Source organism: Cololabis saira, chromosome 13 (genome assembly GCF_033807715.1).
Source record: "Cololabis saira isolate AMF1-May2022 chromosome 13, fColSai1.1, whole genome shotgun sequence".
In the NCBI taxonomy this organism is placed as follows: Eukaryota; Metazoa; Chordata; class Actinopteri; order Beloniformes; family Belonidae; genus Cololabis; species Cololabis saira.
The window spans coordinates 7,944,453-8,016,541 of NC_084599.1; the positions used below are offsets into that span (position 1 = coordinate 7,944,453).

The 72,089-nt window shown below is 40.7% G+C and overlaps 1 protein-coding gene across 1 annotated transcript; it reads right to left on the minus strand.

Annotated features, from left to right (window-relative positions):
• Positions 1–33,667: 33,667 nt before the first annotated feature.
• Positions 33,668–43,840, minus strand: lmo4b (LIM domain only 4b). Its single transcript, XM_061737541.1, has 5 exons — positions 43,367–43,840; positions 41,263–41,503; positions 37,185–37,281; positions 36,745–36,900; positions 33,668–34,624 (listed from the first exon to the last, which is right to left on the minus strand). Exons 2-5 carry the CDS (start codon positions 41,496–41,498, stop codon positions 34,616–34,618), a joined length of 498 nt encoding a protein of 165 aa, XP_061593525.1. The 5' UTR covers positions 41,499–41,503; positions 43,367–43,840; the 3' UTR covers positions 33,668–34,615.
• Between the last annotated feature and the right edge of the window lie 28,249 nt (positions 43,841–72,089).

The window sequence follows — 72,089 nt, forward strand, 5'->3', positions numbered from 1 at the left end:
TACATCCAGGGCAGTGCATCATTTGTTGACTTCAGTCAGTCACAGTTTCCAATCCATACGAGCAGACATCCCTTCAAGATCAATTTTGCACAACATGAGCCGTTGCATTGCAACCCTGGCAAACTTGTAAAAATGTCAAGAGAGATCTGCCCTCCTTTTGTTCACCACAGAAATTGCCAGCAGCTCATTTCCTCTAGGAGCACATTAACAAAGCAGTTAATTTTGTCATTAATTAAAAGGAATCACAATTCAGTGAACACTTCAAATTAATCTGTTGAGGTTTGCTCTCACACAATGCTCACTTTCTATTTTCTTTCTCTCATCTGAGAAGTGGCACCTCAAGAGACGTTTTCTTTCTCTTTTTCCCTCGTCTCACTTGCATCCGGCTAGTCCTCTGTTAGCAACGCATGTCACCTTCAGAGGTTTCAGGGGGCGATTGCAAAGGACCCGTCCATGCAGTAAATAAATACACTCGTAGAATTAGCAGGGTGCTAACGTAACACAGGAGTGGTTTGTCTTTAAAAACAAAAACAAAAGCAAAAAAACCTTCAGATTCGTTCCCGAAGGCACGACTTCGGCCCCCGTTGCCGTTCTAGACAAAGCAATCTTTGGAGAAGTGAATTCAGGTGAGATTGATGTGAAAGAGAACGTTTCCTTTTGTCTTGAATAATAAATAATTCCATACGACCAGCAAAATGTTTGATTTGGCCGCTGGCCACAAAGAGCTGTTTATCTAATCAGTCACTGGGTTATAAATACTAGTGTGCTTGGCGTCTCCACAGTATGGAGCTACTTGGAGGGTGATAAGGTGCTAATTAGTGACTGTTAACACAAGTAAAAAAAAAAAAAAAACCCTTCATGCACAGAATGAAGCACATCTCGGTGTTGTTACTGAATGTTCTGCCGATAATCCGTTCTCCTCTTTCCCTGAGACTTGAGAGATGTCCCTTATTAACACTGTGTACCAGACACCCCAGCCCTCATCTTCTATCCTTCCCCTGTTTTCTTCCAGCAAAGCCAGTTCTGACAAATTAAGGCTGTGGAGTCATTAGATTAAGATAAGAACTTATCTTTTACTCCGAGACAGACTTTTATCTATTGCATTTTTCTTCTTTCCCATCTCTTTGCCCGGGCCCTCCACCCCCCGCTGCCGCAACCTCCACTCTCCATGAGATTGTTAAAGTAATTGGGATGTTATGTGACCAGCGGGGCCAGATAAGTTTTTAACCCTGTCACGGATTAACCTTCCTTGTCTGAGGTAGGTCAAGAAAGGTGCAGTTACAGACATGGTGAGACTCATTTAGAGGAAACCCAAAGATGGTTTTTTTTTTGGCCAGGAAGTCCAAAGATGACTTCTGTACATTGTCAGGGGGTCATTAAGGCATAAAGCGTATTATTCCGGGGGTCACTAAGTGATAGTGGTCTTTGTCTCAAAGTACATCATTTCAGTACGTTTATTCAGGTTTCATCACATGCTTCCTGTGAGCTATTTTAAACAGCCTTTTAAAGTTAATCAGAGTCGGGGCGGGTCGCTTTTATAATACAATCCACAGCAGGATAATTAGGAAAATAGCTTTTAGAACATCAAAAAAAACAACCCAAAAACTGTTGCCTTTAAATACTGCAGATGCATCCACTTGTACAGGACTGTCTCAGAAAATTAGAATATTGTGATAAAGTCCTTTATTTTTTTTAATGCAAAAATGTCATACATTCTGTATTCATTACAAATCAACTGAAATATTGCAAGCCTTTTATTATTTTAATATTGCTGATCATGGTTTACAGCTTAAGAAAACTCAAATATCCTATCTCAAAAAATTAGAATATTATGGGAATCTTAATCTTAAACTGTAAACCATAATCAGCAATATTAAAATAATAAAAGGCTTGCAATATTTCAGTTGATTTGTAATGAATCCAGAATGTATGACATTTTTGTTTTTTTAATTGCATTACAGAAAATAAAGAACTTTATCACAATATTCTAATTTTCTGAGACAGTCCTGTATGTGCTCTGTTTGACCCAATCGGATGCTTGTGTCTTCCTCTTCACGACAAGTCTCTGCTCTACCGTGCTCTGAGCATGGAGATTTATTATTCCTCAAAGCAGAAAACATTAAAACTACCTCAAATAGATGAGTTAGAGCCGTGTGGTAGCAGCTGGTGCATTTCTACGATTCTAGTGCTTAGGATCCCTTTGTTTTAAAGGTCACTGCACCACCTTGTTCATCGCTACACATTTCTTTGTAGCACTAATTGCGTCTACATTCTTGACCACTTTGTCAGACAACTCCGGGCTAGAGCGGAGAATTCAGAGGAGTATACGCCGCTTGTTTACTGCGATCAAGATAACAAAGACAAGTCTTTGGAATAACGAAGGCTGGAGCTGATGCAGAAAACACTATATTTTCCATTTTAATGGTGTTTAACCGTGGAAGCTGGAGGAGAGATAGCTTAAAAAATGTAACCAAAGGATTGGATTCAGTGGAATCCAAATGGCAAGCATAGCTGTTGGGCATGATGACATGCCTTTGATGTGAGCTATAACTAGCTTTAAGCTCAGCTCGGGTGCATCCCTGCTGCATCCTGACTGATGTGGATATTCTACTTAGATGAGATAGCCACTTTGTCATGTGAGCCAACTGTACCTTTAATTTCAAATTCTGTAATGTCTCAGATGGGATGACATTAAAGCGCCGGGTCATTAGTGTATTGTAATGTTTGCCCACAACTGTGTGTGCTGGACTGTCATCTTTTGGAATTTTGTCACATTCATCAATGTTCTGCATAATGGGATGAGAAGCTATTTACATATCGGATCAAAATTGCCAGAGGAGAACATTAATTATTGAAAAAGTGACAGAATCAAAGAGCAGCTTTCCCCCCCCTCCTTCATAGTTTGTTGCCTACACCGACTGAAAGCCATTCTGTACACAGTAAACACAATTATCTCAATTTTAAAGATATTTTATAGGATGCAGTCAAGCACAAAGGCCAAAGTTTCTTCACTTTTCACTGTGAAATTGTTTGCCTCTCACGCTACACATCCACCAATAGGCTGTGACAAGTTTCAAGAGGGCGTGTCACACGTCTCTGTGTGTGCACTGTGTTGCCCTTGTTCCCTCTTAAAGTGCAACTCTTTGCTTAACAGGCTCAGTGACTTTAAGTGTAAAAACACTTTAGCAAGAATCATGTGTATGTATGTATATATATATATATATATATATATATATATATATATATATATATATATATATATATATATATATATATATATATATATATTTATATTTTTTTTATATTTATATATAATATTTTATATCAATGAGTGCTATGGAGATATATAAACATTTTATAGACATATGTTATTGATATTTATGTAAAAAGCCAAGAACATTTAGCACTGTTTTAATATAAAAAACTACATGCATGATTAAAAACAGCTGAACATTGATGTAACAATTGGGAGAGCAGCCAAAAAGACATGGATACATCAAATATTGGAGTCTTAACAAAATTAGAGGTGATGTTATAGCACCGCGGTAATAAACAGAACATGAAAACAAAATATCAAAGGTAGACTATTGCCACATATTGTTAAAGGACCATTTAGCCAAATTATTCAATAAAAATAAAGTTGTCTAGTTATCAGTTCAGTTCCCGGCCTCGTATTCCATATGTCAAAGTGTCCTCAGGCTAAACACTGAGTCCCACGTCGCCTCTGATGCGTTCAATGGTGAGTGGTTCTGTGTGTAAGAGGAAGAAAGCGCTGCCCAGACTTAACAGAGGCAGATAACTGTAGATCTCTAAAGGCTAATAGTTCTGTTTAAATGTATGTGTGGAAGGGTGAATGTGGCTTTTGTACAGCTCTTTGAGAGGTCAACAAAACAAAAAGAAAACACTTGATAAAGTCAGTTTACTATTGCCATTTAATCCAAGTCCAATTAACTACAATCCAGTTTATTCCAATTGAAATCTAATATCACTCCAATGGAATCTAATGTATTATTGTGCATTTTTAAACCTGATCTTTCTAATTCATTGTAATTGCATTCATATGATGTTTAGTCTAGCTGAGGTTCAATCTCCCATCTCTACGTCCATGTCAATCACTTGGACATGGTCAGCGTATCCTGGCAACCTGATGCCAATGGTCACATAAGAGAGCTGCATGGAGAGAGCAAATATTGGCCATGAATTTCCCATGATCCCGGCTTCCACATCTAATCTGGAGCCCCTTCACAGCTCCGGGCATCTCATCGTCCCCGAGTAAAACCAGGACCGCACACGGTTTCATCGTTACAGGGGCATCAGCGACGTGTCCTCTCTTCATCCACACATATCCCCGGGGGAACGTATGCTGCTTTTGGCCCGAAAACTTCAGGCTTTGTCCTAAAAAAGCAGGAATTTCTGCAATGTGTGCAAGCACAGTATTTACAGTGTTTGTTAACAACTCAGCAAACTTGTTCTGAAGTTCTGCATTAATGATGTTGATTAAACGTCTTTAACCCTTTCATGCCGGATGTATCGTATTTGATACATGAATTTCTGAGACCTCTGAACCTACAGAAGAGTATTAGGGCCATGCAGGAGAAAAAATATTTGAGAGGAGAAGATTTCTTTTATTGCGCACTTCGGGAAAAAAGTCGAAATTGTCAAGAAAAAAGTCAAAATGTCAAGATTTATGTTGAACTACAATTTGGAGAAAAAAGTCGAAATGTCGAGAAAAAAGTCAAAATGTTGAGATTAATGTTGAAATAAAATTTCAAGAATAAACTAAAAATTTCACCTTTATTCACAAAACTTTTTTCTCAAAATTGTACTTTTTTCTCGAAGTGCATAATAAAAAAAAATCTTCCTCCTCTAAAATATCATTTTTATTTTTCTCCTGCCTTGCCCTAATACTCTTCCGTACTGAACCACCCCATAATCCAAAAAAAAAAAAAGAAATTATACAAACAAAATATTATAAAAAAATGTACATACAACTTGATAAAAAAATACATAAAAATACAGAATGTATTCAAAATAAAAGGAACAATAATTATATAGAAACTGTTCATTGTTTCCTTTCAATACATAGTCAACAATTCAAATTAAAAAAATGAATTTTTGTTTCATATATTTCATATATCAGGCATGAAAGGGTTAAACATGCATTTCCACCTACCGGTAATATTATGCATGTAGTTTGTGAATAACACAACTTGGAGGTTGCCCTTCAATAGTTGAAAATTAAGCCGTAAGCTAAGGGGTGGTGTAGGGGGTGTAGGGGGTGTAGGGAGTGTGTGTGTGTGTGTGTGTGTGTGGGGGGGGGGGGTTCCACAGTCCAAGGCATTTTAATGGTGCACGTTCTTCCCTGTTCTGTCATCGGCCATGACAATAATAACAGGCTCTTAATTGAGCCTCAGATTCCCACTTGACTGACATGTTCTGGGGTTTCACTGCCCTGGGTTTGGTTTATAACACATTAAGGATACGTGTTTCATTATCGTGAACCGTAATACCTGAATTATTGTCCTGAATAGAACTTTAGCTGATTTCGATGCTTTTCTCCCCGGGGGATCATTAAATTTTCATCTCGATCTTATCTACTGAATCTTAATCTTAAAATCTGTTTGAATATGCTCTAACCTGCTTTTCCGCTGATGCAGTAAACTGTGTCTAATTTATTTTTTTTATTTCCTTTGAAATCATGCTGGCTTTTTAAAGGTGTCATGCACACTCAACATCACTTTAAACTGAGCAGTGATGGCAGATAATTTGTTTTACAGCACTGCCTCAGTCTTTACAGTAAATCATATACATGGGCAATGGAAGAGTGGGGACTTAAAAATGCAGACAGATACATTTTACTGCAATTCCCCCTTGTCCACAGTGTCATCCCCTTAAGCTGCCAAGAGGGTGTATTAGGGTGAATTCACGAGGGTCTTCTGTAATATGCTGGCACATGCACAGGCACAGCCTGTGGAACCTTACAGACTGCTGAAAACTGGTCCTGGCATCGCTTTTGGCAGCAACGTGGTTCTGCGCTCCCTCTCTCACACACACTACATATTCGCTTCTGAAAAAAAGAGAAAAAAAAAGTTTTAACTAGCTGGTCTTACCACTTTTTTATAAATGAGGAAGCCCTTGGCATAAATAGATCTACATGTTCATTTGGTATATTAAGAGAGACACACAGTTAAAGAGTGTTCATTACAATTGTAAATTTCTGCCCTCAGGCCCTTCGCCCGACGCTAGATTACATGAGGTCTATGCTCATGGACAGCGCCTGGCATCTGATTGAGGGTCCAGTGCAGCTAATTAATTTCATTAGAAAGTGAAGTCATCTTCTAGCAGGAATTAATATTTGGAGCGTCATGTTGCTAATTTATTTCCAGATTTAATTAGCTCAGAGAAGAAATGTTGTTTGGGCAAGAGGACTTTTTAATTATCAGCTTGGATAAATTTGAAAATGTTGATGCCTAAGGGTTGAGTTAATTAAAACCTGCATTATTTTAACTTTAATTAGCTCCCATCTTTGTTTTTCTTCACCATATGGCCATGTCCTGTAGTCAAATTTAGTTAATTAAGCTAATTAAGCTAATCATTTTAATTACTCAAGACAATGTGATTGGATAGAGGATGACTACAAGTTTATGGCCAAGTACTTGTTTTTCATTAAGTTGAAGGGACAGAGTTATTTCTGATTGCAGTTGGCAAGCATGGCAGAGTAGTTTGAGAATGTGACAGCCTCTAAGATATTAAGGCTGAAGCAGAATTGTGTTCCTTGATAGTGAAAACGAAACAAAATCTTGCCACAAACACAACTTTCTCCTCCCAGAGAAATAGTTTGGTATGATTTCTGAAGGTTTCTGTGCATTTGCTGATGCTGACCACATTAAATAATGTCAGGCCTTTAAAAAAAAAGAAAAAAAAAGCTCAGCGTCAGGGTAGATCTTCTTTTCCATTAACATGCACGCGGCAAAAATAACAAATCTCGTGATCTAGGAGATAGTGCATGTTGTTTCTTTGGACCACAGCAGGCTAGAAAATTGAATTGTAATTGGGTAATAGTGTGTGTGGTAGCTGGTGGAATGGGATCCTGCCCTTCCCCTCCCTGACCCTGCAGAGCGGTGGCCGGGGTGTGGGGTTTATGTGAGCCGCTAGCAGCTGTGTGTCAGTCTGGACACAAGCTGGGCCCAATCCCAGAGCCAGGCCTAGCTGACAGATGCAGAAGCTAAACCCAATAATGAAATAATACTGGGAGACATCATGTCCGTAGTTTCCATCATTGTTAAAAGATTTCGGTACTGAGTACCCCCACTTAGGTAATTTGTTTCCATGTATAATCCTATTGCTCACTATTAAATTAAACCAACTGGTCATTTCAGTTTGAGCCTATAAATAAACTGGTTGCCGTGTGTCTGGTCAGTATGTGGGACGTCTCATCTAATTAGAGGGGAAGCACTTAATAATTTTGACTGAAAAAGGTGACCTTCAGTGTCAGGTGACCTCAGTCGTCCACCACACATATGGCTATGGCAATATTACTAATGTCTCTTCCTAATATGTTTTTTTTCAATCCGGATCCAGAACCACTCTCCACAAATTGTTATGAACAAATGTTGATGTGAGCTGCGATGTTCTGGACCACGGATGCAGACGTGAAGATGGATGACGGGCCTTTCACCTCAGAGAGGCTGGTTAGGTCGCATGTGTACGTGTGTGTGTTGGTTTGGGTCGGTGCTGGAGGGAATCCCCCACGTCTCGCTGGACCTTTGCAAAGTGAGAGCTAAATAAGTCACCTTTTCCTCAGCAGGCATTCACCTGCTCACCTGCGTGATGTGTCTGTAGCCAACTGTATATCGTATATTCTTCTGTCTCCCTCTTCAGATACACACCTGAAAAAAGAAGAGTAAGAAGACCCTCAAAATTATACATCCATCCATCCATTATCTATACCCGCTTTATCCTTTGCAGGGTCACAGGGGTCTGCTGGAGCCTATCCCAGCTCATTACAGATGAGAGGCAGGAGTTACACCCTGGACAGGTCACCAGTCCATCACAGGGCCACATATAAACACACAAACTCACGCTCACACCTACGGGCAATTTAGAATCATCAATTAACCTAGCATGCATGTTTTTGGACTGTGGGAGGAAGCTGGAGTACTCGGAGAAAACCCACGCAAGCACGGGGAGAACATGCAAACTCCACACAGAAAGGCCCTGCCGGGCCTGGGAGTCGAACCGGGGACCTTCTTGCTGTGAGGCAACAGTGCTAACCACAAAGCCTCTGTGCTGCCCAAAAATGATACATTTCAACATTTATTTTTTCGTATAGGAAGACGTCACACATTTATGTTTGAAAAGATACTGACTGGAGGACTTTTAGTGATTACACATGAACCCAACTTTTTTGATTATGAGCAAATACTGAAAGTGTTGAGCTGAGCTAGTGTTTTATTGTTCTATATGCTGCTGAAGAGCCGCAATCTCTCACCGTCAAGTAGATAAGACAGCAAGCTTGAGCGCATGTTATTTCTGGCCTCGGTGGCTGATGTGCAAACATCAACATCCAGTGAGCAGTAGATTCAAACCCACTTACGAGGAAGGATAGCCAGAATATTAAACCGTGGTGTTAACTTGTCTTTGCTGTGTTTTGTTTTTTGGTAAAGTAAAAAAGTAATCACTATAGAAAACAATCATACTTTGTATTGAATCGATCAAATTTTGGAAGGAAAAAGCTGTGACGGTTGACCCTAACGACCATAATTGTGAGTGTTTGAGTTTTATTTTTGTTTCGGCCAACCGCAAACCAGCAAACTAACATTATAACAGGTTGCCTTGATTACAGCTACCGACAACGCCTTTTGAGTAGACGGATTGTGAAAAGGTAAAAATAAAAAAAACATAGCCTAGTTTTTTTGGCACTGATACCCCTTTTCCACCAAACCGGTTCCAGGGCTGGTTCTGGGCCAGTGTTGGTGCTGAGTCACAACTCGTTCAATTTGTGAACCAGCTAAGAACCGGTTTGGTTTTCCACAGCTCCGGGTGCTAAGGGGAGCCACGTCCTCACGTCACTGCAAACATCAGTTACGTCGCTGCAAACTTGGCTCGTAGAAACAACTATGGACGACTTTGCGGTTGTATAGCAGCTGCTTCTGGCTTTACGCTACTTCATTGTGATCATAAAATGGCAGATCCAATGCCAAAGGAAAAGTTGTCTCCTCCACAGACCACTGCTGCTTTGCTGGATCCATACTTTGTCGCTTATTTTAAAATGGCGCCCTCTCGCAGTCTTCCTATTGCTGTTGGTCTTAATAACTCCGCCCCCCTCAGCTTAAATAAGCGCTTCTTTCCTCTAGCCCAGCAAAGAGTTGGTGCTACCGTGGAGCGGGTTTTTCTGGGCTGGAACCAGTTCTTTGTCAGTGGGAACAGAAAGCTCCAGTTCTAAACTCAGCACTGGCCCAGAACCAGAACCAGAACCAGCCCTGGAACCGGTTTGGTGGAAAAGGACTATGAGTTGGTGCTTTCCTTGCACCTGGTGGTCAAAAGGCAAAAAAGAACTGGTGCTAGGTATGGCACTAGCACTGGAATCCTTTCGGTCAAAAAAAGCCCCACTTGAGCCTTCGCTCTCACATTTAATGATCGAAGGTGATCACTTTTAAGCCATGTGAGAGCATCGTGTTTTTTGTTGTTTTTTTATCTCCAAAAAATGAAATAGTTCATTCTGCTTCTTCAATATTATATAACCATTGTATTTCAATCTTCAAGTGTTGTGGTTGATGTTTTTCCTCTTTATCTCCTAAGCATTTACAAAACTCTCATTCTGAGATCATGAATAAAGACTCTTGAGTTGGTAGTTCCTGCTGTAGCTCACTAACACTGGTGTTTCTTTCTTCACCCTGCTCCAAGCTAGACAAGTCAAAGCAACGACCTTTTACAACCAACAAGCATATGTGACATGTGTCTTTAAAGTACATCAGAATGTATTAACACAAGTATTAAAGACGAACAAGCACCACTTGGTTTGAAATCTAAATAGTCTCTATGCCAGATAAACTACATATAAACAATTAAAGCATGAAGTAAAAATGTCAACATACATGGATATGTCACAGGGTATATACGATTGTGTGTAGAGGGATTTCTCAGCACCAGCAAACCCAGTTGCTCTGTCATTTCCCACACAGAAGCGGGTGTGTGAGGCCAACGCCTCCATGTTTGCTGCGTACACACTTGCAGGCAGGAAACAGAGCGCTGGCTGCTTTGCTTTTCCACCAAAGTGGTTCCAGTGCTAGTTTGGTGCTAGTGAAAAGCTTAGTGATGGAAGGAATTATAAAGAAAGGCTCTTTCATATTGGATGCATTTCCTTGCATAGATGCAATTTACTGTATTGCTGGGAGGTTTTAAACCCGTGTTAATCTTCAGGAAACAAGACTATGTTTTCTGATATTCATCTTGGTCTTTATCTCATTTTAATTAAGTTAATCAAACTGTCAGACCCCAACGTTCACCTATATTTTCAATGACTGAGGCCAGACAACAATTAAAAAGAAACACACTTAATTTAACATAAGAAAAGCAAGACATAAACAGTTGGTCTACTAACTGAAATTTACTGGCAATACATGTGGTCTCCAATAACCCAAGTAGCATATCATCACCTCTCAATAATCTGAACCTAAAATATAAACATGTGTCTGTATCTCTCTTCTCTCTTCATTTTCTCTTTCTGGTCTCTCTTTTCCTGCTCTGTCTAGTCTGGTCTCCGGCAGGAGGTCCCCCCCTTATGATCCAGGTCCTGGTCCAGGTCCCCCCTTATGATCCAGGTCCTGGTCCAGGTTTCTTCCTCCTAAAGGGGAGTTTTTGCCACTGTTTGGTTTAAGGTTTTTCTCCCACTAGGGGAGTTTTTACCTGCCATTGTTTATGTAATGTGTATGTAATAATTGCTCGGGGGTCATGTTCTGGTCTCTGGAAAGATCCTAGAGACAACTTCTGTTTTAATAGAGGGAATATAAATAACATTGGATTCAATTGAATGGAATTGAATGTGAAGCCCCAAAACACTTATTCACACACATACTCACAGTCAGAAACCTACAGGAATGTTTAGCTCAGTTAACTCCCATAGTTTTCTTGGCTCTCCTCTTTCCCGTGTGGTACACATCCACGTGGTCTCCTGTTCACTGGACCAGCACCACCGCTAAGTATCTGGGCCACGTCTGTCCACCAAACATCTTCCTCTCCTCTCCTACTTCCAGCAACTGACCAGCAGTATCCGTCCAATCAAAAAAGCAATAAGATAAAGAAAAGTATTTTTCCCCTTTAGATGTTGTCACTTGAAACGTACAATGTTTATTGTAATGATGCGTATCAGGTGTAATTTTGTTTCGTTGTGTAAATAAGACTATAGGGGTTGACCAATGTGCATTTCAAGGTCTTCATACATCCTCCGTTGAGGACAAGCGAGGACTGCAGGGAGGCCGGGCCAGTACCCAGACCCCAATCGTCCGTAATGCCTTTGTCATGTGTTCACAAGGTAAATATATATATATATATATATATATATATATATATATATATATATATATATATATATATATCTATATATATATGCATCGTCCATATATCTCTGATAATGTCACCTCGAAGGGTGTTATCCCACTTATACCAAGGTCACTTACCAAAAAACATAAATATTAAATCAGTTATTCATGCTAGTGTTTTCATTAGTTTTATAACAAGCCACAGCTGAGCGGCTGAGCGGACTATTTAATCTCTCGTCTGCAGCCGTGGTAACCTGGTAAATTACAACGTTTTTTAACAAGCCATAACTCTGTTTCCTTGGTAACACCTGAGGGTCTGACTAATACCTGGAACAATCACTACCGTCCCATAAGGTCCTTAATGGACACAGTGTTGATTCTCCAGTAACTAGGACGGACCTGAGATACGACTTAGCAACGGGAGATATTCTAGTCCGCTCAGCTCCGCTCAGCTCTTTTCTTTTCTCTCCTCTTCTGCATCCCAGTCATCAAAATTATTAAATTCACCAGATAAGTTAAAAGAAATTACAAAATCACTCATGTCGCCATCCTGCGGTAGCCGGCTCTTCTTCTCTGTATCTCCGTTGCCGTGGTTACCACCTGGCAGTTGATCCAGCGCAATGATATTAAAGTTATCAGGCAATTTGACCAAACTTGTTTTCTAGGTGTAGGTTATCACTTTTAATGTACACCTGCCAGCCAATCAGAATCCAGTATTCACACAGACTGAGGTATAAATATATATATGTATATGTGTATATGTATATGTGTATATGTATATATATATATATATATATATATATATATATATATATATATATATATATATATATATATATATATATATATATGTATATATATATAAACAAAATTAGATATATACAAAATGATCAACTTAATTAGATAAAATTTGTCTTTATTTAATTATCCAGATTGATGCTTGGACCAGGTATGAACTATCCTACATATGGCCGTCATCCAGCCAGGGTTTCTCAGTGAGGAGCAGCTTAACAGATTTAGATGAAAGGAGGAAATCATGGAAACCTCATCTAGCAGAGAGCAAAGAGAGCATCTGCTCAAAGGCCACCTCCCCATGCCTAGATCTGCATCTCCAGAAGAAATCGGGCATGGAGCCTCCATCTCCACGGCTCCTTGCTAATTCCAGTGCCCCCGCTACATGCAGGCTAATTAAGGCCATGCATTTATTTATGACTGAGCTCATTAAATAGGGAAAAAGATGGTCGCCGCTCTGAAAACACATTAGTCCCCGAGGAAACTGCCTGTGAAGTTGAACTCCTCAAGCTGTTTCAGGTCACAGACTCTAAATCTTTGTGACAAATGAAGAAACAGTGAGATGTAATGCCTGATAAAACAATGGGGGGAAAAAACTAAAACACTGGCCCTGGGGCAGGGGAATGGTAGTGCAGGACGCTCTTCGGGGTATATTTAAAACTGCTTGAACTGGTCCCATAATTACATCTATAGGTCACTGACCAGGAGATGAAAATACATTTCTCACCCACGTCTTGTGTCTCACATTTTTGTCCTCTGGTGTTTGTGAAGTCCTTCCCTCCATGATGAATTTCTTATAATTGAAATGACGTCTGAAGCGAAGAAAAAAACTTATCAGCACAATTATTATCAGACATACTTTAAATCAACTTACATGAACGTGCCTCCATCCACCTTTTTATATAACTAAGGTATTTAAGTTCAATTAGGACTTAGGCAGTGCGGAGGTATGAAATCAGAGATAAAGGATATCTCTCAGGTGTATTTCTCTCCCCGGACTGCTTATAATTTTCTGTCTTTGTGTATGTGTGTAAAGGGCACAGACGGAGATCTTGGGCAGATCCTTCTTTCTTCCTTGTAATTCCAAAGATAATGCCACATCACACACTTTTTCTGAGCCCACTGGCATATCGATTAAATGCTTTTAAATGGCTCGGCTTTGAAAATACTGAGAAATTCACTGTTTTTGTACTTTTACATTTGAGCTGTTTCTTCCATTGTTAAAATCGCTCCATTTTAGTATTTCCCCAAATTTCCTTGAAATGAAATAAGGTTTAACATTAGATTATGACGAGAAGTATAAACTTTTACTGGATTTAGGTAAATATTCAAGGAAAAATCTCCAAAGAGAATGTGAATGTCTTCACAGGGGGTTGAGATGGGCGGAGGAAATGTTTGTGTTGATGTCCTGTCCTTCAACTGAGTCTGGTTGTACAAATAGTCTTTAGTTTTCCTTCTGCCCCTCTACCCCTCCATATAGTTTGCTCCAAATGTACCCTAAAGTTCCCCGGTCTATGTAAAGGTGCAATAGAGTGTTCATCTCTACATTGCCAATGGATGAACACCTACTGTACCAACCTCGCTGCAACTCCAAGTCAATGGATCAGGAAAAGGACTTAAGTTTTTATTTATTAATCCATTATCTGAGTGCAGGTGAACTGAATTTGCTTGATTTAAAGTTCCCTTAAATTTAAAGTTCACTATGTAAATGACTTGAACGTTATTTATATGGTAAAATGATGTGATATGTTAAAATGTCACAGTTTAAGACGTAGTAGATAACCTAAAATGAAGGACATCATTATCATTTATCAAAATAGGTGGGTTTTATTTCCCCTTCGTTTTAGTAAGGAAGCAGTTTTTTTACTTTTCATCCTCTGAAATTTTACTTTTTACATAAAAAAAACTGCCCTTACATTTGAAAACACCCATCTCTTGTATGGAGGACCAAAACTGACATCATTAAAAATCAAAGCAGAAATATGTGTATTTTGTTCTTCCTTTTCCTTTTACATGCATTCCTTGTTTTTACATTCTCTCTTCTCCTCTTTTTACTTTACCTTATGCATTTCTGCCTCGTTATGTAAATGGAGGCCTTCTTGGTCCAGCTCCTCTACGATTGGTTAATCAACAGGAAGGATTCTGCTTCTTCCTGTTTCATGTAAAAACAACAAATACACGTATAAGGAGAAGGAAAAACAAAATATATACATTTCTGCTTTTATTTTTAATTATTTTTAATTATGTGTTTAATTATTTGGTCCTCCATACTCTTGGACTCACTGCTACTTGTAAAAATGTCCTGCTCCCCAGCTTGAGCCCTTCAGTTTTCCTCAGTTTGCTTCTGAAATGTCTGTTCTTGCGGTTTCCCTTTATGTTTATGAGATTATTATGAAAAACTCTGTCAAAGTCACAGTCAAAAGAGTGCCAGACATGATGCTGATGAGTTTTTCTTTTCTTTCTTCCACAAGATTAATGGTTAATCAGCAGCTTAATTCAATCTTATTTCTGTTCATTTTTACATAAATTATATAGTACAGAGGACCGGGAGTGTCACGCAAGTGGCGATAAGACCTTTTCAGCATCCGTTATTATTTGGGAAATTAGTATATATATTACTAAATAAAATTGCAAATTGGTGAAAAAGTACCACGGAAAAGTGAAAAGGAGAAGCTAAATGGGGAAAGTAACAGATTTAGAAAATGCCATTTGGAAAAAGGATTTGAAAATGCAGCCGGAAAAGAAAACAGTGATGGGAAAAATGACCTTTTCACATGAATAAAAAAATAGAAAAATTAATTATTTTTAAATTCAGTCATTTATTTCTCTATTTGAAAATGCATTTGGAAAAGATTTTGAACTTGCATTTAATTATTTAATAATGAATTTATTATTCAATAAATAATTGTTTTACTAAAAAGCGCAATACAATATTTAAAAAAAACACTTACACTTATACTAAAACAATTATACTATTTATGAACTAATCTGAAATCATAATTTTTTGATCTTGTTATCTTGAGACAGAGATTTGTTGCCAAATACACCAGATCTCCACATTGATGAGCATCCGTCCGCATGGATCAGTAACCTGCAGATCAGGCATTTACTCTGACATGCACTTTTCATTGTTTGCATCTTTGAATGTTTGTATCTTGAGATTTTGGTACCCCGTTGTTTCCTCCAGTTTGGACGCTGCTTGAGGGATTTTCGTCAGGCATTTCTGGCACTTCCTAAAACTGTTATGATATGTAACCATGACAACAGAGAATTGTTTACATGGAAGAGGATCTCAGCTTTCAAAACCCAAACAAACACCCAGTCTGAGACCCCAACCCTCCGATGAGTTCAGGAGGAGGTGTCGTGGACGAAGAGCCGGAGCTAACAAAGAGAGAAGAGGAAGAGTAAACCATTACTTCCCTCGGTCTTCGTGGCGTGAGATTATTCACAATTAAAATAGATCAACTGTCAGCAGAGAAAAGGACAGTGGAAAAACTGGGAGGGCTGTTTCATATGTTGCATGGAGACGTGGCTGGACGAAGCTTTTTCCAACTCCTGATCTTCCTGGCTTTCAGAGTATAAGCAAGAAAAAGCTAGAGGAAGCACCTGCAGAACAAAGTGTGGGATGATGAGGGATGAAGATCACTCAAGCATGAAGCATCCGACTGAAGAGAACCTGAACAGAGTCTGTGATGGAGGAATCCCATCCCTCCATGTCACATGGTTAAATGTCATGCTATGTGTATTAATGTTTGTGATTTTGTCACTTAGGAGGATTCTTGGGCATGCGTTTCCTGGCAGCTATGGAAGTCAGTCCTACACAAAGCATGGTACATAAATCAGAAGGGGGGACAGAAACACAAACAGGCAGGCCGGCTGTCAGTTGTTTGGTGGAACTGAGCACTGATAACATGTCTGCAAAGTGTGAATGGCTGTCCTGACAAAAGACAAAAGAGTGTTCTGTGGCTGGTCAGAGCTATTTATACTTCCTGGATCAAACCAAGTATAGGAAGCAAGAGAGGGGTGTTTGGCTGGATAATTGTCTGTAAATTGTGTTAATGAAGCCACACAGAGATCGGATGTGGACCAATATATAGTATAGAGTTATAGTAAGGAAGATGATGTTGTATATTATGTAAATACTCTTGGCCAAGTGATGGGTGTTATGTGTGTGTGTAAACTAAATCCCTACGCTGGTATGTGGTCTTGTCCAATCAATGTGGGGAGGGTATATAAGAGCTCAACCGGGGTGGTGAAGGGTTGCTGTCAGTGGTCTGTATTACTGTGTTTGTAATAAATGCCCACACAAGGGCTAACTTGATTTCCGCCTCAGCCTCCTCACTTCCTCATACTTAAAGGGGACCTATTATGAAAAACAGGTTTTTTCTTGCTTTAACATACATAAAGTGGTCTCTCCTCAGCCTGCCAACTCAGAGAAGGAGGAAAGCAACTAAATTCTGCAGTGTCTGTACAGCCGCCCGGATGAGCCGTCTAGTGTGATGTGGATCTACGAGCCAATAAGATTCTGCTCCCATTGTTACGTAACGACAGGAGCGATTTACATAGTTTGGCCTCCGATGCGTGAAACCACGCCCACAACTAACCGGAGCTTCCGCCATTTTTTCGTAGCGGTGTATCGCGTCATTCAGGCAGCCAATCAGCACAGAGCCTCATTATCATAGCCCCGCCCACTCAGAATCCTGCATAGATAATGAGGTTAGAGAATAGGATGCTGAAGACATGGCTCAGAGGCTGAATTTCTAATTTATTTACCAAAAACAATCAAAAGCTTGTTTTTAAGACATTCAAGGCCTGTTTAAAATAGGTATTAGATGCCATAATAGGTCCCCTTTAAGGCCGCCATTCACAGAGTCCCCTGTCACATCTCTCAACTCTCATCGGGCATCATCCCCCTCCACATCAGGAACCACTAAAACCCCTCATGCTCCCCCCTCTCACCTGCCTGTGTCCAGCAGCTGGAGAGTCTCACCTGAGCAAGGCTGCAGGTCCAGGTGGTACCGTAGTGGAGAAGGTCTGTCCGGACCGGCTTTACAGCTCCTCTTCAATCCTAGCTTGAGTCAGGAGAAGGATCCGGTGCTGTAGAGAACATCCTGGTTCCAGTGGAGAGAAGACTCTCATCCATTTACCCTCCATGAACAGCATATAGACCAGCTACCCTAAAAGCTTACATTATAAAAGTCTTTGAGAAGTAAGTGCAAAGAGCGTAGATATATGGTTCACAATATACATGAGAATTAAACACTCTGCTAAAATAAAGTCATTAAACATCCTCACATGAAGCACAGAAACACACTGCAAAAACTAAACATTTTACCAGGAATATTTGTCTTATTTCTAGTTAAAATGTCTCATTTTTAGTCAAAAAATCTCATTAAACTTAAAACAAGAGAAAAATAACTTGTTATTTGACAATTTTCACCTGTTTCAAGTAAATATTCACTTGAAATAAGTAGAAAAATCTGCCAGTGGGACAAGATTTATCTTCTTATTACAAGCAAAAAGAATTTGTTCCACTGGCAGATTTTTCTACGTATTTTAAGTGAAAATCTACTTGAAACAGGTGAAAATTGTTGTTTATCCAGTGCTGAGTCTTGTTTTTAAGTGCAATGACATTTTTATGACTAAAAATGAGACATTTTAACTAGAAATAAGACAAATATTCTTGTTAAGATTTTGAGTTTTTGCAGTGCATGAACAGCAAACACAAACAGACAGAGAGCCTACACGTTTAGCTGCCTGAAGGAGATTCAAACTGGGAATGTCCCTTCTTTTTTTAAGTTATTTAGAGTTTAGTATTAGTTATTTAAGACAAAAGTCATTTACTGATACTCTACAGAGAACACAACCAAGTTCATTATAAGTCCAATTAAATAAAGTCAGGTCCATCTAATTATCAAATTGCATTCTAATGAATTTGTTATCGTCCGCATATAATCAAATTCATTTTAATTATATTCAAACAATGTACATTCACAAAAGTCAGCCTAGCGAAGGAAACGGATGGAGTGCATTGAGTGTGTTTGATTCAGTCACGCTCCCTCACCGAGCCTTGGACAGACCAGCAAGAACAGGAGGAAACAGACATCTGCCTCCACCAGCAACTCCGTCTCATGGTCGCTACCTCAATCGTGGGGTGGTTATTATTATTATTACTCATTTGTTAACGTTTCTCAGGGATCTTTGTACGAAGAGCACTTTGAAGTTTAGAGGAAGAGCAGTACTACAGTATCTGAGCATGAAAACAAGATAGTGTGCTCTCTTTCAGCAAAAAGAAAAATGCTCCTGATTTAAATAGCTATAGAAAGGATTGATGACTAAACTAACACAAGGTGATGATCAGGCTGACGCCTGGTGACAGGGAGGACGTGGGAAATAAAAACTAGTACTACAACTATATTCTTGTGGCAGAGATCTATTACCCCTTAGTCTTGCAATTTATGATCATTTTATTTCCTTTCTATTTTCTAATCCCATATGGTAAAATTACTTTGTTGTGGCTCTCCTGCATTAAAAAACCTTTTTTTTAAGCATTTCAAGATTTGTTTTTAATTGTATTTACTTTTTTTTACTGATTTTATCATCACTATCCAGCTGTTCAGATGTGTAAATATTAGCATTAGCACTAAAACAAGCATATTTCACAAACTTCATTCCTTCTCTACAATAAAACATAATAATAATGATAAATGTTTGGGTGGATTCGGATGTTTTCCATGTGCACTCCTGAACTGGGTGTTGCTTCGCTGTGACGTCGCTGCTGCTGCTCAGTCCAACGCAGCTCTGCCTTGTTCATGCACATAAACGCATTCTTGTCATCCGTGGCTGATATGATTAAAGTTGGCTAGTTGTAGCCTGAGATTGGTCTAAAATGTTAAGAGAACCATCATCATAACTTGCATTTAAAGATGACTTTTTGCTTCAACTAAAGCCGAAGGCTGTTGTTGTATAAAGTGTTTTATGTTCAAAGGGAGCACTATAAATGCTGCTATGTCCCCAGGAGATGAGTATAATACTAAAATGAACGCAAAAGGATATAGAGAACTCTTAATTACAACTAGGAAATGATCAATATGAGTAAATAATTACCCAAAGACCCATTTTTAATATTACATAGACGTATTAATATCTACTAAAGACAAATATTTAGTCCAATCAATGAGTCTTCAAATCTGTGAAACTGCTGCTCCTACGCCTTCATATGTTTAATGCTGAACCCTAACAATGAAATGGTGTTGCCTATGTCTAAAAGTGAAAGTAAACAAGTGGAAAATAAGCTTCCCCAAAGAGTCTCAAACTCATATCTCGTTTGTAATTCCATCTTTTTCCAGAATGATGATTCCTGCGTTTGCAGTCGGCGTCGTACGACGCTGGGGCTGGTGCACCAACACACTGACGTCAGGATGCATCTTTCATGTGTGTAAGAGACATCAGGGGGCTTTGACAAAATGGAAATATTCAACTAAATGGAAAGTGGTTTGAAAAGACATAAAGGGCAAAAATATTGTTTGACCACGTTGTCATGGAAAAATTAGCGTTTTCTTTGACATCAGCTTTTATTGATCGAACAAACCACTCAGTGCTACCGTGCCCAATAATCAATTACAGAAATTGCTTGAAATTTGCTGTATTTGTCCAGTGTTTGTGCTGAAATTAGTATTGGGATAATCATTAAGGTGTGTTTGTGAGGCTGCCGGCACAGAGGGGCTCAAATCAATCCACAGGATACCCTCTTAGCGCTTCACTTTTGGATGGTTGATAAACAACAGCATTTGGTGACCTTTTGCTGTTCTTATGGGGGATTTAACCCCCTGCTCAGAGCTGCACCATGCTGCTGACTCCAGCAGACACGGGCAGGATGAGTACTGGAACTCAGATGGGGCTTCTTTCTTCAGGATGCCTGTGCTAAAGTCTCCCCGTGTTTTACTTTCCTCCTCCAGATTTCACACGTGTGTAGGCGCCCATTGTGTGTGTGTGTGTGTGTGTGTGTGTGTGTGTGTGTGTGTGTGTATGTGAGGGAGAATGACAAAAAGGGGGTTGGGCGTTGTCACTCTCTTCACTCTCCGAAGGTCTGGGTGTGTAAGATGCTTTCAACGGCGAGCAAACTGGCTCTGCACTTACTGAGGAGAAGCTGAGTGTTTAGAGCACTCAGCCCACTTAATGCATTATTATTGTTACATTCTCCAGGAGAATGAGGGATAAATATAACAAAGACAGCTTTTTAAGACTCAAACTGGTAAAAGGACTGTGTGTGTGTGTGTGTGTGTGTGTGTGTGTGTGCGTGTGTGTGTGTGTGTGTGTGTGTGTGTGTGTGTGTGGGATCTGGAGGTGAGTGCAAGGAAGCAAACGCATCATGAATGTTAAATGTTTGGAATTTTTCATCAGTGCAATAATCATCTTCATTATCGGATCAGGAGAATCAGTTTATAACCAGCTAATCATTGCAATATAGGAAAAGTGATGTTTTTTGGACGTATGTGTCAATACTTCTAAGATAAAGATTTCCCAAGTGAGAACGCATAAACATCTTGATAGTATTCTAACTGTTTCCACTTTGTTGAAATGTGGCTCTAAGAAGACAGGAGTTATGAGGTAATCGTCCGTTATGAATGACGTCGTAGTGTAAGGTGAGCTTCTTTAGGATAGTAAAGAGTAACACTTTAACTGTGCGCTTCGCACCAGAGTTCACAGCATACATAACGGGGAGGGTAGTGTTACCTGGTACCAAAGCGCAAACATGACTGCTAATAATTGCCTTACCAATATTTGCAAGTCCCTCTAATGGTATTGAACACCCTGCTAAGTACCTGAGCACCATTGGCCAGGCACTGTTTTAAGTTATTTGCTGATTCCATGGTGGGCTGAAACGAGACAATTATGAAGTCCATTTCACTCCATCATGGTGTTTTAAAGGCCCAAACCTTTCAATGAAAGCTTAGATTCTGGCATGCTTGATACAAATCTCCAGTTTACATAGGATGGATGTTAACTTTAATGAAAATGACATTTTCCTAAGTAAATGTATAAGTGATAGTTTGCCAAGTATTGCTCATATCCACTTTAGGTTAGAGGTAGATGGATTTGAAATTTTACTATGAACTTTTTTCGAAAAAACAGGAAAAAGAAATGTGAAAAAGAACTTGTTAGGCATTGTCAAAACCCTCACAAATGTTTAATGAGATAGAAGGGAACAGTAGGGTTGTCAAAAACCCCTTGGACCTCATCAGTGTACGGTGATTACACAAATGCTGGAATGTGAAAGTGAGATGCATATTTTTCACACATTTTGGCAAAATCTGATTAAATGTGGCCAAGAACAGATGGGTGAACTAATGAAGGGAGAACTAAAGAAACGCAATGTGAATGATGCTATGGCAGAACATAATTTTAATAAAAACAGGAATTGATATTGTACACACATCTCTCAATGTAATACCATAGGAATGTAAAGAAGAAGCTGTCTTCTAAAGGTTGGCCTGAACTAATATGTGTTTTGTAAGAAAACAGTCTAAACAAATAAAAGAAACACCACCAGTGTTTACTTTTGTGAGCTGTTATATTCTAATACATATGGAAAAGAAACAACCTTTGACAACAATGTGAGAAAATCTGTTTAAGACTGGTCTTACCTAAATGACTTTAGTTCATTCAGAGTTCAAACATGAACCAGGAAACACTGGCAGCCAGTTACCTGCAGAATGTAGTCTTTAATGTGATGCTGCTAGTTTACAGTTAACATAAACCTTAGGGGGAATTTAGCTGCCAGAACATTTAGTAAGAGCCAAACAGGGTCAAAATGCATTTACAGTACCTATAGATGCTTTGGGCCCTTTGGGTTGTGGGTTGTGGAGTGGATTGTGTCCCACAGAGGCCATTGAGGGGCCCAGTGCTGGCCTGCTGAGAGAGGAGGCTTCTGTAGGAAAGCCTCCTCTCTTCCTGTTCATTTTATTTGACAGACAATGGCAGCGCAAAAGTCTGTTTGGTGATCCAACTCTGAGGTGCAGTTGTTCATAAACTTGCTGAGGAGAGAATTAAAAAGAGATCTAGACGGGCGATAAGGAACGACCAGATCTACCAGGAGCTCTGTCTCTTCATAGCTGCTCACGGATCCAGCTGACTTTTCAGCAGCACCGAGACAAACAAAATTTTTAAAAAAGCGTTGCCGCTTGAAGCTTCTTTCACTCTCATTTTTTAACTTGATATCGAACACAAACCACAGACCCAGCAGCACATCTATCATCTCCTCCAGGTTCTACATCTTTAGTGTTGTTGTCTTCTTTGTTTAGATCACACAATCAAATACGTCACAGCAGCTTTGCTGGTACTACAGGTACTAGTGTAAAAGCGCCATTATTCTACACAGATGGATGGATAGACACACACAAAAACATGTTCATGGCATATGGGTAGCTCAGCTGGATGGGTGGGCACCCCATGAATAGAAGGGTAATCCAGCCGGTCCAAGTCCCAGCCTATGCACTTGGCTACAGGTCATTTCCCTGTCTCTTGGCCTTCTTTCCTGATGTTCTTCACTTTAAATAAAAAAGAGAATTACCACTCTTGAGTATAACAAGATGAGATGGATGTAAAGTGACTCCTGTTTCTCTGATCCATCCTTCTATGCTCTCTTGCTCTTCCTCTGGGCTCTTCTGCTCTCCACTTTCCATGTTTTGTCTCCCATTCTCTTTTTTCCTCCTTATGTATTTCCTCTTTTCTGTTCTTCTTCCCTTCTGTTTCTCCTCTTTGTGCTCCACATTATTTTCTTCTTCTGTCACCTCTTCCTCCTTTTTGTTTTACACACACATGTAGGATATAAGCATGTATTTAAGGAAGACATAAAAACAAACTAATGGAACTGGGCTGTTGAAAAATCCTGGGACCCTAAACTTGATATTTTGTTGCATGGCCTTTTGAAGGAATCACAGCCATTAAACCACTTTTGTAACTCTAAATGGGACTCCTGCACCTGTTCACTGGTATTTTGGCTTACTCCTCATGTGTAAACTGCTCCAACCTTCTCAGGTTTGAGGGTACCTTGGCCAGACTGCATGTTTCTACAGATGGTTCCACAGGATTTCAATCATGACTCATAAAAGGACACTTCAGAACAGTCCAATGTTTTGTTAGGCATTTTGGGGCTTCTTTAGCTGTGTAATGTGGGTTAGTATCCTGTTTGAGGTACCATGATGTATATATATATATATATATATATATATATATATATATATATATATATATATATATATATATATATATATATATATATATATATATATATATATATATATATATATATATATATATATATATATATATATATATATATATATATATACATATATACATATGCATATACATACATACCAACAAAAACAACAATTACAGGTACAGTTATAAAAGCTATAGCGTAGGCCTATGATATGATAGCCCAAATAATCTCCACAGCCTACTTCAGAGTTGAATATTTTCAAATAATTTTAGCAACGTATAATATTCTGTATTTAGTTTAGGAGAACCATCTGTAAGTCTGTCAAGTCTTTTCGAGTTCAACCAATGTTAAGCGGTAGCTCTAAAGTTAAACCTGGCAAGCCTTAATGGAGCCTCTCTTCACATTTTAAAGAAGGAGGCTAACTCTTACAAGTATAAAGGTGTAGGCTGAATGATAAAAAAGGGGGATGGCTTATGTAATGTTAGTCCAGGTGGTTTTCCATGTTAGCATGGTCATCATTAAAGCTTTATACTAACAGATACTCGTCTTTATGTCAGAATCTCTTCTGCAAATTAAATAATTCATGAAATGCTTCCTCATCAGCAGCGGGAAACATCACAACAACACACTGTGTCTCTGATTCACACCTTACATCTGAACATTGCATCATTTCTTAAGTCATCTGTTATCTACCCCCCCACCCCAAAATTAAACTGAATTAAAAACACTGTAGGGTGGGACTTTGTAGAATTCCTAATGAAGTCTTTCCAAAGTGAAAGCCAAATAGTGTACTGATTTATCCCAACATGTTTTGAGAAACAAAAACAAACAAATAAACAAAAAAAACAAGGTCCAATCCTTGGAGACTTTATTTCTAGTTATAGTGATTGTTTGGGGGTATGACTGGTCTGCCAAAACTAGGTGGCAAGTGCCCTCATTCGAAAACGTGAGCCTCCTTACCAAGGAATCTACTGTATACACCTTAATACCAGAAACCGGGCCAGAAATCTGGATGTAGTAATGGACTCAGATCTAAATTTAGAAAAACACATCAAGCCCCTACTGGGCCCATTACAGAGACCAGTAAACTTATATACACCACAGCTTCCATTACTGATTATATGCAACAAGATGGAAATCAAATGTCATAAAGACTCCTAAGGATTACAAGGCTGGAAACTTAAAACAAGGTAGCATGGGCAAGAGGGGTAACCCAGCTAAACCCAGCAAGAGAAACAGAAAGGTGCAATGAAGATAGAACTTCATAAGAAATGCAAACTCCATATAGTGATTACTGGAGACTGTCAAACAAAGGCTCACAGCTCCAACTACCTACCTGAGAAAGTGGACTATAAAGCAGAAGTGAGAAAATGAAATGGGATGTTTTCCACTAAACCAACCAAAACGTACTCTGATTGGCAACATATATGTTAAAAACAAGCCCTAACCACCTAACCTAGCTAAACCCTGACAAAGGCTAAGAGTAAACCAAGAGTGGAAATTCATTTGGAAAACAATAAATAACACCAGTCCTTTGGTGTCAGTGGATCTGAGAAGTCACCAAAGTGATCTTCCAGAACCAATTACCATCACAGTCAGTATGTGACTGCCGGGCTGTAGCGGAACTGAACTGAAGTTCTTGAGATTGAGCTATTAGTGCCAGATAATGCGGTGCTAATTCGAGTTATTCCGGCATGTAAACGCAACCCACGCTTAGCCGAGCTAGTGACTACCGCGGGACTCCCCCTTCTGAAAGAGACGACACTGCAAAAGCCAGAATATCAACACAGTAGGAGAAGGAGAAGACGGACAACAAAAAACTAACCGGAAGAACGCCAACGCAAAAGTGTGTGTGGCGCCACCTAGCATCACAGAGTTGAACGCACCTCACGCAATAACCGATTGTCATCTCATGCATGTATACTTCGATTTCTCTGAAACTTCAGTTTAATCCTTAGGTAGAATGTTGCCAATAGCTTGATTTAGATGTGCATGTAACCACACTGATTGGCAGACATCGTACATCGTACAGAGATCCTGGTCCTGACCCAACAACTGGCTTAAGAAACTACAGTCCTTCCACAAACAAATAGAAGCACATGTTTACCAGCTGCTTATAGGACAGAGTGGTTAACTCAGCCTGAACTAGACTAAAGATTTTTGAAAGAACCCCAGAAAATGGCAGTTCTATTCATCTACTATAAAATAACTTTGGATTGCACAACATGGACATTCTTTACAATTATAATTGAAGCAATAATGAAAAAAAAAACAACAAACAAACAAAAAAAAAACAGTGGCTCAAATGATTTAATACATGAGCAATTTTCAGAAGATAATTGAAAGTAACTCCAGAAGAGCCAAACATCACTTTCTGGTTGAAAGAACTGTCACTTGAGACTGTAAAATTTAATCTAAAGACAGTCCAACTTTTATTTGTATTATGCCACTGCGTTGTCACTCCTAATTTTTTCATCTCTTTTTCCCTGTTTATTTTTCATGTGTTCAATACATAAAGCACCTTGAATTGCCTTGTTGCTGAAATGTACTATACAATTAAACATGCCTTGCCTTAAAATCAGAGGAAAAATCTATGGCCTGGATTAACTACAACAAAGCCGGTGTTGCATACATGGAAACTGGAATGTTTGGGACTGTATAGTATTAGCAAGACATGGTGATGAAAAACATTCATGACAAACTCACCGGGACCGTGGATGACAACGTTAAATACCAGAACAAAGCCAGTGTCACAAATTATTATTAAGTGTGTTTTGTAACAAGGAGGTCCCCTGTCCCTGCTGCTTTTCTACATTGGCCTGAACCCCCTCAGCCTATTCATTGTAAAGAGCAGCTATAGATGGGGCTCGGGGGAAGGACCAAACAGAACATGAACCGAAGGTGACTTCTGGATAGGTCAGAAAGTTAAGGGGGCACGGCCTCGTCCCTGCGCTAGAGGCAGAGAGTTCCAGGAAGCCAGCTGGGCTGACCGGTGAGACAATTCAGGAGGGCGACTGGGTGGACCTGCCAGATAGCTCATGTGCTCAAGCTCATGCCAGATAGCGGGTGGATTGGCGGCACAGCTCAGGCGGTCGGTCTTGGGGCCGGCATTAGGCTAAGGCATGAACCACCAAGAGTGTGGCTGGAACCAGAACTCGATCCAAATACCTTTTCTCATGAGCAGGAAGGCAAGGTTCTGGGTGCAGGAGTAGGAGGCAAAGTACTGGGCACAAGTGTTGTTTTCACTCCAGTCTAAACGCTGCACCACAAACCACATTAAAATGGTCAGTGCTGTCAATGATCAATATGAGTGGTAGAAGACCATCATGTTTCTATGTTTCCCCTCAGTCTTGGTATGGTTGATTTTGGTGTGTACCATAATCCTATTGCTGTGTTCACTATGACTCAAGTGAAACATACACATACACAGAGTACCTTTGAGCCTAACCTAACATCCTGGCTTAATAAAGCAAATAGGACTACATCATCTGCAAAAAGCCGAGATGGAATCCTTTGGCCACCAAACAAGACCTCTCCACCCTTGGCTGCACCTAGGAACACTAGGAAGCACTGCTATCAGCAAATTTAGGTGCAATCAATTTGTAGTGTGAAAGAATCAGTGACTTGTTGCCCTAACAAAGTCCAAATCCCATCCAGATTGAATTTGACTTGCAATGCAGAACAAAGTCTCACTGCGTTTGTATAAGGACTGAAAAATCTGTGGCACCAAACCCAGTACCCTATTTTATAGGCACACCCCCTACAATCAAATTTCTTCTCCAATTCCACAAACCCCTTGTAAACTGATTGGGCAAACTTCTATGATCCCTCCAGAATCCTTGCAAGGTTATAGAGCAGGGTACGGCATTTCACGATGGAACCTGATGGATTATTCCCCTTGAATCTGAGATTTGACAGTCAATTTGACTTGCTTCTCCACCTAAATCTTACCAAGGGGGCTGAGGAATGTGGCTCCCCTGTATTTGCATCACACCCACCAGTTCCCTTTCTTGACTAGAGGACCGCCCTACTCTTTCAGTCCAGAGGGACTGCCCCTGATTACCACACAATGTAGCAGAGATGTGTAAACCAAGATAGCCCAACATCCAGAGGCTTCAGGACCTCAGGGCAGAACTCATCCACCCCTGGAGACCTGATGCTGTGGAGGTTTTTTAACTGCGCCACAGACCTCAACTCTGGAAGTGGGCAAGCCTATCCCAATGTCCACAGACTCAACTGCCTCTTGGGAAAAATGTTGGCGGGACTGAAAAGATCCTCATGACATCTTCATTCAAGGTCAGCAGCACCCCAAACCTACTATACACAGTGTTGGTGAAGCACTGCTTTCACAGCCTTAGCTGCCTTACAGTTTGCGAAAATGTTCTTGGTGCCAATCACAAGTCCCTCTCCGTGTCCTCTTCAAAACTCCTCCCACAACGGAATGTTTGCGTCAGCAACCCCAGAGGCTGGTATTCATTTGCTTTGCCATTACCCATCAGTTGCCTACAGGGTCTGACAGGATAACCTTTTTCAGCTTTATGGCCTCCCTCACTTGGGTTGTCCACTGCTAGATGCAGTGATTACTCTCAAGACAACCTTGCGACTACAGGTCCAGTTAGCCGCCTCAACAGTGGAGGCACAAAACATTGCCCATTCAGACTCAATGTTGTCCACCTCCCTCGAAATGTGGTTTAAACTCAACCAGAGGCAGGATTAAAATATGTTTTCTCACAAGTTCTTATGCCAGATGTTCCTAGGAAACCCTCACTATACATTTGGGCATGCCAGGTTTCCTCCAAACCCAAGTGTCTTGCATATATGGTTTCAAGTCCAATGATACAAACATTAAAAATGAACTACAACCCAAGGTGTTCTGGCATGTGCACGTATGGACACCCTATATGTTTGAACATGGTGTTCTTTATAGACAAATCTTGACTAGTACAGAAGTCCAAGAGTAGAGCAACACTGGGTTCAGTTCAGGGAGCACGTTCCCAATTTACGCCCCTCCAGGTAACACTGTTGGTACTCAGGTGAGAATTGAAGATCCACAGTAGAACAATTGAACCCCTTTATGAGCATTCCCCAACCTGGAGTCCCCAGGTATTCCAGGCTGATAGTGCATAAACACAAACAACTACAACTTGCCCTGACCTGAAGGCACAGGGAAACCACAACGTAAGGCCAGGGGGGTATAAGTAATCAGTAGCCAGTGAATATTTCCATTGGGAGCAATGTTTTAAATGTTGTTTTGGTGGCAAAATCAGAAATAACCACAGCATTGAACTGACACTAGGCTAGTACAAGCTACTCTCAAGCTATAGCCAGTTACAAATAATCTGTCCTTTCATATTACACTTAATTGACACTTATTAACTGCTCCACCATGACTGGTGAGACCACTCACTGACTGCTGTTTTACAATAGTTCTGGACCCTTGTGGGACGGCTCGCCAGTCTACTTAGCTCAAGTCCCACAAGGTGTGGAACTGTCATGAAACAGGAGCGCCACACAAGCCACTGTAAATAGTGACCATTCTAGTAAATAAAAATGGTCTCACAGCAGACCGTGGTCTCACGGCAGACCGTGGTCTCACGGTTTAGAAATGTTCCAGAAGCATTCTTATTCTCCCACATTACATTAATCCGTTGATGCTAGTACAACTCAGAAGGTTTTAGAGGAGAACTAAACTGCCTACAAGGTAAGTTTCAGATTAGAAGTAAAAAATGAATAAACATTTTGACACCACTCATTTTTTTCAGATGTAAATTGCAGAAAGATAATGGCATGGGGAGATATACATCTTTAAAGGAGCACGCTTCTGTGCAATTTTCACATGATCTCAAAGGTGTTAGGTAAACTTGTAATCTAGCCAAGGTGGCAAGCACTCTGCATTTGAAATGCTCCTGGTGAGACCTGAGGACAGACAACAATGTCCAAAAAAAACACTGCAAACTGGACTACAGCAGTTCCATGCCCTGTGGGACCCAGGTTGTAAACATAAACGTTTTCAAACACTTCACTGGGCGATAAATACAATTTTTGTAAAAAAAAAAAAATAACCAGGGCCGATAAAGTAAGTAGCCCAATCCCATTTCAGCTATACAGGTATGCCTTCCGAGAGGGTTCATCCACAGCAGAGCTTCATCGCCCACACACAGGTTTAGACAAATATTTACACTGGATGCCCCTGGATGCCCACATAAGCACATAGAAAACCTTCCACAGCTAGGAATTGAACCAGGGACCTGAGGGTGGGGCAACTGCACCAACCAGAGCACTGCCAGAGTGGTTACCAGAACACATAGTTAAGTGTATCTAAATAACATACTTACCTTGATTATTGATGGAAATACCTATCAAAATAGCCTTAACTTAGTTCTGTGTAAACAACAGTATGTCTTCATATGTGTGACTGCTAGCAAAAAAACTATTAGAACCTCTGTTCTTGTCATTACTAGCAGGCTGGGATGCAAACAAGAAAGAAAACATGTTTTGCATGGGTGAATAATTCTCTGTAACAAATGAAATCCTTTTAATTTATAATTTGGACAAAATTTACACAAAAATGAGATGCATAATTTTATGACCGGAAGCCATATTGCAGGAAGAGCTGCAGCCCACGCTGGCAAAAAACAGAATACAAAAGGTTGAAGTACCACATATCCCTAGCTGGCTGACTTTAAATGAACTCACTCAAGAATATGTTTCTTGATGAGCTTGCAGTCCAGTACTTACCATATGAGACACAACTTTAGTTAAGTCTTGAAACTACCAACGACCTGAACGTCTGAAGATGAATAGCTTTTTTAACGATGGGTATCTGTTAGTCTTTAATTTTCTAGTCCCTGTTTTAATTTCTGGTTCCATAAAGGTGGAACAAGCGACTACAGAGCAGGGGGGTCCTTGACATCTGCTGAAGACTCTTTTGAGAACACATTAGTATGCTTAATACTTAGTCTGCACTTTTTGACCTTTTCCACATATATGCTTTCCTTTAAATAGATAGATGGCACCTAATGATTAAGCTGCCGTTTCTTACTGTACTGTACTATAGTGAAGTTTGGATATTGTTGCTCACTTTTGAATGAATGGATGGATATTTCTTTCTTCATTAATTACCATGTGCAAATGTTTGGATCTGATTTATGTAAACAACTGGTTCTGCCAACTGTTTATCTAAACCAGCTCTCATTGGGTATAATTAAATCATTACAGAAGAGTGCATAACAGAGAGACCACTCGATCAACTTCAAAGGAAATATAGAGAAGCAAGGTGGAAATAGTGTTTCAGGTATGAATGTTGGGGAAGTGAGTAAAGGTTGAACTCACATACTTCACGCTTGAATGAGAAAACGTTTCCACCTCATCTAAGTGTTTTACAATTTTATCAAAGATTTTGTAAATTCCCAACCATTTTCTTTCATCTTTTTTCATGCCTCATCTTTATAAAAGTGCCAAAATGATCTTTCAGTATTTTCTTTTTTTCCCTGAAGTCCTCCAGGATGACAGATCTCTGATATTTCCAGTGCTAAAGGTAGGGACTTAACACAACAGCACCATCTGCAGAACCAGACGGCCGTTCCACTGTGGGTCCATCTTTTTTAAGTTGACCGCAGTAATGATCCACATATTTAAGGTACTTGATTTTCCGTAACTTTTGGCTCATTTCAAACATGTGCAGACACAGGTGAAGAGCACACATCTTCACACTGTCCCATGCATAAATCCGTTTAAAGTATTAAAATGATTTAAACCAGATTGCTGGGTTTAGGTGTAATGTTTAGAGCAAATATGCATAAACAAAAGGACATTTTGTGTCATAAAAGCCTCCCATTCATTATGAGATAAATGCTAATCAGAAATCTGCAGCCGCAGAATGAAGGTAATCCAGTTGTGGAGCATCAGCACAGTTCCCAGCGAGGACACAAAGAAGTTGGAGTTGCAGTGATTTCCCTGAGGCAGATGTGCCATTTACGTGTGCTACATAGTTATGAGTGAGGTCCATTAGCCCACACTCTGCTGTGCCCCATCAAACCAAATTCTCACATATGGATTATTTGTAAATCTTTTCATTTTTTTTCATGTATTTATTTATTTTACCCCGTTCTCAACCCGGCCAACGTGATTCAGTTAGGTGTAAGTTGACACGACGTGTACACATGTATACAGAATGTGTATATTTATGTGTTTATGCATGTGAAGATGTGTGCGTGTACGTGTGTGTCTGTGTGTCTGTGCGTGCATGAGAGAGTAAACAGCTTAATACAACCAAGCGGATTTCATAATGGAAAAGGCTGTTAGTGGTGTACAAAATAGTCTTGTTCAGATATGGATTACTGAGGTCAACTCTGAAGCTAAATGAAACCAGACATCAGAAAGGTCTTTATGAATCTTACACCGAGGGCCCTCTGAGGCCCGGGTCATTTTATCCGCAGGTGAGTGCAGGATGTGCGTTCTGCATCCGTAGATACCGTACCTGACACACCAGGCCTCATCCGTGTCACTTAAATTAAATGCAGAAGCTAAGCTGAATGAGGATGATGGTTTAGAATCAGTTTTGCAGTCATCCAAGTATTAATGCAGGCAATGTTTTAATGGCGTTTACATAGAAATTCCCTTCAAAATTCCAATTTTAAGTGGTTCATGGAACGTCCTGCCAAATGGATCTTTCACATCAGTTAAAAGTCTTTTATCTTTTTATCATCTAAAAGCATAATCGGAGGTCGTGCCTTTACACTGGTTTATTTGGAGCAGGTCAAAATGCTGCATGCCTTCTTTCAGTCGCTGGAGTTCAAAACCGAAATAAAGAAGTCAAAGTAGATAACGCCCAATCTCTAGTGCACGCACTGACCGCAGCTAAACAATAAACCCAAGCTGCAGCAAGTCAGTAAGTGTAAGGTTTCTTACTCATACCCTTCACGTGAAACTTTAGCATGTCACACTCAACAGTACCAGATCACTGCTGCTACCGGGTTTATTGTAAAGAATATCGATTTTTAAACAGTCTAATTCCTGGCTCAGTATATATATATATATATATATATATATATATATATATATATATATATATATATATATATATATATATATATATATATATATTCAGAGACACATGATGTGTCTCGTCTTTTTGCTCAAACCTGTTTACTTTTTGGAAAAGTAAGTGTCATAGTATCTACTAAGCCATTATTTTTCTAGTTTCCATTAAATATACTGAGACCATCAGTCAATGATTTCAACCTTGAAGAAATATTCAGTTTGTTTCATCTCATTTTCTGCAACCTCACTCTATGGAGCAGGTTTTTCTTTGGAGTCCCTGCATGCTTTTCCCTCAAAAACAGGTTCAATTAACATGATCCACAACTTGGGTCCTCAACAGTTTCCTTATAGTGTATGATTTAATGGAACGGCAAGTATGAATGCAAACGCAGGAAAACCTTACTTTTCCGTTAAAAGCCACGCGATTGAGCCAACTCAAACACTGAAAGTGATGCCTTCACGCTCCAACGTTTATGAATCGCATTTGTTTAGCGCTGTATCTGCGAGGACAAGGACGGATCCACTCTGCATGGAATTCCAATTGAAAACAAAAGCTACTGTTTACTCTTTAGGCCCATTTCCTCTCCTCCTTGAGCTGATTTCTGCATCAAAGTCTGCTCCTTTACAGCAGCAGCATTGTTTGAGTGGCAGCGGCGAGCTCACCGGGGGCTACACACGGCGCAGATAAGTGCATCAGCTATTACCGGGTCCCTCCTTCAGACCTATTAGGTCTTGCAAGGACTTCAAACACCAATTTGTTCTGCAAATAGCCCATTCAATTTGTGCCCGCCAAAGAGACACCTCTCTCCCTCTCTGCGGTAATTGAATCTTCAAAGGGACATTTTCCTCTATTTCTGTTTGGTATTAGAGTGAATAGCAAACGGTCATCTGAATAGAAGGAGAGGACGCATATTTATCAATTTTCAGTTAGATGCTAGATCGTGCACCTTGATGATTGCGAGGCGGGGAGTGGTTACGGGGGCCTTGCAGGGTCCTGAGAAGTCGCTGACTGACATCGGCCTTCTGGCCACAAGGTAAACAATAGCAGCTTGGAGAACAGATTTCACACTTACAATACATCAATGATCTTTAAATCTTCAATATTTTTATTATTTAAATACACCATACTGGAGCAAATGTCTCGGAAAATATCACAAATAAACTTCTCTCTCATTCAGCATTTATATGTTGGGAATGATCTCTAGTTTACTGACTATGAGCAAATTTCTTTAAGTTGCCACGGGTGGAAGGGAGGAGCTGGGTGCAGAGGGGTCACATGTACTGTAACCACGCCTGAACGACGACATTTACATGCATACTGTACATACATGGTAGTTTTACAAATACAGCAACAGTGTTCATGATTTGTTTTCCACTAAATGTCACAGATATTTTAAAACCCCATCACCTAAAGGAAGGGGAAAAAAAAAAAAAAAAAACACATTCCCCTTTAACAACACTTAAAATATAGAAAGTGGAAACACCATGTTCCTGGGAAACGAGGATAGAAAGGAAGAGAGGAAAAATTAAAGGTCCTGCTTTCCCCCCAAAAATGTCTTTAAACAAATGTGCAGAATTGAAAAGTCTGCAAATCTTAAACCTTATAAGTCTTTTTTTTTTTCTCCTTGCTTCAGTCCCAATATCCTCTCAGCCAGTTGATTCATTTTTATCTTGCTGAAAAGTCCCTTCAGGTTCTTGTAAGTCTTCTTTTTATTTTTATGTTGCTCCAAATATAACTGAGTCCCAAGTGTCCTGTCTCAGGTGTGGTAAGTGCAAATATCCACCCATGTTTAGGGAAAAAAGCCAAAGGTCTGAAGGCTTGAGCGTCAGGTATGCGTCGCAGAAATAAAAATGTCAGGTTTACTGGGAAGAAGGGCGGAGGATTTCCTTGGAGGGAAAAATGGGCTGGGGGAGCACAGCTAAAAAAGGCTGGAGTGCTGATGATCCACGCTGTCTCGGGTGACAATGAGGGCTAAAATGAAGGCACACATCCTGCTTCCCGCATGGCTCCCACCTAACACACCTGAACAGTCAACGACAAAAAAGAAAAAATAAAGTAAGTAAGAGCAGGTACCAGGCCATCATTAAAAAGCATCAGTTTCATAATGTGCCAAATGTTTCTCCACCTGATTAATACATTTTCCACTAGCTTCAGCAGCTTAATTTATTGATCAGCTAGGCTTTCAAAGCCATCTGGTGTCCCATTTACTTTGCATTAACTTAAAAGTGCCTTCATGAGACGATCCTCTTTGGTATAATTAGAAGCGTGCTGCAGCATCACTGCAGGAGGGGCTGAGGCCGCTGAAACATAAATGCAGGGGAGGCAATACAATTATCTGTATGGGTTCCACCAGAGCTAAACTTCTTCATCTTTCTTGTTTTTTTTTCTGTACAATTCGAAGGGTGATTTACTTTTCCCTTCATCCCTCAAATCACTAGGAGGGCTTCGGTCTATTAGTAATTGCAAACTCCTACTTGGGGGCTAATTAAAGTGACTGACGCTGGGAGGGTCTTCCTCCCCTGGGTCAGAGCGGCTCTGTATGAGAGAGGTAATTTGTCTGTTCTGAACAAAGAGATTAGGCAGAAGCTGGGAAGAAAGCTTAATAAATGAGCACCAAATGTCCTATGCCATGATCGTGAACAACACCAATTATGTCGCAGCAAAAATCGCAGATGATCAAAACAACGGTCTGTAGATAACTCTGACTGCTTCATTTTCTCCTCTGCTAAACCAGCCGGCATGTCTGCGATCATTAGGTGTATATTGATCCGGAGGGGCTGGCATCCCGCTTGCAAGCCGGCGCCGGCCGGAGCCAGCCAAATGTCTGTTTGAGCAAGAAATAAAAATGCAAAAATAAAAAGAAAGATGTTTGAGCGGCGGGAAGATCCTGCTTGTTTCACACGCAGAGCTAACCCAAAGCATCCGGACCGCAATTTCCACTTCGCAACTTGCCTGTGTTTATTTAACAATTCCGTCTCTGCTATAATTAAAGCACCAGCGCCAATATTCAGATTGCATTTTAGCATCAATAATTCAGCGATTTTCACTACAATTGATGTTAGTGCATAAATAAACAATGAGGCTTCGTATTTACTATGCCAGCATGCTACAAAAGACACTTGGTGTACAAGTAAGGTCTTAAACAGACATTTAAAATTAAACTAGATAATACAACAGCTTTCAATTTGAATATGAGGAGCTCTAAGAGCTCGGGGAGCTGATCTGTGAAAGTGACAAGCCCTTAAAAGGCCCATGATGCAGAGAGGGTGGGGGCTTAATGGAGTTCCACCTCTCCCCCACTCAAAGAGACCACTCAAGGTGAAATACATGCTCACAACAATATCATTTCTCTTTCTGTCTCTCTGTGACACTCTCCAAACACCTCCCATATCTTTCAGCATACTGTGTGTGCAGACAATATCAATAATCATCAATAAAGCGGCTTGTTGCGGGGCAGAAATGATTTGATCTCGGGCGGGCAGAATGAAGCCATCCTGAAGAATGAAGTTATCCTTCGTATATGATTAGGCCCTTTGTTTTGCTTTCACGAGAGGCATCAAGATCAAATCAGGGGAAGCCGTGATGACAGGTCTTATGACATACTAGCTGCTCCGGCTCTCAGACTGCGTTCAATCCTTCGAGGCCCCCTGGATACAGATTTCTGGCCTCGGCGTAATAACTTAGTCAACATGACTGCAGTGCTGTTGAAAGGGTCGTCAGATTCTGCTTTAATCACTCCGGATTGATGGCAACACATGTCGTTTTTCCGCACAAAAGGGGAAGTCTGCTGCAGCACGGCAAAATAAATTCACAATGAGGTAAATATCCGTGTGTGTGTGTGTGTGTGAGCACAGCAGTAGGGAAACCATCACTCTCACATCTGTAATGTGGATGGTTAATACAGATTCTTAATGTCCTCCGATAAGAATGATGGAAAAATCCATTGGCTGTCTCAAAATAAAATAAATCTCTGCTCTGTTAGAGGCTTCCCAGCGAAGCCGAACAGACAGCCGAGTGAGAAAAGTGGCTGCAAAAATTAAAGCTGCGTTTCTGTTCTCACGAACGTCTTCGACTGAATGATGGCTCGATTCTGCCAAAGGAAAGGGTGGCGCGCGCGCGCGCCGCCGTCGCGGGGCTCTTACCTTCTGGTCAGGCAGTAGTGGGTTCGTCTGCAGAGAACTTAAATGGCCATTGATGAGTGCTGTGGGTCTGTCATGCTCGCAGAAGAGGCTGCCGTTGATGTAGTGGAACCGGTCCCCCGGGACGAGCCGGTTCCGGCAGGTGGAACATGTAAAACACTTTGAGGGGGGGAAAAAAAAAAAAAAACGGATTACAACCAAGGACGCAGAAGCAAACATTCAAATGGAAACCACTTTGGATGAAAGGTGGGCCAATATTAGCTCAATTAAAACAACAGCATTTACTGATGTGATGTCAGCAAATGTCCTTGGTCCAAACATGACATTATAATTTGATAAATAACCCCCCTCCTCCTCCCCCCAAGGCCTCTATCTGGGACAACTTGCATCTTTAAAATGAATAATCCCAGTTTGAAGACAGTGTTAAGATGTTTGGGTTTTACCTTGAGATGGTACACGTTGCCCTGCGCCCTCATCACCAGCTCGCTGGCGGGAATGGACTGACCACAAGCGCTGCAAGCCCCGCTGTTCCCGAATAATCTGAGAAAACAAGAGGAGAGCGGGTTACGATGGGGCCGCCGTGTTCATCTACATAGATTCAGCTACGTGTAACAAACTGTCTGCCGAGTGTCTGGGCGAATGAATGAAAGCGCTAGCGTGTGCCAAGTTCTCCATTTTCTATTTCTCTGGAAGTGAAAACATGCAGGAGGAAAAACAGAAAATCATCACAGTATCAAGAGGAAAAATGAACCCTTTGCTGCACTGCTCCCTGAAAGCATTTCGCACCGAGACTGGATATTACTTTTGCTGCACTTTTTTTGCAACCTAATAATAACCTGGAACATAAGCAATCAGGACCTAAGAGGATTTGATTGTACATCCAGGCAGAGACATAGTGCTTTTGCCATTAGGACTCCTGTGAATGCTCTGTCAGTGCCGTGTTTCCATTAGAAACCCTGTAGCTACTCTGGTTGATATATAATGTGCATGGGTTAACCTTTTCAATCATGGTGTCAACACTTTAGATTTGCTTCTGCTCATCTCTTTCGTCCCCAACCTTCTCTCTCTCCCCCCTCTGCCTCTTGATAATGAAATGCTTGCTCCAGCTTCCCTTCTATCTTCCTTCTGAGTCCACAATTTAAGATTACTTCATCTCGGTGAGCAGCAAACTGAATGAAATTTCGATTTGAGCAGAAAGTAATTTACTGGGATCTGGACCCATTTGTCATCATATCTCACTGGGTGTTTGCTCTATCACTGCACTTTTCCTAAGCAATCAAATAAGACCACGGCATCTGACATGCTCCGGAGAGGAGCGGAGGGAGAGGGATGGAAAGAGAAAAGGATAGGGGGGAGTGGTTGACATTGGTGTGTGTGTGTTTGTGTGTGTATGAGCATGTTTGTGTGAACCACGCTCGACCGTAGAGAGTAACAGATAAAGTTGCTCAGCTTAAACAATATTAAAAAACAAAAACAACATCTATTTCAGCTCAGACGTTCTTGGGAACAGTTTCATGACAGTGTTTAACGAAGGCCTGAGAGCAGACGCCTCTGCTATTCCTATCGTACCCCGAGCAGTCGTGAGGTGCACAGACAAACAAGCGGGAGCTCTGCGAGAAACGCCTTTCAGCAAGACAACCGCGGCAGGAGCAAATTTTGTCTTGGCATCATTTGGAAAAGCTCCATCAAAACTCAATTTCAGAAACTAATTAACTGGAGACTGTCGTCACTACACTTGCCAATTCTCCGCTCTCACTGGGACAAACATGATAGTGGAAATTAACATATATACCTTACTTTAAGATGTGTGTGATGTGTGTGGAGGAGCAGGCCTGCACCTCCCCTATGAGACGGTTTTCTGCATATCACAGTAAACTCGTGGGAAAAGTACAGCGCCTGCTCACACTGAAAACAGACTCCTCGTGTTCAATTTGTCCCTGAAAGAGTTTCCTGTGCAGAAGCTTTTTCAAAGTTGCTGAAAAAAAAAAAAAAAAAAAAAAAAAGGCAACGGCACATTTCCACCAGAGCGTTTTTTTTTTATATGTTGTTGCGCAGGGTGGAAGACGTAGCAGGTTAATTATATTTCCCAGGAATGGTTCTTGATAGTCTTTTGATTTAAGAAGCCAATCCCTGTAGGTGCTCAATTAAGTTGCTGTAACGGTTTGAACTTGGGCGCTAATGGCCTCTTCTGCCAGTGAACTACAGCGCAGAGGTGAAGTCGACAACCCAGGTCAGTATAATTAAGGCCAAGGGACCCTTTTAATTGGGGTGACACATCTGGTTTCCCCTTCTCACTGATGGAGGAAGGAAAAAAAAAAAAAAGAAGAAGCTATTGACAACATTTCTGGGTGATGGGTTTATCTTGATGTATCTGTTGTCTCCCCCAAGTGGATCACCATTTGATTAAAAGGAAATAACGAGAAACCGATTCAGACACATTCAGACCTGTCTGTTGTCTACGTAGGCTACTGACTACTGAAATTCATTTCAGCACTGACTGCTGGGGTGAAATATAGCATGGCTTGCTGCTGGGCTGTCTGATAAATGCAGACCTCATTCAGCGAGACCTTTGAGTAGGGTAAAATTACCCCCACAACAATGATTTCTGCAACACAGTCCATTAAAAATGCCTCTCTACATCAGCAGCCAAAGCATCTTAAAAGCACTAGGCCATATTGATACTGAAGCGGGGCTTTGCATAATGGCAAGAGCTGCATTAGAGGAAAGGGTGGAGGGGCCGGGGCCGGGGCGGGGTGGGGAGATTGCAAGGATGAGGGAGGGTTGGCTTGGATCCGCGCCGTGTACGTGCATGTGTTTTGGGCGAGGGGGGATGGGGAGGTGTGTGAGTATGAGTGGGAGTGGAAGGTGGGGATGTGGTGGGGGGGGGGGGGGATCAGCCAAATTACACTTGGTTAATTCAGAGTAACAGATCTGGCCCCAAGTGAATTAAAGGCCTTGAATTAATTCTGTTATGACAAATCAAGATAAACGTTTCCTCTAAATTGCAAGCAATTTAATAAATTTCGGAGATACAGATTTTTTTTTCTTCCCTTCCTTGGCCTAATAGTTCACATTTTCTTCTGCTGTCATTCTGCTTGAGTGGACAGACTTCAGAGTGATATTAAATAACCAACTATTAAATTTACCTCACACATTCTATTGGAAAAATGCCATTTAATTACCTCGGCTTATTCAATTAAGAAGGCAGCATTCTCTCTGAATCCGGCAGCCACTAGTAAATTAATTCTCCCTCTACCAGCAGCCCCCCAGAAATAATATCACCTCTGGCTTAAAACAACATGAGCCTCACAGCAAACGCAACTTTGGCTTCAAGTTAAAGCTCTTCATAACAGCGCTGGGAGAGATGTGGCGTCCCAGGCCAGGCACACGTCACCCCTCCATCCAGCCCACCAGCATCTTTCACATCAGCTGGATTCACTCAAGAATCAGAGTTTAAAATGAATGTCGAGAAAATGAAGCCTGTCCCTTTAAGATTTGGGGGGGAGGCAGCGGCAAATGGCCTTCACAATAATCCCTCTTCTCTATCTGTCTTTCTCTCTTGCTCTCTCAAAAGCCAATTTGGTTAATTAAATGTTTTGTTTGCAGTGTGGCTCTCATTCATTTCGGACACATCATTGGTAGCGGATACAAGCCAGGGACCAGATCTCATTAGATAAAACCCATCAGGACTAAAGGAAATGGAGGGGGACTATAATTAAAGCATTTAATTGTGTAGACTCAGTGTCAGATGTTTTTCCCCCCTACTTCTGCTGTAATCTCTATAGAGATCTCATGGTTCCGTAATATGCGTTTTAGCTCTTCCAGCAAGCATGCTCTCATTACAAGTGGAAAGGTGTATGCACATTTCATCCCTTTCCAATTTTAATTATGTTATAGCACCATTATGAATGAAGTGCCCCACTGACTTCTCCCTGCGTTTTATGAGGTGGGAGTAAGAGTGCACCGACGCACTTTAGATTCTGAATTATCTGTGTGGATTTGATGGCAGGATTGCGTTTTGATTGGAGCATGGCTCCAGCTTTTAAACCATCCATGCAAAACAATATTGATTCACTTGTATTTTAACTTATATAGAGAAACATTTTAATTGAAGCTGTGTCATCCATAAACATACACTCAATCACTCATAAAGATTAAGTCAAATTTCTTAATTAATTGCATTAAAATCAATATGGTTGTTGCACTCCATACTCCAACTTCTCTCCCAGCATTAAACTCCACATTATCAGAGTGTCATCAACAAACTCTTGTGATTTATTACACCATCTACAATTGTTTAAAATGCTCGCTTTGCTAATTAAAACGGATCTTTAGTTTAAAAAAAAAAGAAGAACTGAAAACTGCCCATAGCGTGAAGCTCCATCAGAACGTTTTCATCTGCAGAACTTTTGACTTCGCTCTTTTCCTCAACATGTTGCTGTTTGGCAGCTCGAGCAACGGACACTTCAACCACATTAAGTGTGACTCGTGGATTTATCATTTCAAGCTCACTCTTCTCACCTGATGTAGTCGTTTCTGCAAAGGATCATGCCGCTCTTGGTGTAGCACGACGTGCCTATTTCGCCCAGCTGGGCCTGGCAGCAGGAGCACTTGAGGCACCGGCTGTGCCAGTAGCTGTCCATGGTGTACAGGAGGAAACGGTCTGCGATTTTGCCCCCGCAACCTGCGCACCGCTTCCAGGACAGAGAGCCCGTCCCCACTGCTGGCGGCTGGCTGCTGCCTCCAGGGTTCACCATCGTCTCTGAAAGGAAGAACGGAGAGGATGTGAGCTCGTCTCACCCGGAGGGCTGGGGTCCAGGTAGGTGTTGTTCTGTACAAACACAGGTCAAAACCCTGTGACCATCGCCCAACCTCATCGATTGACACAAAACACGTGTCATAGCTGATCAATTACTAGATTTAAAGCCCCCAACTTCTTCGAACATATTACTGCATTTGCGGCTGCAGACTTCACATCACAGCTGAACTGAATGAGCTCATCTCATTACAGAAACACTGCTCGTTCTGTTAGAAGGCAGCTCCAAGTCATTTAGGGAATTAATCTGCCCTTGATCTCCGTCTCACCTCTGCGCTGGTGTTTCGCCGGACCTCTCACGATGAACGTCTGTTAACTGATAACACCGTGGGGCTGGAGAAACAATTATGCAGCGCGGGGCTTTGTCGAGCTGTCCAGAGAATTTCTAAATAGCTCAGGTCTTCACCAGACCGCTCTTCGCAGCCTGAATGGGGCAGGGGGGAGTGCTGGCTGTCGCTACAAACACCATGAAACGTGCATGTTTAAAACGCAAGTGGCATCCAGCTGACACGGGAGTCAGCCTGGCAACTTGGTTCTGTTTCCCCAACACCTGATGCTGCTGAGCTGGGTGTGATGCTCCAACTATCAGGTGATATTTAACACAGCTATAAAATACCACCAAAACTCCTGTAACGATCATCCCCTAATGAATGGGAGCCACTGAACTGATGTGGGCTGTTTTCAGATGTATCCCCCCCCACCACCACCAAATTGGTCCGGCAGCGATGCCAAATCTTTGTTGAAAGGCAGGTAGGCCAATTAGAGTTGGGAGGGAAGGGGGGGCTCACAGAGAAAAGCATTCAGTAAGCCCATTAGCGATGGCTCTCAGGGACAAACCACAGCCTACCTCAGTGCTGATTAAATCTTAGAGGACATGAATCAAGAAGCCGACCTGAAAGTGACTCCAACAGGACGGGCTATCGTCAAGTTTCCGTCGGGGTTGGGGAAGGGGTGGGAAGGGGTGGGAAGGGGTGGGCGGCTGGAGAGGAAGGGGCTGTGGACGGGGAGGGAAGGGAAGGGGGGGCTTTTAAATTAAATGGACTAACTGAAGTAATTACACGGCTAGGCAATTTGTGCATAGAGAGCAAGTCGTGGACTAAAGAGAGAGAGGAAATCATGAAGCAGCCCCGTCCACATCCTTGAAAGTGCTTGAATTTCAATGTTGTGTTTCAAGGCCTGAAAAGTGCTTGAATTTTAGTCTTAAGTGCTTGAAATTATAACTCTGTGTCTTTCACAAAATTGGGATCAGAGTGTATAGTTTAGTTATTACAAGGAGAAATAAAATCAGTAAGATTATCCATAACTAGATGTTTACAGCACGATACAATGTACATTTGTGATAAAAAACGGAAAAAATAATCAGTATATATATTTCTGTAGATATTCAGGGTTCCTACACATTTTTCAAGGTCAAATTCAAGCACTTTTCAAGCACTTTCAAGGGTCATTTTCAAAACCTTCAAGCACCACAGGAACATATATACTCATAATTATTTTTTCCGCTTTTTAATCACAATTATGTACATTGTATCGTGCTGTAAACATCTAGTCATGTTTCATCTTACTGATTTTATTATTCCTTGTAATAACTAAACTATACAGTCTGATCCCAATTTTGTGATAGTCACTTTCAAGCACTTTGACTAAAATTCAAGCACTTTTCAGGCCTTGAAAACACAGCATTGAAATTCAAGCACTTTCAAGGATTTCAAACCCAAAAAAACGCACAGAAAACCAAACAGACCGACGAATCAGTGGTTAAAAACAACCTCCCAGCTGGTTTTAGCTGTAGCAGGCAGAGCTACTCACCTGGCGTGTGTTTTAGGGCTGTGGGGAAAGTTGGCGGCCTGACGGCTGAACAGGTAGGAGACTAAAGTCCCCAAAGTGCAGGTAAAGCGCCCGCGCAGGCGCAGAGCCTCCGGGCTCCGAGCTCGGACTCGCCGCCGCGGCCACGAGCCTCGTCGACCAAATGGGGGAATCAGATAGTATTTCCACTGGAGGGTTCCGGCTCGACCGACGCCGCTGCGCTGCTCGTATTCTGTTCGCCGAGACGACCGGAGTCCATTGCAAGATTAGTAGTAATTACAGCTCTCCGCAGACCGTAGTGTCCCCCCAAAAAAGCGAGTAAAAGTGCAGGGTTTTAGTTAGAGAGGAGGGGGGGAGAACGTGGGAGGAAAAAAAGAAGCAAAACAGAGAGGATGTAGATGCCTCCCCCGGTGTCGGCTCTGCTCTGCTCTCGTGGTTCGGTTAGCAGCTTGCTCTACATGTGTCGCTGACAGGAAGAAATCTCCAGTAAAAACCCTGTTCGGCCGCGTGACGGAGGCGCCGCGGCAGCCAATCAGCGTTGAGCTCATTTAGGAGGAATAACAAGCCCAGCCAATCAGAGGCGAGGAGCCGCGGCCGGACACGCACACAGGGAGACGGAGCTGGAGAGATGGAGCAGGAAAGCGCAGTTCAGGGGGGGAAAACATGGAAAACAACAGCTCAAGAAGGGATGAAGGGACGCAGAGACGATATCAACAGCCAATTTTAATTTTAACAACCAGTCACTGCCTATATGATTAATGCAATTATAATAAATTAAATAGATAATTTCATTTTTGTAGTAAATGGAAGGCCATACTGGGTATAATACATTAATAATCTCCCTTCTTATTCTCACCTGTAGGATTAGTCTTTGTTCACACTAAAGCTGCATGGCAACATCCAGCAAACCGCATTCACCTCATGTCAGGGTTTAATTAGTTGACATACAATAACTCCTTAGTTTTACCGAGTGTAACTGCAACTGCTGGGAAATAAGCAGGGCTTTACATCTGCGTAGTGGCGCCATCGTCCGTCACTGAAAATAATCGCAGCAAGGCCGGCTGTCGTTTACAAGCTCATTAAGCCTCAGGTCATTGGTTTCAACACCTATTAAAGCTAATCTGCAAGACCTCGATTTGGCTGAGGTCCTTTAATTCTTTCAGTATTACATTACTTTTACTGTCACGTGAAGCGTGACAGATGGAGACGAATGAAGAAGAGCTGGAAAAATAATAGTTATAATAACCTATATGGTTTTTTTAACATCATGTGAAGGGGGTGCCCTTTCTCTTTTTAATTTGCATGTTAGCGTTAACAAAAAGAAATGCAACATTTAAAAAAAAGAGGAAGTCTTTAGTTGAGCAAAGACTGATGTTATTGGTGAAAAGTTGTTTCAGAGAAAAGTTGCTTGAGATTCACCAGGTTTAGTTGTTTTACATGACAAAAAAAAAGCATTATTTCAAGATACCCTTGGCTTCAGATGTATGAAGATGGTCTTTTTCTTCACTTTAATTGTTTAATTATTCTTGCAGCTCTGAGGAGATTGAGCTGCATCAGGCTGATTTCCCATTGGCAAAGCCTGAGCTACTCCACCTTGGTTTGAGTCACATTCTCCTGACACCGTCATCAAGGCTTCCCTTCGCTAGAACAAAAAAACTACAGAAGATTGCAAAGAATATCTTCCCCACCAAGGAATGATTAATTGATATAAATTATTAAAACAGAGTGAAATTATGAAATGAATTTGAAAAGAGGCCTCACAGGAAAAGCTTTGTTTGTTCCAGTCCTTTTTTAATGAGCTTTTCATAACTGGGCAGGAGAAATTACTCTGTGTGTTCTTTTGCAAAATAATTATGGCTGGTTGAAGTGAGGAGGAGCCGGAGGGGTCAGTGAGATGGTGGGTGGGGGTTCCCTCAGAAATTGATCATCTCCACTGAGATGTCTAAGTAATCTGGCAGTTTCCAAGCAGCTGCATTGTATGAAAAAAAGGGCACACAACAATATGGTGGAATACTATTTCAATGTTTAAACAGGGACAAGAGAGCTTCAGATGTGGATCTCAGTGTTGAAACTCCCCACAGGGGTGATCTCACTAAGATGAAAAGGAGACAACAGTCTTTCATAATGAAGCTGCTTCTCCTGTGGGAACAAGAAAGAGAGCCATATTCAAACGTGGTGGTTAACTTTAGATTGGTATTCAGTCTCAACCGGTGTGGCAGTGAGCCGCAGAGAGGCCGGTCTCAGCCTGGAAGTTCACACACCACAGGCCGTCCCACGATGAACAAAACACAGGTCAATATAACCAGCCCTCACGTTCATATTCTCAGATAGCGCTGGAATGTTTACCGCAGTGACGCATGGCCTTGTGTGTGTTTGGAGAAGAGTACCGGCCCGTCTCTGCTGCACGTGCCCACATTTCATCAGCTTTTATTAGTCAGATCTGCGTACATGTGGTCATGAAGTATTCTCATAAGATGAAATTTTCCATGAGCCACAAGATGATGTAGATATATTTTTAAAACATACAAACCATGATGAATCAAACAAAAACCAATGGAAGTACACCTTTTATTCTCCCAAATGTTGCTTGTGTTGACATTGAGGATGGTCCAAGTGTTCAGTTTTCTGCCTTTGATTAGTCATTTGATACTTTCAAATATGTTTTACATCATGACTGGCAGGTGTGACCTACAGCTGCTGTAAATAAATGGTTCATTGTAACCCTAACCCCAGTTCAACAAACGTGCAGAGGGACACACTGTTCAAGTCCTGAACTGTGCGCTTCATCTGTGTTCCAGACTATGATCCATTTTCACACTTCGGTGAGATCTGGAGGAATTCGGACATTTTTCAGCGAATTGAGTTTGTTTTGCAAAGATTTACTCGATAAGACATATTTATGTGATATCAAAGAAGTTATGGAAAAGTATATTATCCAAAACATGCAACTGTTTACACATTCTTTTTCCCAATCATAACCTCCTCCACCCCTGATGGTTAGAAAACACTGTCCGGTTGCGCAGCACTTCTTCTTGAAAGATGCTGGGCTTTTTCCCTTTCAGCTGAAGGAAAGTCTGTAGTTATCCAGGGAGTGGCCCGGGAGGATATAGCCACCCACCAGAGACTAGATGCTACACAGATCAGCACAAGAAGAGACACAGTCAAATTGTTTGGTAATGTTGAATTACCATTATACAGATGGAGGAAGTGGGGATGAGGCAGTTATTCAATTCAATTCATCAATTTTCTATATCTGCTTTATCCTTTGCAGGGTCACGGGGGCCTGCTGGAGCCTATCCCAGCTCATTTTCAGGCGAGAGGCAGGAGGATACACCCTGGACAGGTCACCAGTCTATCGCAGGGCCACATACAGACAACCAGACAAACTCACACTCACACCTACGGGCAATTTAATATAATTAATTAACCTATTATGCATGTTTGTGGACTGTGGGAGAAAGCCGGAGTACCCGGAGTGAACCCACGCAAGCACACGCAGAACATGCAAACTCCACACAGAAAGACCCCCACTTGACTTCAACTCAATTCAATTCAATTCAGTTCAATTCAATTCAATTCAATTCGATTCGATTCGATTCGATTCGATTCGATTCGATTCAATTCAATTCAATTCAATTCAATTTAATTTATATAGCTAATACAACACAAATTGTCTCTAGACGCTTTCCAGAGACCCAGAACATGACCCCCGAGCAATTATGACATAAACATAACATAAACAATGGCAGGTAAAAACTCCCCTAGTGGGAGAAAAACCTTAAACCAAACAGTGAAAAAGGAAAAACTCCTCTTTAGGAGGGAAGAAACCTTGAGCAGGACCTGGATCATAAGGGGGGGACCCTCCTGCCAGAGGCCAGCTGGAAAGAGCAGGAAGAGAGAGAACAGACAGAGAGAATGAAGAACAGAGAGAGGAGAGACACAGACACTATGGCTTACTGGTGCACTACTGCGCACATGTAGACAGCAGATACTGAAGTGGTCGGAGGACCAGATTGGAAGTTGGTTCCATAGTAATGGTGCCTGTTAGCAGAAGACCCGTCTTCCAAATCTAAATTTGTATACTCTAGGTCTGAACTACGAGTAAACCTGCATTCTGAGAACGGAGAGCTCTGCCGGGAACATAAGGCACTATCAGGTCTTGCAAATATCGCGGAGCTAAGCCGTTTTGGGCTTTATATGCAAGTAGTAACATTTTGACTTGGATTCTGAGTTTTACAGGGAGCCAATGGAGTGAGGCTAACACAGGAGAGACGTGGTCTCTCCTGCTGATTCCTGTCAGCACTCGTGCTGCTGCATTTTGGATCAGCTGGAGCCTATTCAGCGAATAACTTGGACATCCTTCTAATAACACATTACAGTAATCTAGTCTAAAAGATACAAACGCATTAATTAGTTTTTCCACATCACTCTGCGAGAGGATGTTCCTAATCTTTGCGATATACAGTATATGGAGATACGGAGATCCTGATCGAAAATAACACCAAGGCTTCTCACAGTTGTACCGGAAGCCATCACAACACCATGCCTTCCTAAGATGCTTTGGACCAAAAATAATAACCTCGATTTTATCGGAATTTAGAAGCAAAACATTTGGGCACATCCATTCCTTGATGTCCTTAAGACATGCCTGAAGTTTAGCTTACGGTTCTGTTTCATCTGGCTTCATAGACACATAGAGCTGCGTATCATCAGCATAGCAATGAAAAAGGTGATTCTGGATTACACTTCCCAAGGGCTGCATGTATAAACTGAACAAGATTGGCTCTAGCACTGAACCCTGTGGAACACCATAGCAGACCCTCGACTGTTCTGAAGAAATGTTGTGTACAATTCAACCATAACTTAGCCTGTAGCCTGTAAATATTGAACTGTGAGTTCTTTAAGGTAATGAGCTAGGCCGTTAAGGGCTTTATACATATGAAAAATTTCAAACTCTTATCTCAGATTTAACAGGAAGCCAACTATGGGAGGCTATGATTTAGAGTTATTTGTGGAAATCATACGTACGAATAAAGAATTGCAGTAGTCCAATAGTTAAGTAAAAGGATGGATTGAGCAGTTTCTCTGCAATTATACAAATTCACACAATGATACAAAGATGGAAGAATTTCAAGTAACATCTTTTGATGTGTTTTAGAGATGTACGACTTAAACCAAGTTAATGTGGTTCATTTAATACCAACGTGTTCAACAACACCGAAATCTAGACAAGCGTAGACACAAGTCCGCTGTCTGAGGCCTTTAAACTGTTGGCAACTGTCACCGGTGCTGCTTTAGTTGTATAACATCATCTGAATCCTGACTCAACAAATCATTTCTATGCAAATGGACACTTAGTTGATTTGCAATGTTTTTTTAAACATTAGAAATGAGAGGGAAATTGGAATTAGGCATATCATTAGCTAGCACTCCTGGATAAAAACAATGTTTTTTAAGTAGAAGTATAATTTTGGTGACCTTATAGGCCCAAGGCAAATAGCCCTTTAATTACTTACCTTTAATTACGTACACATGTGCAACTGCTCATAAATGCAAATTTCTGATCAACCAATCACATGGCAGCTACTTAATGTATTTAGGCAAGTAGACATGGTCAAAACGATGTAGTTCAACTGCAGTTCAAACCGTGAATCAGAATGGGGAACAAAGGTGATTTAAGTGACTTGAACGTGGCGTGGTTGTTGGTACCAGATGACTGGGTATTTTAGAAACTGCTGATCAACTGGGATTTTCACGCACAACTATCTCTAGGGTTTACAGAGAACGGTCCAAAAAAGAGAAAATATCTGGTGAGCTGAGTTTTGTAGAGGTAAATGCCTTGTTGATGCCAGAGGTCAGAGGAGATGCCTAACCCTAACCCTTAATGCTATCATGTCAATATGGACGAACTCTCTGAGGAATGTTTCCAGAACCATGTTGAATCTACGCCATGAAGGATTAAGGCAAAAGATGGTCCAACCCGGTACTAGAAAGGTGTACCTAATAAAGTGGCTGGTAAGTGTAGATTGATTATATCCAAAATGGAGATATTGAATAAGGGTAAATCTCTTTGAACAATCTTGTTGGGATGGGTCTAGGTGACATGTTGACTGTTTGGATTAAGCTTTTTCTTATAAACAGTTCTTGCATGACTGTCCAATGTTGAAGACAATTTAAAAAACATTTTGTTTAAAGTTCTTTTAAACATAACATATTCGGTTTGGGCAGCACGGTGGCTTGGTGGTTAGCACTGTTGCCTCACAGCAAGAAGATTCCTGGATCGACTCCCTGGCCCAGCGGGGGTTGGCATGTTCTCCCCGTGCTTGTGTGGTTTCCCTCCCACAGTCTAAATTAATATTAATCGATGATTCTAAATTGCCTATAGGTGTGAGTATGTCTGGTTGTGTGTATGTTTGTGGCCCTGTGATAGACTGGCAACCTGTCCAGGGTGAACCCCTGCCTCTCGCCTGTAATGAGCTGGGATAGGCTCCAGCAGACCCCCGTGACCCTGCAAAGGATAAAACAAGTATGAAAACATGGATGAATGGATATTATGTTTCTTTGCCAAAACCAAAGGTGACGTGCCGTATATTTTTTGTTGCACTGATTCTTGGCCACCTGCTAAGAGTTTTTGGTGCGATTGGTTTAAAAAAGGAGACCATTTTTTCACCAACAATATTTCTTTTACACACTTTTATCACTTTAAAGAGGATGGAAGTCTAATTTTGTTTTATATGGATGGAGTTAAGTTTTGTTTTTTAGCTTTTGCTAAGTTACCAGGCTGAGGACTGCATACAAATACATACAATTGAATATCAAACATCGCCCCAAAATACTGACCAATTAGTAACATTATGTACTGTATTTAATTAACTGACCTACTTGTATGAGCATGATTTGCTTTAGTTTTGAATAAAATAAATATATAAGATTTATTTAGTTTGACTAATCAACAGTCTATTAAATTATTTCCCAGTCAACACTAGAGACTCCTCTTAAACTCTTGCAAAAGGGATTTCATCATGCCAAAGAGGAATATAATGAGCCAGAAGACTGGTGAATGCTTATCTGAAGGGGAAGAGGCTCTAGTGCCACTTCCAAGCACTTCATTGTGCCTAGGACAGATGTTTGATTAATTACTGGAACATATAAAACCTTTCAAAAACAACATGAATGTGGTTCAATGAGCAAGATTTCCAAAACTTTGGAAAGAATAACAGCGAGGGATGTCTAGACGAATCTCTGAATGTCTGCAGGTGTGATTGTTGCTGAACTGGCTTTTTCTGGACTTGGTGTTCCCGTGGAAGTCTTTTGTTGGGGTCTTTGGAGGTCACTGTCCAAGAATAACTTCACCGCTCCCACAGCAGCAAATCAAAGGCAGACTGAGGTTTGCCCCTGAACATCTGAAACGTGTCGATGAGCTGTAGATGTCGATACTGCTTTTGTTCGCCGAAGGAAAGGAGAGGCCTTCAGCTCAAAGAAACACAGTTCCCCGATGAAACATGGTGGCAAGAATTTAACGTTGTGGGGGTGTTTCGCTGCTTCAGGCACAGGGAACCTTGTTTGGGTGCATGCGATCATGAAAAGAGAAGATTATGTCGATATTCTGAGAAACAATGTCAAGAAACCTGCCGCTAGTCTAGTTTCAGGTCACCACGGGATCTTCAAACAAGACAATGACCCAAACCATACATCTAAATTCATCCCAACAAAATCCAGGTCCTCTTAGCAGCCGTCTTAGAACCCAAATCTCACTCATACTGAGAATCTGAAAAGGAAGCTCAAGGTTAATGTCTGTGCTCTGAAACCTCACAGTCTGAATGAGCTGAAATTATACGCCAGGGAAGAATGTCACGAGATCCCTCAGGAGACATGTGCCAACATAGATGGGAACTGCCATAAGAGATTCTTGTCAGCAGTAAGTCACAGAGGCCACACTAATGAGTATTAATTGTCAGGGTGCTTTTAATTTGGATATTTAAGTTGTATGTTTTTGATGGATCCGAACTCACCAGAAGACCTTGGCGGTAATGAACGTGCACAACGGATCCAGAAACCATTTTAATGGAGGGGGAAAGAGAAGTAAAATTATGTCCGAAACTAAAAGGTAGAGAAGATTAAATAAAAAAAAAAACAGCTTTTCCTTTAAGTGCTTTAATCGTTGCATAATTGCCTTGACAAACTACTCCAGACTCTGCATGTGCACGCAAACAAACACAAACACAACACCATGTGTTGCTCCTAACAACTTTGCTTTAATGAAATGTCACAAATCCTTAATGGCTCTCAATGTCTCGTGATGAATTTCATAATTATTCAGTCCCACACAAGTTGAGCAGGAAATTCATCAGTCAAAGTTAAATTAGGTGGGATCCATTATGGTTCTGCGTCTTGTAGGGACATTCAGTGTGTTAGCTCCTTACACCCATTGCTATAATTGGGAGCATATTTCATTTGGCTCTAATTCAACTTTACCAAGTGTTTATGCCTGTCTCCCTTCCCCCATTCTTTATTAACAGCAACATGGTCTATGCTGTGCATCCAGTCTGTTATTCCATACAAAGCAGTGCAAGAGATGACACTGTTTATTTATACTGCACTGTTACATTAAAGCTCAGAATTTGCGCATTTCTCTCTCAGTCTAAAACCGAATCAAGTCGTCAGGCTCCATCTTAACCGATTCAACAGAAATATCAAATGAAAGAAGGTGAAAGATGCAGTGATATCTGCTCAATTTGACTTAGATGAAAACAAGGCAATAGTGAAAGAGGGCTTTGTCTTATCACCAGGAATCCGGGGTCGGAGCACGCAGGTCCTTGTTCATCAGTGGCACACAGCGGAGGGGATAATTTCTTTAGGATGACTGACGATGGCTTCCTTTCACAGATGCCTCTCTTGTTTGTTTCATGGCTGGCCTGGGATTTGCCTTTTCCTCACTCTTCTGCCTTTTGCTCTGACAACCTGCAGACATCTTAGATGAGTGGCATTTTTCCCACAGAGACGCTGAGTCTCCGACATGACAGAATGAGCAGGAACGCCTCTCTTTCAAGTGTTGAGGCCGTGGAAAACTAAGAACGAGGCAAAAAAAAAAATGTGAATGTATCACAACCAAGAAACATTTTTTTACACTATTTGAAAGATGTTATCTTGCATTCATTGGAAAGAGATGTCTTCTTTCCCTGGAGGCAGCAATTTCAGTTTTCCCAAAAACAAACAAATAAACAAACAAAACCTTTGTTTATAAGCAATATTGTCTCTTTGCAGTAAGACTTTCACAAAAACTTTCAACAATGTTGCTTTGAGCAGAGTCAAGAGGACAATTAATCCAGATGTGCTTGATTTAATTTTGAGAATAGCAGGAAATTGGCTGAAACCTTAAAATGCTGTAAAATTATGTGTAAATATGACAGTTGTGATGGATACGTTTACACTTAAAATTATTCATTTCACAATCGCATACCAGTTACCACAATAATATTATATCTGAAAACAACATCTTACAGTTAAGATTCTTTTAATATCATATGTCACACATTTGCCAAGAATAATAGCCTCTAGCAAAGCAGCATGCTGTTACTCGCAGTCTAAACAGAAAATACTTAATTAAACAAATATAATAGGGGAAGGATTAGCTGAAAACATCTCTGTCTGTAAATGTGTTAGTTTTATCACCTGTGTTCATTTATGGTTAGCTGTCCAGTTGCCCGTACCACATAGGGTTAGTGTTAGGGTTAGGGTTATAGTGTTAGGGTTATAGGGTTAGGGTTATAGTGTTAGGGTTATAGGGTTAGGGTTATAGGGTTATAGGGTTATAGGGTTATAGGGTTATAGGGTTAGGGTTATAGTGTTAGGGTTATAGGGTTAGGGTTATAGGGTTAGGGTTATAGGGTTATAGGGTTAGGGTTATAGTGTTAGGGTTATAGGGTTAGGGTTATAGGGTTAGTGTTAGGGTTATAGGGTTAGGGTTATAGGGTTAGTGTAAGGGTTAGGGTTATATGGTTAGTGTTAGGGTTAGGGTTATAGTGTTAGGGTTAGGGTTATAGTGTTAGGGTTATAGGGTTAGGGTTATAGGGTTAGGGTTATAGGGTTATAGGGTTAGGGTTATAGGGTTAGGGTTATAGGGTTAGGGTTATAGGGTTAGGGTTATAGGGTTATAGGGTTATAGGGTTAGGGTTATAGGGTTAGGGTTATAGGGTTAGGGTTATAGGGTTAGGGTTATAGGGTTAGGGTTATAGGGTTAGGGTTATAGGGTTAAGGTTATACGGTTAGGGTTATAGGGTTAGTGTTAGGGTTAGGATTAGGGTTAGGGTTATAGGGTTAGGGTTATAGGGTTAGGGTTAGGGTTATAGGGTTAGGGTTATAGGGTTAGGGTTATGGGGTTAGTGTTAGGGTTAGTGTTAGGGTTAGGGTTATAGTGTTAGGGTTAGGGTTATAGGGTTAGGGTTAGGGTTATAGGGTTATAGGGTTGGACTAGGAGGCCAGCAGCTCACTGTGGTCGATAGCTGACACCCAGTTGACATGGTTACCTGCTTGAACCTTTTCTTTCCCATAATGCACATGAAGCTCACCATGATTCATTAAAACACTTACTCACAAATATTTACCCGTTGTCTAGCTTGTGGTTTAAAACATGTTTTCATCAAGACTATTTGATAATACCCTTTTTCACCCTATTTTTTCTGATTTTACCTCTGAGTGTCTCATTCAAGAAATAAGATGACTTCCAGGAGCTGGGAAATTGGAGCCCAGAGCTCAAGTTTTCTAAATTAACTTTTTAATTTTATTCTTTTAATTCATTAAACATTTTGTTTGCTCCCTTTTTTAAGCATTGCTTTCTAATAAAATATATAGTATTAATGCTTGACAAGTATAGGGATGGAAGTTGATAAGATCTTTAGAGTCCAGTTCCATTTTCAATTCTGCTTAACGATTCGGTTCTTAGTCGAATCTTTTATCGATTCTCATTTGGAAAAAAAGAACAACAAAAGGATAAAAGGTCAATTAGCATCACCAATATAACATTTCAATTCAATTCAATTCAATTCAATTTTATTTATATAGCGTCTAATACAACAGAGTTGTCTCTAGACGCTTTACAGAGACCCATACCCAGAACATGACCCCCGAGCAGTTATTACATAAACAATGGCAGGTAAAAACTCCCCTAGTGGGAGAAAAACCTTAAGCCAAACAGTGGCAAGGAAAAACTCCCCTTTAGGAGGGAAGAAACCTTGAGCAGGACCAGGCTCATCAGGGGGGACCCTCCTGCCGAGGGCCAGACTGGTGGGTCAGGGACGGCAACAGCACAGCAGGCAGGTGGAAGCAGCAACGGGATGACCGGGGGTGGGGACCGCAGGCCAGCATTCAGCTCCCGAAGCTCCGGCCCAATCAGCAAGTCCCAGGTTGGGGTGCAGGGTCAGGAAAAGACTTGTGCTCCGTAATGCAAGCTACAAGCCACCCACGACCACCTGCAGGACAAAAGAGAGAAAAGGGAGGAGAAGGGGGGGCCAGCAACGGGATGACCAGGGGTGGGGACCGCAGGCCAGCACGCAGCTCCCGAAGCTCCGGCCCAATCAGCAAGTCCCAGGTTGGGGTGCAGGGTCGGGGAAAGACTTGTGCTCCGTAATGCAAGCTACAAGCCACCCACGACCACCTGCAGGTTCCGGTGTCCGGCAAAGGATGCTGCAACATGGACAAAAGAGAGAAAAGGGAGGAGAAGGGGGGGCCAGCACAAGAAACCACAGGAGCGACTCTGACACACTAAAGTTTACACTACCTAGAGATTTACCAACACCAGCTAGAGGTTTACTAAACACTAACTAAACACAAACTACTAACATTTGAATAATAATAAATTAAATATTCTTCTGTAGAAATTAACACAATACAACATCAATTATTCTGTGGCGATTCCACAAGAATGTCCAATATTTTTCCAATAGAAATTAAAATTCTCTTTTTTAAAAGGATGTATGAAATATATGATATACTCAAAAATAAAACTGTCAGACGGTGACAAATGCAATCAAGTCAAATCCAACCAAACTGTATGTTGCAAATCTGCAACTCTAACCCTCTGACAAAATATCCACTTGGCAAGTATTGAAAGTTGCCCTGCTGTCTTTTTTACTGAAATGTAACCAGACTTTCGAGACACTGTATCACTTGGGCGCCATGTTTACTATTGACTGCTGGCTACTTAACTAGCGTGATGATGTCATTCGTGCCCCCTGGAATTGAAACGAGAATCATTTGCAAAATTTGAAAAGGATTTCAAGGAATTGAAACACTGGGAACCGGTTCTGAACAAGAACCGGTTATCGATTCCCATCTCTAGACAAGTAGAATGACTCAAACCACATGGCACACCCACAAGTTCAAGTTCTTACACCACACGCAGACTCATATATTGAGGTTTCCAACCGCAGACGACATTATTCCTGTTTAGCTAACTTGTTTTTTGTCTTGACGCCAGTAATCAGACATATTCGTGCAACAACCAGTCAACTTACTCTTTTTTTCCTTAAAGCCATCTATAACCACAAGGATATATTTTGATATACGCGTGGGAAACACCCTTGTTGATTAGAGATAAATGTACTAGGTTAACGACATCATTACCTACATTGTTCCAACATTGATCTCAGGAAACACTTGCATGATACCTGCGTGATTCCAACTATGTTGGTAATCAATAATGGTTTGGGGAAATATTTCCCAGGTCTGTTAGGACCACTTGGGTATTTTATAGCTTTGACAAAAAAACTAACAAAAAAACAAACTTATGTGAATCATTTTCAATTAAATCCCATCACTAAAATGATTTTACAGGTGAACGTGTTCTTGGTTTTATTACGGTACCTTATTAGGGCCTTTTGTGATATAATTACTGACCAGTAGTCCATAAGTGTAAAGTGAGGTCAAATGAACACTTTTCATCGTTCATTTTTTTCACTAACCACAACTTAAATATCCATTCAGGTCCAAATTAGTCCATTTGAAGGAAGTCAGCTATGTTTGTTTTCTTGCACTCTTCTCCTTCCTGCATCCAAACCTATTTTCACCAGGCTGGGTGGACAAAGGCGGAAGAGGTTTGGTTGGGGTCATACATATCAAGAGGAGGGTGTTTCTCGCAGGCATTTTGGCATCAATATTTACTTTCTTAGACCAATAACAATCCCACTCCAAAAAGTTGAAAAGCATGAGGGCGTGTGTGTTGCTGAAACAACCATGGTGAATATATCAGCTCTGATCAAAGCTTTTCACAAATACTTGATTTAACAGCTTTGCAAAAAAGCCAAACAAAGGAGTCATGTTAAACTTTACTCTACTTTACTGGGAAAAGCAGCACCCTGCCAAATGTTGCCTCATTTTGTTGGGCAAGATTTGACTTTTGGCCAGAATTGTACATTATTTTCTGAGAGCTGGAACTCTGTGTTACAATATGCTCAAAGAAAAGTGGGCGCTTTGTTTTTTTTCAGTCCACTCTCCTTGAAATAACCTTTCAATTCAATTGTTGTTCACTTGATAAACTTTTATTTGCGTATTTAGAGCTTATACATTTATTTATTTAGACCTATCTAGTTAGTACCATCACCTTGGAGATATCCATGACTCTAAGCAGGAGTAAGCGGGTTTAGATGCTGGATGGATTTATTTACTTTTGGTTTCTTTGTGCTCTCAGTGGCAGCGATGACTAGATTCTCTGGTGGTTTTTTAGTCAGTAAGAGCCATTACCTGTTAATGTCACAAAAGTCACTCTCATTTAAAAAAATATATTTTCGTTATTTGTTAGTGATACAGTGGTTTAAACATGTGGATGTTTCATGCAAGACATGGTGTTTAACATGACAGGAAAAGAGGTAATCCTGCATATTGATTATAAGACAATTTTATGAGTGGTTATGCATAGCTTCTTTATTTTTTTTTAATTAAATCTAAGATCACTACCCAAGTATATCTGGACAGGAACTCCAAGTGTCTGTTGAACCAGAAATGTCAAGAGGTCCAAACTGGGTGAATCTGTCATGTAAGAGGACTTTTGTTGAGTTGCTGCTCAGAGCTGAGGGATAAACTCAATTTTTGCCGAAGCATTTCCTGAGTTATTAAGAGACAGGCATTTTCCACAGACGCGGAAGGCCTTCATTTAGACCTTATTGCAGTCTCTTAATCTTATTCGGCCCACATCATGGCTGTGTTTGTCCAAAAAGCCTTCACTGTTGAGCTGACCTGATTGGGAGGTAATAAAAATCTAAGTCGAGCAAAGAAAGAAATAAGCTACATTCAAGCATGCACGCACACACTCGTAGAAAATAGCACCCTTATCATCCCTGTTTCATTTAGAGTTGATTGCTGTCGGATTATAATGCAATCATCACGCTGTGTGAGCTGTAACTATGGGAACTGGTTTTAACTGTTTATCTTGCCAGAGATCTTAATTTAAGTTTGAACACTCTGGATTGCTTAGATGTAAGAGACATGGGAAATTGCCAAAAAGAAAAAAAGAGAGCGAGAGAGAGGGAGAAGGGGAAACAAATGAAGAAACAGATACGTTTTTGTTCTTTTTCTTGTATTTCACATGCAATTTAATTTGTCTTTGAAAGAAAATCAATTCATGATGACAATCCACAGGGCAGTAATGAAAGCAGAGAAGTTCCTACCATGGGAAAGTTTCTGTTGGAGAATGCCACTAATCTTGGCAAAATGAATCATTCACACTTTATTTGGACATCTGTGTTAACCCCCACGCTACCCCTCCTTTTCCTATCCCACCTCCTCCTGACTTTCATTCATTTGTGACAGTTTTATCACAAGTTGTGCAGGTGGCTGGAAGCTCGGGAGTCAAATAAGAAAGCCTCGTGGAGACAGTACATAGTGCTGAGAAGCTGGTGAATTTCTAATGATGCTTCCTCTGCTTTGGATCGTGGGACTATTCTAGAGAAAGTATCAACACATTAAATGGTACGTGAGACTGAAAAACACCAAGAACTGTTTGCACTGACTCTAACGCTATTGCAGTTTATCAAACAAAGATCTCTTTAACTTGAGGTAAGAACAAAGCCAAATGAAAGGATATGAGGCTCTCGTTATATAAGCCTAACTCTATTCCAAATACGGGAAAATGAAAGTCTCCATAGCATTCACAAAGTACTTTCACCTTCATGGCTTCCCAAGAATGTCTGCTTCGCCTTATTTTAAAACTAGCAATACTAAGGTTAATTTCTTGTTTTGTACAGGGGTTTCATGCATTTCCGTTTCTGCTGATGCTGTTTATTGAAATTTGCCATCAAGGCCGTTATCCAATGACACAACCTGCCTTGTGTCAACAGCCCAAGCTGCTGTTGCTGGTGCAGTGGCATGACGAATGTGTACTAAGCACTTTTTCTTTCCTTTTTTTTAAGTTAAGGTGATACCTCATGACCATGAGAGTAGTTTCACACCATGCGCATCCCCTCATGACTAAGCTTTCTATCTTCTAAGGGGGAAAAAAGAAAAGTCAAATCAAACTGTCCTGGCTCTGGCAGAACTAGCCCCCTCAGATCTGAGGCCGGCAGAGCTCCTTCCATATGTGATGCTGTAGAACAGGAGATTAGTAACACGACTGGGTGCTTGGGGACTAAATAGTTTTTATAATTACTAGCAGGGGTAAGGAAAGGCCTAAATGGCCCAGAACTGTGTTCTGGTAAGAGATTGTTCGGGCATGCTCAGATTAGTCCAGTTGTACTGTGCTCTACCTCGTCCTGATTCTGTGCCTGGCCTGCATTCAGATTACTCGAATCTTAATTGTGCATGAGGAGGGACATTGCTGGGATTTGAACCAGGAATCTTCTCACTGTGAGTCAGTGGTGAAAAACACCAGGCCCAGTATAATAAACCATGAAGCTTTCACACTTCAATTGTCACTTAACCCTCACCGGCCACTTTATGAGGCCTACTTAATGACGTGGCCGCTGAAGGTACGTATTTCTAGTATATCTTTCTTTGATAATCAGTGTAAACCAATGGAGTTGTAATCCTTAGGGAGATCAACTTCTTTCAGCTTCTTGAACCTCCAGTTGCACAAGTTACATTTCTGAAAAAGAATAATTGGAAAAAAAAAATCTCTAATCAAAACGTACAATATTGTGATGTCAAATTCATTCTCCCTTTACCCCGTTTCTCTCTCCTACTCATACAATGTTCTCTACCAAAACACAAGTTGAGTGAATTGTAATCTGATGTGTGAAATGGAAGTAGCAAGGCCAGCAATCAATGGGAAGCTAATTAATGAGGAGTATGCAGTGTTGTGTAAGTATAGATTTCTGAAAACCTATGACTGTGTTCCAATCATTGAAATGTCACCAGCCTCTGTGTTCAAAAAGAGAAAACAAAATAATAATACTACCTCAAACTTACCTTGAAAAACTAATCTAGAAAAGGTTTTCCCATAAGCAGCCTCTCATACACAGATGGACTCCAGGGCTGACTATAGGAAATGAATGAACAAATGAAACTCCACAATGTTTTAAGTAAACTGGTAACACTACACAACACATACTATGACCTACAGTATAATCTTCCTATCTGGCAAAGTAATTCCCTGAATGGTGTAATTTGGTCATGTGAATAAGTTCTCATAAAATAATTCCCAATTCTTCTTAAAGGTTAAATGTACAGGGGGACAAGCAAGCTACAATATGAATTTCACTTTAGTAGGAGAGATACATGTATGTTATTTTATTTATGAGAACCAGATAATGAGTTAAAACATTGTCACAGAGGTAAATAGCTGACTTGCGCTGCCTCTTTGGCAATTATGTTCATTTATGTTCATTTTACAAGTCCATTTAGATAAAATGAATAAAAAATATGTTTCCCTTTTTTTCTGTAATTAATAAACTTACACACATGGACACATTTGTTGGTACCTGTGGCAAGGCTAGTGCTACGGGGGCCGACCGACAGGACAGAGGACACAGGGTTTAGTGCAGGAACTCCTTTATTCAATCACACCGCCACACGTGCACCAGCAGAACCTTCTCCCAGCAGCCCTCTTGCTGCTGTGCAGCCACTTCTTATGTAGCCAGGCAGGGTGGAGAGGTTGATTGGGCACAGGTGTGCCCAATCGCTGAGTGGTTCCTCCACCCTGCCACAGTACCCTTCCATGAAAGAAACAAAGAAAAAAAACACAATTGTCTATAAAAATCTTAAAGATTTGCTGAATATTGATTGACGGAAATCAGATTTGGTTTTGAACCTTGGTTCAATAAAATCATTTAAAAAAAACAAACGACATAAACAATGAAACTGGCCTTGGCAAATTAGTTGGTTCTCTCAACTTAATGTTTAATATCTATATTAAATATATCAATAAATAATGGGAATGTTAACCTAAATAATCCTTCACCCTCTCAACATTTTAAAGGGATCATCAAAGGAATGACATTAACCTCCTCCTGCTACAAGCGCTCCACAGTGCTAATGGTAACCTTTGCAGCTATGAAGTGACTGACCTATGTGGATGACTTTTGCATTGTCAGATGAACCCAGATAATTTTGAATCTGTAGCCGCAGACGGCGTTGGCTGCTCGATAATTTGCATGTAGTAACTGTAAGTAAACTTTATCATAAAAGGCAACGCAGAAATATGTGAGGTAGCAGCCGTTGCTGTTGTCGTATGTGGTTACAGTGGTTATGTCTGGAAAAACAAATCACATTTAAATCATATTTAAATATCACAAGTGAAGTTTATATGATGAAAATACGCTGTAAATGTAAAGGCACAACATAGAAAATATCACAAAATGACACTGTCATTTGCAGGAAGGATTTTGCTGTACAGTTTACTGTACAGTTAATAGTTGTATGGTTAAGCAAGATTGAAGAGAAAATGTTTTCCATAAAATAAAATAAAACATGCAGAAGACATCGGCTTGGATTCAGTTCTTTAAGACCGACCTCAAAGAAACACCTCCAAGAATAGGCTGGAGCATCAACTGTGTATTTCATTACCGAAATATATTCAAACTCTGCAGAGGAAGCTGGTGAAGTGATTGCATACCCTGTTTAAGACAAAGAAGTGCAAACAATGATCATCATTGTTACTTACCCAGTGTGGTTGTAGATATCATGGAGGAATCAATTTGAAAACAAATGAGTACATCTTTTGTTATTGTATGTTGAACATTGTTGCAGCATTGTTCAAGGTATAAAAGTATACATGAAAAAAACCTGTGCCGTGAGAGAACAAGAATAAAAAAATAAATAAATAAATTTAGTTCTGATTACAATTACGGGACGTGACACTTAGCTGATTTCAAATCAGCGAGGCCAAATTTCACAAAGCCTGTCAATGGTGGCAGCAAGCTTGCCAGATCCCTCCCCAATCAAAAGTTTGCTCTATATAATTTTACGCAATCAGATTTCTCCACAGTCATCCAGTGCAATCAGGTAATCAGAAGGGAGCATTAACAAGACAAATGGGGTTTAAAAAGTGGGTGCACTCTGTTTGCAGGAACTTCCTATGGAGAAGCCCCCTCCTCTCCTTGATTACTGCTATCACCCTCATACAGCGCAACATCCCTGCTGAATAGCTTCTAGTATAGTACAGGCAGAATGTGCACCAAGAGCAATTGTGGCTTACTTTACATTAAAAAAGAAACAGTCACTGTTTGTACGTTTAAGCCTATTCATGTCAACTGACAATTTTCTCCAGGAAATCCCGATTGCGTACAGTAATGGTGCTGTTGCCACTTTAACACCTTACATATTGTGTGCAGTTCTGTATTCAGATTGCATTCCAAGTTACTTTTACCCCCTATGCAATCATATTTTTTCCATTTAGTTTATATGTAGTCTTTTTATGTCCAGCTCAGGTTCAAATTCTCCAAAATAATCTCTATATTTTGTATTGTGAACCAATAGAATCTACAGTTCGAGATGTGTTGCAGGTAAACAGAAAACTATTATCTTCACATTATACCTTTAACATATCAGTATGTATATGTTTGTTTGTTATTAACATGTTGTTTTAGCAAAGTAATTGGGAACTGTATATGTAATAGCAGATTTAATTGATAGGAGTGACAGAAATGAATTACTAACTGAAGTTAACCCCAGCAGTTACCTAGTTGGCTAACATTTGCCAACATCAAGGACTTTAACACAACTGAAAAAAAGTTTAAATTTAGGAGACCAAATCCATTAACCTTATCTGAAAAGTTATGCCAGCCAACTTTTATCATTTACATGCACTGACATGTGTCCCACAAGACAAGCAGAGATTTTGTTTGTTGTATTATCTATCACACTTAAGCTACAGTATTTTGAAGTATGTTATCAGCACAATGCTTTCTTAACTTAGGGTACATACAAGGAAGAAAAAAAACATACCGGTATTCGAATGAGTCTGACCCTTTTTCTAAAATGTGAAAAAAGCTAAATATTTGTTGTTCTCAATTAAATTGAATCTTTATTATGAGCATCCACAGATAAAAAGGGAATATTTTTTCAGAATCTTTTTAGACCAAAGTCTTAATTTTTTTTAGAAATCATAGTGAAGTGCTCTCAAAAAATGAAGGAAAAAAGAGAGGTGGACAGAGGGTTCAAATGAAACCCTTTGAAGAAACCTTGTTTGTTGTGGTTGTGTGGGGATAGAAATAGGAAGAGTGGGTGGAAGAGTGGGAGGATGGTATTTAAAGTGTTGAGAGTTGAGGAGCTGGATGGCTTTGGGGACAAAGGTTTGCTCCCTTCCTCTGAATTTTGCAGGTGAGGCAGTGGAGCTGCCGTCTGGAAGAGAGCCACTCAAATGGATGGAGAGTGTGTGAGGGATCTTTGATGACCCTACCTACTAACCTGACTGTCTGCTGATCATGTATGTGTGTGAGGGTTCTGACAAGCAGAGAGTACAGTGATCTCAGAGCACACTGAGACAGTACGCTGCAGGAGGTTTCTGTTCTGCAGGCTGGTGGAATAGAGCCAGGAGCTTACAGAGAATGTCAGGATGCTTTCTATAAAGAAGTAATAAAATGTCAATAAAATGTTTTTGTTAACTCCAAAGGACTTGAAGTTCCTAACAAGATGTAGCAGGGCGAGTGCTACCGGGCCCGACCGAAGGATGGAGAGACACGGAGTTTCGTGCAGAACCCTGTTTTATTTCTCACAAACACCGCCAACACGTGAACAAGCACCTCCACAGCAGCTTCACAGCAGAGCCCTTGCTGCTGGGCAGCCATGTCTTATGAAGGCTGGCAGAGTGGAGAGGCTGATTGGGCCCACCTGTGCCCTAATCAGCCTGAGTGGCTGCAGCTCCTCCACCCTGCCACACAAGGTATTACCACCAATGACATTTAATGAGAATCTTCTCTATGTTGGACGAGAATTTCAGTAGTTGGTCCAAGACTCTATCCAGATATTTGTATTCCATATCTAGCTCCACTGACTTCCCAAGGATGATGGTGGTGACTGCTGCGGCCAGATCTCAGGTCACCACCGTCTCGTTGATGTTCAGTTCCAGGCGTGAACAATCACACCACTCTACAGACTCCTGCAGGAGAACTGTGTCATCAGCATATTTGACCAAGAGAGAGTTGGGATGTGTGGATCTGCAGTCATTTGTGTACAGGATGAAGAGCAGAGATGAGAGCACACAACCCAGGGGCGAGCCAGTTGAGGTGCTGCTGAGGTCAGACAAGGTGTTGTTAAACAGTATTCAATGTGACTTGTTGATTAGAACGTCTAGTGTCCACGGGAGTAGCTGGTGGTAAAGGTAAAAGCCGGTGGAAAGTCTAGTGGCCAGAATGTGAGGCTCCAGATGTTTGTGCTTGCTGTTTGGGATGTTTCTGGATCATCAACTCCTCTGTGCAATATGCAAATTGAAATGGGTCCATTTGGGACTCTGTTGCTCTGAAGACATGGCGTTGAAGGAGCCTTTATGTGGCTCTTATAACTTTAGAGGTGAGAGACCTTATTTTCTTGGGGGATGGGGAAAACTGTGCAGTGTTTCCACGGTTGTGGAAGTGTGCCACTGTCCAAGGAGCTCTGGAATAAGACCTGACACATGCACACTAGCTGCTGAGCATAGTGCCTGATGATGTGGCCACTGATGTTCTCTGGACCAGGTGAGCTGTTTTCTTTGGTCCTCTGAGAACTCTCACCACTTCCTGAATGGTGAAGGTAAGTACAAAGTTGCTGGGTTTGAATGTAGATCTTGTCTCCTTGAGCTGGACATTATTGTCTAATTCAAACTTGGTGTAAACAGAGTCAGGGGGGCTTTGGACTGTTACCTTCCACCTGGATGGCTCTTGGCTTACCGTAGTTGCATCAGTGTTCACAGAGGCCGTGGTTTTAAAGTCCTGCTGAGCTGAGCAGAGGTTCCCCTCTGTAAATTTCTGACCTACTTTGTTTTTGTATTTCAGCTTGGCAAGTTTAATGGCCCACTTGACCTCTCTGTTGACCTCTGTTGTTGTTGGAGGGGGAAAGAAGGTCATCACAATCTGTTGATTCAAAGCCTCCTTGTAGACTTTGGATACGTTCCACTGTCCATGGTTTGATGTTTTCAATAACCTCTTTGGCTGTCTTGATAACCGGTAGGTATGCTGGAGCAAATAGGATGGAGTGCTCAGCAGTTCTAAGAGGGGGGAGGGGGGGGAGCTCTGTATGCATCTGGGACTGAACCTTGGCTTTGCCCAGTGTCTTTCTTAGGCAAGTGGTGCATGTGAGGGGAAAGGCAAAGGGAAACAGCCAGAAGCTCAATGTCCGTAGTGCACAGTTTCTCCCTCACTAAAACTGTGGAGCACCAGCTTGTGAGACACACACACCATATTGTTTCCCGGTGAGCTCACTGTTCCAGTCACGAAGTAGTGGGGGAGGAAAGTCATCGATGTGCAGCATGCTATCGCTGTCCTTCTTACTTAGTAGCCATGTTACCGTGGGTGCAAGAATAGAGGCAGTTCTGTATGCATGCAGTAGGTGTAGTTTCACGCTGCCTTGCAGCTTGTCCATTCTGCTGCGGAGAAAGCACAGGTTGGCCAGGATGATGGACGGGAGTATGCTTTGCATACACATCTACCATTTAAGTCTTACTCTGACGTCAATCTTTTTTCTTACCCTTCTGGTTACCTAGGTTTTGTAGCAAGTGGAGCTGGGTTGGTTGAAGGATCCTTGCAAGGTGCTTTCTCTGGAAAATCATTCACGTTGATGGCATGATATAAGGCATCCAAAAATGGAAATAAACTCGGAAAGAAGAGAGAACAGCAACAACAACAGAACAAGAACACCTGCCGGGAAAAGAAATACAAGATAATGGCAAGAACAATTTCATAAAGTTTGAGTGATGATTCCAACTTTAAAAAGGGAGATTTGTTGAAATTGTGCAAATGTGGCCGAATTGACATGGGGAATAGAAATTCTGTAAGAAGCAGACTGGATTTGAGTTATGATATTCTGCACTTTGTAAATATAATGAATCAGGAATTTGTCAGGCAATTTAGAATCAGATTCGTTAGAGGGTGATGAGAAATTTAAGAGAAATGTGACTATCGTGTATTGTGTTCCAGAGTTTTTATTACTCAATTATTCATCATTATAAGAGATTTGATAGTTTGATAGTACAAGCTCATTTTGATCAAGAGGCTATGCAGTATACATCTTCTTCCAAATAATGTCAGCTATTGTCAATAATTGTAAAGTAAAACGGCAAAGCCCAATTCCTTTGACTACATGAATCTTCTAGGAAAGATCTATTCTGCTGCTGACTGTTTTTATTCTCTGGGCATTTTATGCAGGGACATTGTACGTTCTCTACACGTCTATATTGAAATGTTAAATGTTTTCTACTTCTTTTAAATTTCTCTCTCTGTCTAAAACTTTACTCATTCTTCAGTTCTATTGACTCCATTCTGGTTAATCTAAGAGACTGACCTCTTCGCTTACACTTACCCAACCCTTTGAGAAGATTTTCCGGGCTCTGAAATAATTAGGGGAGACGATGTGAGGACGACAAAAGACAACTGGAAAATGAAATAGGCCCTCTCTGTGGTTCCTAAGGGTCTTTGCAGCAATTCTAATTAAGCCCATCCAGAAACAGAGGAGCTTGAGTTGAGGCAGTTTCTCATCAGAGTCCCTCCATGAGCCCCTTTTGTCACGAACACACAGCCAATTACAAAGCTCAACAATGGAGTGGGGAAGTCTTATACCCTCCACAAAGACCTGATACTATACAGAGCAACAAATATCCATCAGCTTGCAGTGACTTTGCAAGGAAAATAATTAAATACATAAAATGTCCTCATCTTACTAAGAAGTGAAGTCAAATGGATTCATGTGTGTGGCATAATTTGGTGACATGGGATTTACAGGTTCAATTACGTGTAGATAACATGCCAGAGTAATTATGTTTCCAAGGGAACACTGCAGAGCCAGTAATAGAGCATCTTTCACAACATGTGTGTTTCACTTATTGAATTAGAATATATTTTGGTATGAAGTAAATCTGGACAGCTTCCACTCTACATCAGTACCAGCCAAAGATAACCTCAGTTGTTTATCATCTTTGCATATTGGTCTTGGCAAATAATTTGAGTGACTGCACAATCTCCAAGCTTGCCAGGCAATAGATTATGGCGCTGTCTCTCATTTTATTCATTGTGCACAGAGTAATTACCTAGAGATAAGAGTTCCTCGCTCAGGCCCACTTCGCAACCACCCTCCTCAGACAGGGATCCTGTCTTAGGCCAAGTGGGCGGCACAAAGTGGCAAGTGGGTGAGTTGTGTGGCTGCCGAGTTCAGGCAAGGCTTCCTGACAGTCACGGCCAGGTGGGCCAATCTTTCAATCAGACATCCTATTTACCATTGCAAAGCTCTACTGCCCTGCCTCATTAATAGATGCTTATGCTGCTTGTGATGAAAGCAGACAATGCAGCACATCTATCCTCCCACCTTTTTCCTCAGATGGAGGGAAAACTATCTTCAATGGGGACAGATGGCTTAGACTATTTATATTTGTTTGGATCGCCTCAAATGCTAAAAGTTCTATCATGAGGCAACTTCTCATAACATTCAATTTGGTGCTTATAGAGATTGTATTTTCTATATTTGTAATGGGGATAACTCAGGCTAAATGAGGACTACAGCAATGATTATACAAAAACTCAGTTTCTGAAAGTAAAACAAGCTCTTTGTAGTGTGAAATTGTGACTGTGATATTCAAATTGAGTGAATAATTAATCCCTATGAAATAAGTGCAAAATATAGGGACACAAATAGTCCATCTTTACCTTTGGTGAATGAAAAGGACAATTCTTATGTAATAAATATTTGATTAATGTTTGAAGATGAGATCATTATTTCTCATCCATCCATTTATTACCTTCCACTTATCAGCGTTTGGGTCATGGAGGCAGCAGGGTTGTGGGGGTGGGGGGTGGGGTCCTCTTGAGCTATTAGTGCCAGATAATGCGTCCTAATCCGATCTCCAATTCGGCATGTATACCAACACACGTTTAGCCGAACTACTGACTGTCCCGGGACTCCCCCTTCCTGAAGTGACGACACCGCAAAAGCCAGAATATCAACACAGTAGGAGAAGAAGAAGACGAACAACAAAGAAGGAACCGGAGGAACGCCAACAAAAAACTGCGTGTGGCGCCACCTAGCATCGCGGAGTCGAACGCACCTCACTCAATAATCAATTGTCTTCTCGAGCATGTTTACTTGGATTTCTCAAAAGCTCCAGTTTAATCCTTTGCTAGATGTTTGCCAATAGCTTGATTTAGATGTACATGTAACCACACTGAGTGTGTTGTGAAGAAGATGTTCTCCATTGTGCTTTTGATTTTGTGAAGTATCCTTCTTTGCACATTTATTTATCAGTTTGTTCAGCTTTTTAAGTCACTGGTTCTGCTGTTGCTACCTCAACAGATGACTGCAGATGAGACTGTACTCTCCATAACAGACTTATACAAGATATCCAATATCAGGTGGCATACGGCGAACGATCCAAACTTCCTCTAGTAGTAAAGTCTGCACAGCCCCTTCTAGTAAACAGCATCAGTGTTACATCTGGAGTCCAGTCTGGTGTCCAGGTGAACACTGGGGTATTTATTCTTCTCCAACACCGCCACTTCTTCTCTCATGAAGGAAATACAGTTTGACATATTCCTGGTCCTCTTTAAATCCACTCTCCTTTGTCTCGTTCATGTTCAAGATGAGAAAAGCCTCGACCTCAAAATAATGTGCTGTGGTTGTTTTTGTGGGACTTTGCCACACCAAATGGGAACACATATAGCATTTGTGAAATGTTTCAGCCAGTCTGTACAAGCACATACTGTATATCACTAAAACTGAAAGGCTAATTCAGGCCTTAAACACTCTTAACGGCACATGGTCTCATAAACCTGATAAACTCTAGTTTGGCATTGTTGCATTCTAGAGGCAACCCCAGACATAAGGCATATGAACATAAGAGACGTATACCATTCAAAGACGTATACTCTTTAACATTTAAAACCAGACAATAACATTATAAAAAAACACCTTATTTAATCACATTAATCACAATATTGTCCTTTAGAACAAGGTCACTGATTGTGAGCCTGTTCCCTCTTAAACGAACAAAACCCAACTTTTGCAGATGGTAAATACTGACCAAGTTACTGATAACTGGTTACATGTGTTGCAAAACTTTAATGAACTTATCGTTATGACTTGTAATTATATGAACTTTGATTTGAACTCTATTGGAATGAATTAAATTATAAATAAACTACTAAAACTGAGCCTGAACTACAGAAAAATGAACAAAAAATTAAATGAATGAAAAATGACTGAATTAGACTGTATTTAACTGAACTGCACTAAACAAGTTAACTTTTACTATGCTGCTGCCCTCTTGGCCTTGTAAAAGAGATCTAAAAGATGTAAAAGAGGACTAACCTGGTTAAATAAACATTAAATTGAAGAAATAAACAAAACTGAATTGAATTGGACTTCTGTCACTCCTTATTCTTAAAATAAAAGCAAATTATTTGATATGTTTAATATATTATTTTGTATCATATCCAGCACCTTTAATGAAAATTGATAACTCATCATTATTATTATTAAAATAAAATTTAAATCATTATATAGTTTTCAACAACTCACCACTTGCTTTACGAAACACATTTCACTCATTCACACAGCACTTTCTCATTCTATGGTGTTTCTTTGGTTATGGTACACAGATTCACGCACCAATGGACATATCAGTGGCTGCGTTGCTCAGAGACACCGTGACAAGTGCACTGTGGAGGCCGGGGATTGAACTGCCAACTGTTCTGCCTCCTGAGCCACAGCCACCACATAAATTATCTTGTTGGGAAAGACCAAGTGGGAGTAGCTTCAGGACAAAGCTCTGACAGAAGGATGCCTGTTCACACACACTTCGCAACCAGTCTGATGGAATGTGACAAGATCTGCATGGAAGAATGAGAAAAACTTCTCAAACCCAGGTGTGCAAAGCATGTTGAGACTTAACCAGGAAGAAACAAAGTGGTAACTGCTGCGACCTCCTTGTAGACACTATTTAATTAAGGGTCCATACAGTTTTCTCAAAATTACACAATTACAATAAAAAGGTATATCTATATAGCTATATATCAATATCTATCTATATAGATATAGATATATGTATATATATTTACAAGTTTGTTGCATGTTGGAAATAAATGTGAATGTTATTGGTATATAAAGGACTTAAAACATTAACTACTAATTGAGTCCTCATGGCTTTCATAGCAGCATTTACACACACATTCCCCGTGGGAATTTTAAATTAGTTCTCTACAAAGGCGAATTTGAGAGCAAAGTTGAAATAAGGGCATTTCCTTTATGAGCATTGATCATTTTTTCCCTCTGGACCTCTGAGCTTTTCCACAGATGATCTCACTACAGCAGTCTGGCTGTGTCACTTGGGCTAGCAGAGCACAAGCACTGCAGTCATCCTTGCAGCTGTTTATATGTTTACCTTTATTTGACACGGGAATTTTTTTCAAAGCGTACATGTCCTTTTTTTGTTCTTATGACCGCAGAGGTAGTAGTGTTTTCGCCTTGGAGCAACATCAGTAAAATAAATGAGAGTAAAACGATAACAGTACTCCTTTTCAGCAGCTAAAGTTTCCCCAGCTGGTGTTGAGACATAACAGATAGGAAAGAAAATGAATGAAAGAAAATACTCTGACTATACTTAGACTTTGAAACCGCCATAAGACCTAATTTTTATGCTTTAAAATGTTATAGTAAGGTAAACGTATTTTTGCTTCCAAGTGATGGAATTAAAGTTAATCTTCATTCAGTACTTAATGAATGACCCAAACGTCAAGTTGCTTTTTATCCATGCTGTTTGACATGTTTGCATACAGCTTCAACAAAAGCCACATAAAACATACACTCCCTCTTTCAGACAAGAGAGTACCAGCACCAGACTATATCCTGGTGTCGCTTGTATCAGCTCTGTGAGGCCGAAACTATTCTTTCTTTCACTATAATGAAACACGAGATGCCAGATAATCTCATAAATATGTGTTGGATTTCTCTTTCTGCACTCGTGCTGCTTGGAAGAAAGAGGCAGGCCTTTGTTTTGGGCTTCCTGACACACAGGAAGTGATTGCAGCATGACAGTGAGGGACACTCATCTCTCGGAGAGGGGGGGTGCTGGAAGATGTATCCCTTTTTGATCAAGGCTTGCTGACGGATCACTCGGAGAAAGGCAAATGGGCATCATACTGAGGCTTGATGACAAGAGGCCAATTTTGATGTCCCCTTTCTCTCATTGCGGTGCTTCTCTTTCAAGCCAAAAATCTACTTGAGCAGCCTGGGAAAATGGCCTTTTACCCACCTTCATAGTCACACAGTTGACAGGACAACTAATCTAAATGGAATTTAGATTAATGTTGAGTCGAGTGAAATCAGTCTTTCAGCTCCACTCAGCCTTTGTCTTTTTTGCTGCAAAAACATTCACAAAAAAGTACTAAAACTGAGAAAAAAGGTGAAGGAATAAAGCCATCAGAGGGTAAAAACAAGGCCACAGCTTGGTTTCCTTCCCAGATTGTTTAATTCAAAAATGTTGACCCATGTGAGAAACATTATATCCGAGCAGCATCAAGGCCCATATTCAACGTAACCAGAGCCTCAAAGGCCACATGTTCTCACAGTGTTTATAATGCATTAGTGGAACAAACTCTACACTGTACTCTCTTTACAAATCCCACCTGGTCATCTATTAGTTACAGATGTGGCTCTCTAATTCATAACGAAGCAATAATGGTTTTGTTAGTGCAAGATTGTTTTCTTTTCCACCCTCGCACACACATAGATGAGGCTAATCTGTCGTGAAGGTGTGGCAGGGAAGAAGGAGATATTGCACCCTGGATGAAGCATAGACTTTGGAATGTGTTGTTACAATCTAGGAGGCTTTGAATTATCCTAATGTGACTCACTCATCATGAACGGATCTGTATCACTAAATAACCACTTATTTTTCTCCCATGGGGAGCCACTTCTCTGTATCTCCTGAGATAGTAATGACTTATAAACTCTCCACCATACATAAGAGAAACCACATAGGTTTAGCATCCTGTTTTATCACACATCTTTGACTGTACTTGCTCCTAAGTATATATCATAAATTGAAAATTAATGATTTCATTTTCTGATGGTGCACTGATAAAAAGGAGCATTCAAGGACTAGACATACTCCAAAAAGTACAAC

Coding starts and splice junctions, on each gene's coding strand:
- lmo4b (XM_061737541.1), bottom strand. CDS start 41,498: ATGGTGAACCCTGGAGGCAGCAGCCAGCCGCCAGCAGTGGGGACGGGC. Junction 37,282..41,262: donor TGCAGAAACGACTACATCAG/GTGAGAAGAGTG, acceptor TTGTTTTCTCAG/ATTATTCGGGAACAGCGGGG. Junction 36,901..37,184: donor GCAACGTGTACCATCTCAAG/GTAAAACCCAAA, acceptor CCCCCCTCAAAG/TGTTTTACATGTTCCACCTG.